Source organism: Capsicum annuum, chromosome 3 (genome assembly GCF_002878395.1).
Source record: "Capsicum annuum cultivar UCD-10X-F1 chromosome 3, UCD10Xv1.1, whole genome shotgun sequence".
NCBI lineage: Eukaryota > Viridiplantae > Streptophyta > Magnoliopsida > Solanales > Solanaceae > Capsicum > Capsicum annuum.
The window spans coordinates 11,661,539-11,727,827 of NC_061113.1; the positions used below are offsets into that span (position 1 = coordinate 11,661,539).

At 34.1% G+C, this 66,289-nt stretch overlaps 1 long non-coding RNA gene and 2 pseudogenes across 1 annotated transcript; all 3 read right to left on the bottom strand.

Annotated features, from left to right (window-relative positions):
• Positions 1-14,171: 14,171 nt before the first annotated feature.
• On the bottom strand, positions 14,172-21,148 carry LOC107865563 (annotated as a pseudogene).
• A 37-nt stretch (positions 21,149-21,185) lies between these two features.
• Positions 21,186-36,369, bottom strand: LOC124896998. Its single transcript, XR_007053388.1, has 3 exons — positions 36,010-36,369; positions 33,838-34,019; positions 21,186-21,288 (listed from the first exon to the last, which is right to left on the bottom strand). It is a non-coding gene; the product is annotated as an uncharacterized LOC124896998 (long non-coding RNA).
• A 17,965-nt stretch (positions 36,370-54,334) lies between these two features.
• Positions 54,335-66,289, bottom strand: part of LOC107864228 — a 13,351-nt pseudogene continuing 1,396 nt past the window's right edge.

The window sequence follows — 66,289 nt, forward strand, 5'->3', positions numbered from 1 at the left end:
ACTTTATGTTCAGGACCCTCCTGAAAAATGGGACTTTACTTTCTTTTCAGGACCCTCCTAAAAAATAAGACTTTACTTTCTGTTCAGGACCCTCTTGAAAAATAGGACTTTACTTTCTGTCCAGGACCCTCCTGAAAAATGGGACTTTACTTCCTGTTCAGGAACCTCCTAAAAATGAGATTTTACTTTCTGTTTAGGACCCTCCTGAAAAATTGGGATTTTACTTTTGTTCAGGAACCTCTTGAAAAAATAGGAATTTACTTCTTGTTCAAGAACCTCCTAAAAAATAAGATTTTACGTTCTGTTCAGGACCCTTCTGAAAAATGGGACTTTACTTTCTGTTCAGGACCCTCCTGAAAAATGGGACTTTACTTTCAGACCCTCTTGACAAAAAGTATTTTACTTTCTGTTTAGGACACTCCTGGAAAATGAGAATTTACTTTATGTTCAGGATCCTCCTGAAAAATGGAATATTACTTCCTGTTCAGGACCGTCCTACAAAATGGGATTTTACTTTCTGTTCAGGACCCTTCTGAAAAATGGGACTATACTTTCTGTTCAGGACCCTCCTGAAAATGGGACTTTACCTTTTGTTCAGGTCCCTCCAGAAAAATGAGAATTTACTTTCTGTTCAGAACCCTCCTAAAAATGAGATTTAATTTATGTTTAGGACCCTTCAGAAAAATAGGATTTACCTTATGTTCAGGACCCTCCTGGAAAATGGGACATTACTTTCAGAAAAATAAAGTCTCTCATTATCTTAATCTTTGTTGGGGATAATTTTGTTTTTAGTTTTTATTTTAATTACAGGGAGCCCGCCTGAAGAACAGGGTGATAATCTGTAATTTAGGAGCCCACCTGAAGAACAGGGTGATGAAATGGAAAATTGAAGAAACTGCAAGTCAGGAATCCACCTAAAGAACAGGATGATGAAATTGAAGGAAAAAAATGGCATGTCAGAAGCCCGCCTGAAGAGCAGGGCGAATAAATGAAAGTCGAGCAACGAAGTGAAGCAATGGAAAACCAAGCAACAAGTTGAAAGAAATTGCAAGTTAGGAGCCTGCTTAAAGAATATGGTGATAAAACGCAAGTCAAGAGTCAAGGAAAGCTACATAGATAGGATTTTATAATTTTATTTATGTTTTAACTTGTAATTTTTATTTTTGATGTAATGACAGAGCCGAGGATCGGAACCTCGCTCGACTCTACAACTCAGTATAGTCCACCTCCTTTCGATCTTGTAAGATACCGATCACTTGATTCCCTCATAGCTCGGGTAGTAGAATGTTCGTCAAGACTCGGTTTCCCTTCTTCTTTCTGTTTCTTTCCTCGAGTAATGATTGGAACAAAATTCTATCTCGTTGTCTACTTCGTTGTATGAAAACACTCGATGTTTACATTCAAAGAGGGCATGATGTAGACACATAATTTTATCTCGTCGATAATAATTCTTACTCCGTTATCACGTACTTTGAACCCATCTTACAATTTTCTTCAAGAAAAAACAAATGAATAACCACCTCATCACTTACTTATTTATTAATTCCTTTTTGTTTCTATCCAAATAACAAATCCTAACTAATTTTGTCTTATATTAAAGATTCCAACAACCCACCCAATCAAAAAATAGACACCTAATCCTTACCCCTCCAATTAAAAAAACAACACATCACCTCTCACCTAATCACCCAATACCCCATGTGACCCCCCTTTCTCTTTTTTCTTGTCCATAAAGAAATCTACAAGGATAGGGGCACCTTCCAGGAAATTTCATATCACATGGACCCCACATTCCTTATATAAACAAATTCCATTCACTGGAATAGGGGGGAAAACATGTATATACCATTATTTTCTCTCCCTTTTGGATACACTCTTAGGGATTGGGTTTGGAGGGCTTCCTTTTTGCTTCTTCATCATCATCTTCAAAAAAAAAAAATCAACATCACTCACAACCCCCTTTACTGAATACACCATAAACACGCACACACAGAGACTCATTTTTTTGACCTCACTAATGAATCTCGCACACGCACACAAAAAAAGGGTAGAATGGAAAGAGATAAAGTCACGACGAGGGAGATATAAGGGGAATTGAGAGGGACAACGGAGGGTCTGAGGTTTTTCGGTGAACCCATCGCCAAAACTGTTGGGTTTTGGACAATTCCAATTAAATCTGGCTAGAAACGATAAGTTTTACCAAAATTTGTTGTTAGCGTTTGGGTTTTCATTATCGATACAACAAGCGCTGATTTGTTCATCCCTTTTTCAATCGTTTTCTTATGGAAAATATCAATTGGGTTGAGCTTATAACGATTTTTGTTTTTAATATTCCGGGTTTGTATTGGTTTGGGATTTGACTTTTGTTCATCTCAATCGTGTCATATTATAGTCAGTTTCAGGTTGCTATTTATCGATACCGAGTTGGGGTTTCATTGCTGTTGAGTTTTTCTATTTGAGCTTTCGGATTCAGACTTTTTTTGACTCTTATTATCATCAAAAGTCGATCTTGGAAGGTCCATTTCTTTAACCCGCTTTCTTTTTTTCATTTTTATTTATTGAGATGGCTATGATTATGTGTTGTGTGATCATGATGGTTTGATGTTGTTGGTGTTGTAATCTTGATGTGAATTCAGGGTATATGGAATGAAATTGATTAGTTTTAATAGTGATTGACAAAGACAAGTTAGATAGGACGGAATTGGGGAATTGGTAAAACATGGGTGGATATAGATCAATTTTGTTTTGTTATCTTTCATTTAAGTCAGAATGAGCATGAATGTGATAGATTCATGAGATGTTGAAATAGATAGGCAATATAGGTTCAGGTAGGTAAAATTTATGTTAGATTTGTTGATTGAATGATTTGAATGTCTAAATGTGTATTTCGAGTGTTTCTTTTCTAGTTTTATCATATTTCATTAAATGAATTCATTTTGTCGGGGAATGCCCTGAGGCTCATTGTATTTATTCACTGGGGAATGCCCCGACGTATTATTTTGGCGAAGGACATTCGTGATCAAGGCCCGAAGTATCGGGTAAAGCACGGGAGAGTAGTTTAGGACTAGTATAGGTTAGCATAGGTTTATATTTTCGCATTTTTTTCTAGATTGTATAATTGGACTGAACATTAAATTTTGGACTGTTTTGTTTTTGTGTGTTTTGTTTGTTTGTTCTATGTGCTTTTTTGTGTTGTTTATACACTCGTTGATGTCAAATTAGCCGATACTCTTTACCAAGCGACCGTGGTCGAACCACGGGATCGAGGGATGTTTGACACCTTCCCCTCAGTCAACAGAATTCCTTAGTTGGAATCTCTGTTCGCGAATCAATTATAGAGTCAAAACTATTTTTGAAAAGGATTTTCAAAGGTGACTTGGCACACCCGATTTATGTCAAGTGGCGACTCTAAATAAAAAATTCAAATAATCTTTTTTCAAAACAAATTTTCATTTTTCATCACTTTGATAATAAAAACCCTTTCGAAACCTTAAAATAAAATCTGTTTTTGGTTGTCAAAAAGGGGGTGGGACAACCAACCTAGTAAGGTAGATCCGAGTGCTTCTTCTGGTGGAGTTGTTGGTGTTAGTGGCAGGCATGATAATGATGCTACCACTCGTGATGATGAGCATGTTGATGCTCAAGAGAAAAAAATGTTTGAAAATACCCCTTTCACAGGCCCCCCCTCAACCTTACACAAGTCCCTCTCACCCTTACATCGGTCCCTCTCACCCCTCTTCTCCCTCGTGTTCTCGTTGAGAATGCAAAGAGTGCAAGGATAGCCAAGATAAACTCTTGTAAAAAGTATAGGCTATCTCTAAAGCAGTCAAGGAATTCAAATCCAAGAGGTGTTTTATACCATCCAAGAAGGTGAGGGAGCCACATACTCCTAGAATGTTGGTTAGGAGAAATAAAAGAGCAATTAGAGATGTACTCTCCGATCGGAAATAAAAAAAAATTGTAATTCCTCCTCTTCAAAACCTATTGAAGTTCAAGGGCCAGTCAAAAAGGTGGACATATACGTGAAACTTGGCGCCAAAGAGAGGAAGGTTCTGCGACAGGACAAGAATGCCAAGCCAGGCGTACCAGATTACCCCAGACCTCTCTTCCCCCCCAAGACTTCCACACTATGACTGATATGCGTATTCTGTACGAGGATAAGGCAAGTTTAATTTTCCTAACCTAGCCTTCTAATCTACCCCATGAAGAAGAAGCTACGCAATATATGTGAAATCTGTTGCAACAGCTGGGTATACTAGTGCAACTAGTAGTGGTTCTGTTGTAACTTATTATCCATCTGTTGCATAAGTTACGTTGGATTATTTATTCAGAGAACCCTATGCAATAGATGTACCATCCGTTACATCTTTACAATTACTAACCTATTTAAAAATTGACTTCTTATATCACAGCATGTTGACAAAATTCTCTAACTCATGAGAAAAAGGCAATTAACGTACCAAGAAGCTTATGATGCTGCCGATAAGATAATGTACCTCGACTTCTGGAAAAAGCTCAAGGATAGGTACGATCAACTCAATGGGAAGGCGTCATCCTATGGTATAGGACTTGATTTCATTGTTTCTAAGTTGGACTTGGATGAAGAAGAAATAATAAAATATGTTAGAGAGGAAAGGCCAAATCCACAGGGCAAGAGCTGGACCGAGGCAAAGAGGATTTTTGCAATCATTAGCGTGAACGGCATGCATTATCAGGATGTTAAGATACTACTCGAGGAGGAAAGTATCAATGTTTATGACTGCAACAAACCTCTCATCGATGATTTCGATCTTTTTGTCCTCATGGAGCCACTGATGGAGCTGTTGCTCATCTTGTTGAGGGAGAGTAAATTGGTGAATCATTTGCCAAAGGAAGTGTTGATGAAGAAATCATGGGATTTTGAAGGTCGAAACAAGGGAATAATCCTTCCAAAAAATGATACCGATTATGCGAGCGGGTCGCACGCTCTTGCACATATCAAATGTTTGCTGACCGACACAGAAATGGCTGAGCCAATGACTTTTCTATGCGACAACGCTGTGGTAAACCTGCAAGAGGTCTAGGCTTATGGGGTACTAACTGGACGCTTGGAGCCTGTGTATATAGAAGATCCTGTGAAATAGTAATTTTTAATTTTAAGTCACCCTTCACTTTATTACATGTACATGTAGTGGCAATAATTTTTTTCTGATAAAAGTTGAGTTTTTTGTAATGCAATAGATTGTCTATTTATTGTAAGATATATAGAACCTGTTCTGGCAGATAATTATCTGTTATAATACGTTGGTCATCTGTTGTATTATGCCGATGTTATTTCTATGTAATCTAAGTCTAATCTGTTGCAATAGTGGGAAGGCCTGTTTGATAATTTCCAACAGATGACCTAAATTTTACAACATATGCCTAAATCTTTTTGATATTTTCCAATAATTATGCTTGAATATCCATGCGCTCGACAACACCAAACCAGTAGCAAACACACACACCACCATGAAAATTTCATCAATTATGCTTGAATATCCATGTGCCCAACAACACCAAACCAGTAGCAATAACGGCAACAATGTAGTATCTTCTTGCTCGATTTTGTTTTTCTTCAGAAGCCTTGACTTTGTTCAACAAATCCCAGATTACACGATATTCTTGTGAAGGATGTCATTCTTCATACCAATCAAAGTAATCGCATCCACCCAATATCTATAAAAATAAGAACACAATTACAAAACAATTACAAGTCAATAATTAATCAACTAATTAAATAAAAAAATATTACCTTTGAAATCTTACAAGTAAAAAACCTACGACCTGGATTTTGTTGAGTCCAAGAAGTCTTTAACGGAGCTTCATGACCGCACTTACAATATCAAAAATCTTTATCACAAATAATAGTGAAAGATACGCTCGACATTGTCAAGCTTAGTTGGAAAAAAAATGAAGAAAAGAAAGACCAAATGCAAAAATTTTGAAGAATTTGGATAGATAAAAGAAGATGAAAATGAAGAAAAAGATTTGGAAATGTAGGGTTCAATTTTAGGAGGAAGATGAATATATAAGATAATGAGGGGAATGACCGTTGGGGGCGAAATGACGGCAAGTCAGCAAAAAGTGTCAAACTGACACATTTGATGCCTATTTTATTTTACGTGTTTAAAGTGAACACTGTCTACTTGATTCCTATCTGTTCCAATAGGTTGGTCATTTTTTGCACTATCTCGATGTTTCTAAGTCCATCTATTGCAACAGTGGGAAGACCTGTTTGATAAATTCCAATAGATTACCTATCTGTTGCAACATATGTCTAAATCTGTTCAATTTTATCCATTAGATGTGTCGTCTGTCGTAACGGATACATTATCTATTGCAATATTTGAATCTGGTATTCCTTTTCAACTAATAAGTTCAAATCTAAGGAAAAAATAAAATTCATAGACAAAATAAAATAAATCGAAGCCTTCAGAAATTAGCTAAAATAAGTCAACGAATAAATGAAATGTAAAAACATTATTATGGGTACAAATCTCAACAAATACATCAACAATTTAAGTATGATTCCAAGTATTACTTTGACAGGCTGAAGCTATAAAGATCTACTCAATATGAACAAGTTATTCTTCATCCGATGTTAGGAAATTTGGTTTTTCTCGTGAATCTTTATTGTCGCTTATGTACGGTTTTTGCATTTTTTGTTCTCCATATTTCCATAAAAAGAGTAGCATATTATCAATTCTATTCAGCAATAGCTTCTACATCCACCTGGAAAGCCAGAATTGGTCAATGCTAATCACGGAGATACAACAAAATGGAAAAGGATAACTCATCTGTTCTAGCAAATCAAACCGGTCTTCCTCCTATTTTAAATTGTCCCAAATAGATTATATTTCTGTTGCAATAATGAATCACTTTTTAGGACAAATTTCTACATGAGGAAGACCTGTATGATAATTTCTAATGGATGAACCATTCGTTGCAACATATGAATCATCTGTTGCAGCAGATAGGTCATCTGTTGGTATAAATAAAAGCAATACAAAGAGTTTTTTGATTTGCTAAAATAGACAACATATGTTGCAATAGATACTTTATCAGGTGTAACAAGTTAGTCAATTGTTGCAACAGATGTATATATCTATTTGATAATTTTCAGCAGATGTGTCATCTGTTGAAATAGATATGTGTCTGTTTGTTTTGTTAGTTGAAAAACATATATATTCACCTTCTTTAGGTCGTGCTGCTCTCCTTTGGACATTATACATTGCTCAATGCAACACACAAATAGAGGAGTTAGAATTTCACTTTTTTGGATGCTTGATAATGCCTTGGAAATCACTTTCCTTCTCCTTTTAGCCCTAATCTCTAATGGAGCAGATGGAAATAAAATCCTCTTTGATAGAATGAGACCCCTCTTAGATGTCAATTCCTTTACAGAAGCAGTTAATGTATTAATAACATTAATCACTACATCATGTTTCGCCCTACAGTCTTGACATTTGCATACAGAACATTCACTAGGAGAGGCAAAATCTGTATAACCAGTATGATCATACTCATATTGGTTTTATTTAAATACTATAAGAGAATCATCATTAGCACGAATAGCAACACCACTACCACCACCAATAGCTCCATCACCACTAAGACCATCAACAACAATAAGCGCACCCTCCAAAATTATTTTTCTTGTAATAGTTGTTGCTCCAAATAATTCTATTTTTATTCTGTCGATGATCTTAGGGTCTGATAAAGTTTACACAGACTGTAAAGTAAGAAAAAATGGTATCTTCAACTCCCGATTGGTCAGAACTAGCGACGGATGCACAATCTAACATAAATCATTACATATATTAGAATGATGATTAGATCATTCAAAAAAATCATTAATTAAAAGAAAAAAATAATTATAATTATACTTACTGCATTCTTCAGGGGGTTGAAGAGATCAAGAAATTTTGTATTTTTATCAGTTTTGGCTGACAACCATCTCAAGATTCTTGGACAGGAAACTTCTTCTTGGTAGTTCACTTGTTGTCTCAAATAAGGAATGGCTTCAAATGCCCAAGCCTATAAAATAATGTCAATAAATCAAAACCATTATTGAGTAAAAAAAAATGAATACTGTCATAATAAAAGAAAGAAATATTTACCATGAAAGCCCATGGGAAGCCATATAAATTGACTGCCTTTGGTGCTAATTGAGTCAAAAAATATTTGACAGTCATTTTGAAGCTTTCATAACCCCAAGGATAACTATTAAACGCCTAAACATCCTCAGAGAGCTTTGTTAAACTGAGACTTATGTTGTTGTTAATGTCTCTCGCCCAAAGAATATTATGTATAAACCAAACCAAGCACAATGACTATTTGTACTTCTTTGAAAGTCTTTTACCTTTCAACGCTTCTATCAAATTTTTATTTTTGAAGCTTGAACCAACAATAGACACCAGGTCATCACGATCACACGACTTGCCTTTGCCTTTTTTGAGTGTGCGGGGTGCTTTTTTGGGTTAGAATAGGTATAACTTGAGGAGGATAACATTTTAGTCTGGTAATTATGGAAAACTCCTTCCAACCAAAACAAACAGGAATGCCACAGTAATTTATCCATCTTATCTTTATTTTCATACATAAACCAGTGCTTGAGAAGTTCATATGCCATTTTCATTTGGAAACGAGAATTGTTGTCCTCCAAAAAATCAAGATATTTTCCAGCGCAGTTGTCCCTGAAATAAGCATCCAATTTTTATTCTCAAAGTATTTTTCTAAAGACGTCGAAAGATTTCCCATGGCTAACTTGACCACGAAATCACCCGTTAAATATGTGGCACCATTACAATGTATTCTCACGGGATAACGATCAATGCTGAAGGTTTTGACCAACTCTTCGGTGGAAGGGCTATTAGCATTTGCATCATATCTTTTGAAACATTCCTCCTCCCTGTATTCATTATATTCTGCTCCCGATTGAGATAAGGCTTGTAAAACAAGCTCATAGAGTGGTGGATGTAGCCTAGTTGCTTCATTGGTTTCTTTACTTGGACTTAATTCGGTTTCTGTTCTTTTGGGAACCATATTATCTAAAATTAACAAGAACATAAAATAATATATTATAGTTGATTAATGCATCATTAAAAAGGGATAATATTAAATCAAACAACCAAAATAGTAAAATAACAATTGCAACAGATCAGTGATCTGTTGCGCCAGGTGGTATATCTGTTGCAGCGGATGAGTAATCTATTGCAAAAATACAAAACGTATCACGCATCTTTTAAGACAGATGATCACACATTATTTCAACATATGAGTGATCCATTAGAACAGTTAAATAACCTGTTGCAATGGATGAGTAATCTATTACGACAATACAAAATAAATCACTCATCTGTTGAGAAAAATAAATGGTCTGTGCAGCAGATCACATATCTATTGCAACATCATCTATTGCAATATATGAGTGATCTGTTAAAACAGTTAAATAACCTATAGCAATGGCTGAGTAATCTGTTGCGATAATACAAAACATATCACTCAACTTTTGAGAAAGATGAATGGTCTATACAACAGATCACATATCTATTATGACATCATCTGTTGCAACATATGAGTGATTTATTGGAATAGTTAAATAATACGTAGCAATGGCTGAGTAATCTGTTGCAATAATACAAAATATATCACTCATTTGTTGAGAAAGATAAATGGTCTGTGCAACAGATTACACATCTGCTGTAACATATGAGTGATCTGTCAGAACAGTTAACTAACCTACAGCAACAGCTGAGTAATCTGTTGCGATAATACAAAACATATCACTCATCTGTTGAGAAAGATGAATGGTCTGTGAAACATGTCACACATTTGTTGTAACACATGAGTGATCTGTTGGAACAGTTATCAACGGTCAATATTGTTTAGATTTCTCCCAACATAGGATCGTCTATCGCGGCAGATGAATGATCAGTCCTGTTAGAAGAGTTGATAGGATTTTATCCAACAGGAGGTTTATCTGTTGCATCAGATCATTAATCTGATGGTTCTTTTGTTGCATCAGATGGTTAATTAGTTTCATCAGACTTTTTATTCGATGCTTAATATGTTGCAATATATGGTTAATTTGTTACATCAGATAGTTAATCTGTTGCATCAGATGATTAATTTGTTGCATCAGAATTATAATCTGATGTTCCTCTAGCGCATCAGATGGTTGATCTGTTGCATCATATGATAAATCTATTGCATCAGATGGTTAATATGTTGCACCAGATGGACAATCTGTTGGAGAAAATAAAAAACAGTAGCACGATTTTGTTCAACAAAAAAACAGCAATATCACCATTTTTATCAAGAACAAGAATAGAACAAATTTACCCAAATTGTTGTTTTATTTTTATAAACACAAACAATAAAAAATTAAACTTCAAAAAAATATAACAAATAACAAAAAAACATAATTCACTTCGAAAAGAGAAGAGAAGAAATACCAGAAATTAGGATTTTATTCAGACCGCATTTCAAATTAATGCAACAGATATTGAAATTGTTAACCAATATTATAAGAGAAGTTGGCTCAAGTTCCTCGTTTTCTTTAAAACTAAAAAGGCCATAAATTTTTACCTGTGAAAGAAGAAAAGGACGATGAAGAATTTGAAGCTCTTGTGGTCGGAGAGCAAGGCTGTCACGTTGTTTGAAGGTTGAAGTCGAAAAGGAACTCGAAGCCCAACTATTTATAGTCAGATGTTGAAGTCGCTGAGGATTGAAATGAGAAATTTGCAGAATAGTTGGTTGGGAGAGAGTTGAGAGAAGCTGTCAAGAGAGAAATGAGAAACATGTAGATTTGAATTAAAGAGGGGTACTTGAAACCCAACTATTTGTCGCCGGAGGTGGAAGTCGCCGGGGGTTGAAGGGAGAAATTTTACAGAACTGTCGGTTAGGAGAGAGTTGAGAGAAGCTGTCGAGAGAGAGGAGAGAGCGGTTGATTTGGATTGAAGAGGGGTGTGGGTTGGGTTGATTTGTATTTTTGAAAAGATTAGAAAGTTTTGAAAATATTAATCAAGTCCACAATTAACTTAATCAAGTTTCCTAATGATGTTTGACTCTTGAAGTGGGTCAATGTCACCAATCCTTCATTCAAGACATAAAAGACACCTTTCCTTCAATTTTCTCGTCTTACTTACAAAGTTACTTCAGCTATTTAATTAAAAAAAAAATTGCTAAAATGTAATTTTATTTATCACAAAAAATTTAAGAAATAAAAAATACTTTCATCTAAACAATCAATTTAAAGATCCGTCAATATCCAAATTTCTTTTAAATGGATTAAAGAAATATTTTTTTTATTTCTTAAAATTTTGGTTTTACGACTATTTTTTGCATTTTTTCTTGTCCAATAATTACTGTATAATTTAAGTATATATAGTCATACAAATCATCAATTAATATCCTAAAATCATAATTATTTGATTGTACAATTTTTGCTGCTAATTTTAGCTCATTGCAGTGTATATATTATAATGTTACTAATGTTTAATAACATATGCTAAGGTTTTGTGCCATGTCATTTTAGTTTAAAATCTTTAACATTCCCTTTTATCAACTTATTAGAAATAAAATTCATTGTATTTATTTGATGCATGTGTATATTATGCAAGTGGTAATATAAAAAATTGCATTGTGAAAGAAAAATCCATTCAGTAAATAAGTGTCACATTGAAAGCTAATTAAATCTAATTAGTTAAATGAATATGATTTTGAAAATTTTAAAAATTAATATTAACATTATAAGTGAATTGATATAAACTATTTAGGATATTTTAAATTTTCAGAGAATTAAATGTAAAGTAAACATGACAATATGTCATTATATGGTTCAAATGATTTTTATTTTTATTTTAGAATTTTGGTTTGAAATTTCATTATATGATTCAAATGATTTTTTTTTTTTTTAGAATTTTGGTTTTAAATAAATTCATGTTAGCAATTTTTAATGAAAAAATTAATTAAATTGGTTGAGTGACTTTGTAATTGAAACACCTATAGTTAAGTGACTTTTAAAGTAAAAATCAAAGTTGAGTGACTTTTTGAGAGGATGAACCATTAGTTGAATGACTTTTGAAATAAGAAACAAAGTTGAATAACTTTTTGAGAGAAAAGTCATAAGTTGACTGACCATTTGAGTTATTAACTCTAAAAAATTTAAACAATAGGGGGGCTAGAAAAGAGAATTAATGTAAAGGACTTATTTGATAATGCGACTTCCATGAATTTGTTGTAAAGGCCTTTTGAAGTGTTTGTAGAAAGAAATTCTTATAAAATAGTTGCTAGAAAAGGAGGATGTTGGAGGTCATTAGAGCAAACATGCTAATAAGTGCGGTTAAATAATATTTGCAAATTAATTAACAAAATTTGTTAATTTTGCACATCTAGATTATAAAAATAGATGCAGGACTGCGCAAAGGTAGATGCACTAAACTAGGCGAGCTTATATTTTTACATATGCTAAATGATTCTTAAATCTAGCTTAACGTATTGTCTCTTACAGGACAAGTTGAAATTGAGGTCCAAGTCTTTGGAAGAAGGCCTAAAACAAGACGTCATGTTCCCTATTACTCCTAATACATCTCAAAGACATTGAATGACTGGAAACCTCGGGATAAAATTGTGAAGAAGACTCTTTAGGATTCTGTAAATAAGAAAGCATAATTCTTAACGCATATGAAAATTATTTAACACAAAATTATACACTCCTAATAACAAGCGATAGACGATCAACTTGACTACATGACTCAACAATCACGTACAACTCACTTGCTGAAAGACTTGATTTGAGTGTCAGTTACAGAAAATTTCCTAATTGAAAAGGACTTAGCAAAAGAAGAGAGATTATTTTTACAAATGAAAAGTAATTTAACAATATGTGCACTTAGCTACCTATAGACATATGGTGATTTATTTACTATACTCTACTAATTGAAAACTCAGCCTTGAGAATACACCCATTGCTCTGTGGAGATTTCAAGATAAATGACCGTGTATTTCTAGAAAAGCCGAAAGATGATAAACCTATTCTTGGCTTATGTGACGTTAGAGTCTTAATCTATGAAATCATCACGCTGCCTATTATGTGTATCTATTAAAACGTACTAAGTATATTGACTATTTTATACATTTAATACGATCTTTTCAAACTATGGACTTTTGGGATATCAACTATTTCTATGACCAGTGTGCTGATCAATATATTATTTCACGTGCAAAGCAGGTGCGGTAAATCTAGTAGATAGATAGATAGATAGATAGATTCTTCCCTACTTTAAAGTGTGTAATAATAAAAATTTAAGATAATTTTACTATCTAAATTTAAGATAAATTACCCATATTATTTAAGATAATTTAAGATAAATTACCAATTCTTTAAGGTTTGAAAATATTTTCTAAAAAGGAGTTAAATGAATCAAGGATTGAAAAATCATTTTTTTGCATTTACAAATAACAACATACCCTGTGTAACTCTACAAGTAGGGTCTAAGACGTTTTCGATAGACCCTCAACTCGAAACTAAGAGTAATCAAAACATGATAGAAAGGAAAGCGCCTCCTGTGTAACTCTTACTTTCCAATTTCAATGATAGTAAATTCTTGAATAACTTTTATTTGGTAATTGAACAAAATTCACAAAATACAGTACACAAGAATGTGTAAAGAACTATAATAATACAGTAACCGACTTCTCAAATCTCAACTATAATAATAAGACTAAAGTTCAATTACAATTTTAGAAAGCAAACGTAACAACTCAAATGGTAAAAATCCTAAACGAGGGCGTGAAATTATAATGCGAAACTCCTCTTTATTTTCCTTCAGAGAATTTAGGATTTGAAATCATATTTTACTTAAAGACTAACTCCAATGGCAACCCATTTTAGTCATACACTCAAAATAATTCTAGTTTAACTAAATTACAAATAAAACCCATCGGGCCTATTTTATAATTTTCATTAGACCTAAATGCATGTCTAATCTTCTCTCTCTTTAACCTATAACAGATAATAAGGGATAACTAATTGCAAGATTAAGTTTAGCACCGATATTGGGGTACGGATTAGACACAAACCCTAATTTTATATGGTATCAGAGCAAAATGAATAAATTACAACAGAATCATAGAAATAAGCATGATCCAATGGCACATGTCAACTATTTATTTGCAAAGACCAAGTTCCAATATAATACATTCCAAAAAAGAAAGTCTAATAAGCTGAAGGCACACCATTGTAAGGATCATCAAATGTTGCAACATTGCCTGGCCTTGAAAATACAATCTACAAGATAAGAAGCACCACTTGATCAGTTGTTTTACTTCTCAAATTTGGTGAAACAGTTTCAACATTCATTGTTAAAAAATTGGATTAATTTGATAAATAAAAGCTTGTCTCATCGAATGTATTAAGTTTTTAAATGAAGTAGTTCAAATAATTCAACACTGCTTTTATGTTTTTTATCTAGCCCTATTCACTTTACAACTACCTCGATCTACTCGTGCATTTCCACTTGGTCCAACAAAAATATTGAATGACTGGCTCTTATCGAAATTGACCTTTTGGCAATTAGAGAACATTACAATCAGCCTCTTCTTGTCAGAAAGATTTTCTGCTTCTTAAGATTCCGTTTATGGCTATTATATAATACATAAATTTCTTTCGCTGCTACCTATAAGTATCACTGAGCATCATCCTCATACCGCGACTCCTGATACCTACTACATTATATGCCATCTATATAGTGGTTTTTTGACCTAAAAATATTTTCAAAGTTTTATCACCGTACCTGATAATCTCCAATAATGCGCATTTTGAATCCAGCAGCACAGTAATCAAAGTAGTACTCCCATGTCCTGATGAACTTGTCATCGAATCCCAATGCACGAATTTTGCTACTGACACAGTTATGAATTGTCAAGTATCAGCATCTACAAGTGATCCGCGAAGGGAACAGTTTTTAAGTCATCGTTGGAGGTTGTACACTTATTTTGGTCTTTTACCTTTGATTTTCCAAGAAGTTCTTCCGCCAACACCTTAGTGTTTGATAGCAATGAATTCCTATCTCTTCCAGGTGCACTACACTGCATTTATATCATTTATAAAATGCTTTCAGAAGGAAATGCTTTGGAAAGATTAAGAAGCACAAAGAATGATTTTCGTACCACAGTTTGGACACAGCAGCCATGGCTGATGTTACTCTATTTAGTGAAGGCAAGCATCCACCTGGGAAGATATACTCTTTTATGAAGCCATGGCTATGCCTATATTCGTCATAACTTACATCTGGCATTGAGATGAACTACAGAAACCCAACACTTGTGAAAAGCACAGCATGCAGAAAAAAGTGCTAGAAAAGTGAAAAAATTTAGAAGGAAAAACATAACAAAGTGGAATATATTATGGTGACTATAATCAAGTACCTGCAGAACTAGAAGCCCATCGTCTTTTAGTGCAGATTCACAGCAAGTAAAGAATTCCTCCATGTAATCATGACCAACGTGTTCTATCATCCCACTGAAAATGATAAGAAGTACAATTGTAATACTGGCTCGACATGTAGTGACTAGTGAGTAATACAATATGTCAAGATGTAGATGGATAAAACCTCACATTGATATAATCCTGTCATACTTATCCTTGTTGGGGATTTGGCGATAGTCACATAGGATAAATGTTATTTGATCCTGTGGAAAAGTTGAATTGAATGGATATTAATAGATAATCCTAGCTCTAAAGTTGCTAAGCAGATTATGTTCTCACGTTTAATCTTTTAAAGACAAATGTGGAATTCATCATATAATGAAGCATTTTAGTTAATTTTTTGACATAACTTCTCTGGTTTGACTTGCGACCTAGCTTGTTGAGTAGTTGCTTTATCATTTGCCTCGGCTTATAGCAATTACACTATAGGACTCTAAGCTTCATGTTAGTCATCGAGAAAATTTTGAGCTTCCTTAGACAGTGTAAGTACTATACCTGAAGGCCTGCCTGCTCAACTCTCAGCTGTGCATACTTCAGTTGCTGCTCGGAGAGTGTTATACCAGTATATTTGCATCCTGTTTGCTTGACAACTTCCACTGCAAAACTTCCCCAACCACATCCAATATCTAATATATGATGTTCCTTGCTGATTTTTGCCTAAATAGAATAGAAGCAGAATCCAATTATGCCTCAAATTTATGTAGTAATGGTGACGATTTTTTCTTATTTGATGACTTACCTTTCTAATGAGAACATAAATCTTTCTCAGCTGTGCATCTTTTAGGTCTTCGTCCTCGCTCTAGAGAAAATATGAAAGAAAACTTGATCACCATGGAATGAGATACAGAACAGGAAATGAAGCTTAACATATGAATGAACAAAGTTTGAGAGTTAACCTTGAAAATTGCGCACGAGTATGTCATTGTCTCATCCAGAAAGAGCGAGAAGAGTTCATTACTCTGGAAAACAAATTAACACCACAATGTTCATCATCAATTCAATGTCAGCCCATTTTACACAATAGTAACTGCAAAAATATGGCCAGGATTGAGTACTTCAATTTCAGTTGTGATCTTTGGCCTCCCCTACATTCTTTGGACGATATAATATGCAAGTTAATTTCGTTACCAGGTCATAATGGCGAGAGATGTTCCGACGAGCCTGAGTCAACATGTCGAATGAAGTATTTTGCAGATGACAGTGCTGCTGTATAAAGCACGGGTGTCCACCAACCTCTAGAGCCATAAAAAGTGATGAAGAACTTTCAGCATATGAACAGAAGTTTAAGTTTCTTGATTCCAGGTCTGTAAACTATTTTACCTTTTCTTGCTAGACGTTCCAACAGATTCTTTCAGATTTCTGTTGTCAATAAATATCTTCAAGAAAAGATCAAGAAGCTTAGCATCAAACAAAGCTGTTCGCAAAGATATCGAGTCATTTCCTCACCATGATTAGATTAAGAAGACCTTTGTTCTTATCAACAAAAGAAAAATCCCCATGAATAAAAGCATCCGCAAGGCCTAGGTCAGCTTGAGTTGCAACCTGTAAGAGATGTCACAGAATTTATCTAGATTGGATAACTTTTCATTCTTCTTTTTGGGTTTAACTTTTGATAAGTTGAAGGGGCAAAAGAAAATTTCAATTCACCTTCCAATAAAACTGTGTACGATGAACTAGAAGAGAAACTTTGAGAGAGCATTTCCTATTTGTTTCTTGGAAGGTGAAAACTGTACCTCCTTCTTCTAACAAGCTGTACATCGGAACATGTAAATTTATTTTCCAGATATCTTTAATCATCAGAGGAGAAACTAAAATAACTTCGAGTAACAAAATAAAACAAATTCTGATTCGCATGTGATTTGTTTTGCACCATGAATATCGACTTGTATATGAGCTCTAGGCCAAAGAGATTGGAATAAAAGAAGTGTATTTTCTCAAAAAAATTAGTTGTTCTGCATATTCCTACTATCAAATAGCAAGATCAAAATGTTATAAAATAAGAAACAGAATCAATGAAAATAAGCAAATTGTCAGACATGTATCAGCCAATATTTTGGGACTTAAAAGTAATACAAGGTGACACTATTATCACTCACATTATGCGTCCTGTTTGAATGTAACTTTTGAAAAATCTAGTAACGAGGAGGCGTGCTCCAGTTTCAGCCCAGGTTGGTACCAAATGCTTGAAGCTGTATAGAATACTACAATTCCTTCTAAGCATTCCATCTGCAGCAACCACACCCGCCTGAGGAAGATCAAAGATAGACAAATCATCCACATAAGCCGCAAGACTCAATTGTTTACGAAGTATCATCTTTATTAGCAGAAGTAGTACTACCTTTATTTCATTCTCATGGAAGCCATAGCCTGAAATTATTGCAATAAATACACATCAATAAGCAGTGAAATACAAAACGAAAAATAAAGCGACACGAGTATCTTTCCTATAACCTTATGTGAAAAAAAGGAAGTGAAAAAAACAAGACACTAGGTTTTTTGTGCTCAGTCGCTGGCATCAAGTTGAAATGGAAAGAAAAGAACAAAGGCAAATGAAGATCTCCTTTGCAAAGACGACTTGGCCGCTAGTTTAGTTCCCTCAATAATGATGGCCCTGGGCTATTTCTTCTAATTAGAAATCGGAGCCACTTTATCTGTAAGGAGTCAGAATACAATCTTAAAACAGTTTCGAAATTAGAAGCTGAAATTCCTGAGGACTACAACAGTGGGTTCTGCAAATAATTTAAATGACAATAGTGAGTGGCGCAGTCCTTCTGAAAAAATATACAGTTGCCCTCCTACTTTGGGACCTGGGAACAAACTTGCAAAGTAAATAAACAAGAACACAACAAGTTTTACGTGGAAACCCTTTGCTCGAGAGGGAAAAACCACGACCTACCCCAGTAGGATTTCCACCAGCTCCACTAGATTCAAGTAACCTTGAATCTAGACTCCATGATTTCAAGGATTAACCTTTTAAACCTTATTTCAACTTTTAATAATTCTATTACAATAACTTCCAATGCGACAACTCTATTGCATTCACGGACTCAGCTAACTCTAACTGAAACAGTAATTAATCTAACTCTAGCTTCTTGGTCAACTAACTCTAGATGACACTTGACAACAAGAACTGAAAAACAAAGCACCTACTAATAATGAATAAGAGCAGTAGGCAACGTTTACAACCACAAAACAAAGACTCAAATACTACAAGAACTTGAGACACAATAAACGAGCAAGTAGGTCCCTTGTTGCAAGTCAGGCTTTTAAGCTGAGAGCTTCAACCGATTTGATGTTGTTAAAATATGGAAGATTAGGTTTTCTTGTCATTGAAATGAGCATATATAAGAGACAAGAAAACCTAGGATGATTCTGATTGGTTGGGACCAAAAGGTGTTGCAGCCTTTCCACCAACTTACTGTAGAATAGAACTATTTCCAGCTGTAGCGCTGACCAGTGATAGTGACATGAATGCGATCAACCAGGTCCCTAAGTAGTTGCAGCTTTGTCATCACATGATCTTCAGGAACCAGGTCCCAAGGTGATAATTTGTCGGTCATCAGAACTAAGGACTTAACACTTTCAAGTTTCACTTAACGGAACTGGTTCCCTAAATTGAACATAGTTGAAAACCAATAGCAGACTATGCACAATAGCAGGTTACAACGGAACATCTATCTTCAACTTCAAGAAACCCTCTATACTCTGCATAAAAAGAGATTCATACCTTGATATGCTCCCAGAAAACCATATTCCTCTCTTCCCTTGGATTTGATGTAGCTCACATGAGGCGTTCAATGCAGCAACCGATGGAACTGGATGGCTTGTTGTCCACTTAACTAATGTATGCTCTAGTGTGTGAGGAGGATCGACGGTGACGAGATAAGGTAGCTTTGACTCACTAAGATTCTGTAAATTTAGACAACTCATAAACTAAGAGAGCAGTTACAAGAGAAAAGACTTCCCGCTGAAGAGCTTTGTCTTCTACTTTCTATAAAAGTCCTAAATCACGGTATTCCATAACACACCTGGATTACATTAAGCCAATATGTCGTACATCCTTTATTATTTATGGTTCCAAGAAAGTTACAAGCACTCCATGCTGCCCGGTTGCTAGGCAAGAACGTTTTGTCATGATGAAGGAAAGTATCACTGTTGTAGAGGAAGAAAAAATGATTTGCACTTAGACATCATAAATCTTATAAAGACTGGACAAAGAAGAAGTACGTTTTCAACATGATATTCTGCATTTTAAGTAGAACTTTTGGTCATGGCTAGAATTTCAAAGGTGGAACTACTAACTGCTTTAATCTTGCCTTCAACTACCAATTGTCATATTAGCTCAGAAATCTAGCAGCTTGTCGCTTTTAATTGACTAAAACCAGCAACAATTAAAACATTCATTTTAACTGAACTTCATTAAAGCACAAAATAGAGCTCCTTTGGTAATAGAAGATACGAATACGAATACGAACACAGCTAGATATCGCCTTTTCTTATAGGAAGAAAAACCACAGTAGTGACGTTATATGAATGCATTTTCTAAAAAGATAAAATAAAACTTAAAGAGAAAAGCAAATTGAAGTATTCAACTAAAGGAGTTAAAAGTACCTATGGACATACTGGAAAGCACCCAGTATTCTTGTTTCATCATATGTTGCCTCTTTGCCTAATATTTTCAGAGTATCTGGAGCATGTGCAGTGATTATGCATCCGTCATATACTTCGTTGGTACCATCATTGCAAACTATGGTACAACCTGCAAGAGCTCTTTCTTTTAAAGTTAGAACCAGGAGTAGATGCAGCAAAGTGAAGACAAAAACTCTAATGTATATGAACACAAAGGTGGGGGCAAATCCCGGAGACCAGGGTTCAAATCACACAGAAACAAAAACACTAGGTGTATTTCTTTCCATCTGCCTAAAACATAAAGTTATAAGGTTTTTTCATCTAATGAAGTTCCCTCAAGTAATAGCCCATCCATTTTCCAACAGGTATGTGGGTATCTAGTATTTTGATAAAAGAAACAACACAACAAACTCTTGCAAGATGCCATAAATAAAAACAAATTAGCTAGACCTTCTTCATTTGTCGATACAGAATTTACTTCACAACCACTTCTAATTTGGCAGCCTCTTTTCTCAAGCTCCTGCTTGACCTGCATTCAATGCCCCATCAAAGCACTCTCAAGGATGATCCATGCTAAGAAAATCTTGCAAGAAAGTGAAAATTTGTAACTGCCTGAAGTTTTGGAATCTATTATAAGTTATCACCTTGTTTACATGTGCATGTGATCGCCTTCGTATAGTTAGCAATTGAGGGAGACCAAAGAGCTATAAAGAAAGAAACAAAAGCATCCTTAGGCACAAGGGATATAAAATGATATAGGTAATTCAAATTCAGTATCTTGCTCGCAATACTTTCAACAACAGGCTATAATCTACACACGAAGTATGCTAATTGAACACTAGCTAAGAGAACAAAAACCTGCAGAAGATGATGGTCATGGAAGAATGAAAGAATGTAGTATGCAGAAAAGCCCAATACTCCTGCTAAGGGAGAGGACCAGATTGAAGCACATATTGGAATCTGTAATACAAGTTGTTGAATGAACAAAAAGGACAATACAAGCATCAAAATGAATAACTATGTCAAACAGCAGAGTCACCAGATAAGCCTTCTGAAATAACTCCGAATAGCCATGTGACTCAATAAATTGCCCCAATGTTTCATTGTGATCAATGTCAGGATTGTTCTGCAGTTCTTCAAGGTAACTGCAACGTGAGAAACAAAATTGTGATGAGATAAACTTCATTGAAGATAGCTCTTTTACTTGATTCATAAATAAAGGCAGAAAACAAAACAATTTAGTCCATTTCCATCAAATGCATGATCTTCAAATTAACAAACTAAATTTCGAATGAGATCAGTAAATCAACGTCGCTCAAACAATAACAAATACAATAAGTTATTATAAACTTATGACATCTTGCTTGAATTTGCTTATTTCTGTAATCATTTGCCAAAAATATGGATTCAAGAGATTCTTCTTCTGTGAAAGCAAACTAGAGAATCCATCTCGGGTACCCCATTCACAACCACGGCCTTGGTCTAAGCTCACTGAGAATGACATATCAGATGTCTCCGTATCAACACCAAGGAACTCAAAAAATTCCATACCAGGAACGGAAGGCTTTCCCCCCTTTCTGCTCGACACATTCGTCTTAAGAATGCTGGTTTTAAGAATGAGTCATTTCCCTTCCCTAAAAGCAGACAGCTAATGCGTTCCATTTATTGAACAAGATTTAGTATGTGTATTACTAACAATAAATCAAAAATTGAGTTTAACGTTGATCATATACAACCTTTTTAGCTTTTTCTTTGACACATTAATATGCATCAGAATTCAGAACCATAACTTATCATACAATATCATAAACGTGTTCTTTAACTTAGCCTCAACTGTTATTTATGATGTCAACTTTGGATATCCACAAACAGACACTTAAAACTATCATAAATTTGAACAAGTAGACACATGGCTTCTTACATGGTAAATAGAGTGAGATTTGCCATGTAAGACGTACATATCTACTTGTTCAACATAAGTTAGAAGAAATATATGTTAGTTGATACCAAATTAAATGATATGTTAATGTATTATGCCTTTCGAGAATGTAGGGTAAATTTCATTCATGGTCACTTAATTTCGTATCTATTACGCAAAAGTCATTTTTCTTTCATTCATTTCATCATGGTCACTTAACTTTGTATCTATTACGCAAAAGTCACTTTTTTTTTCATTCATTTCATTTATGGTCATTTAACTTTACTCCAACTATCACAAAAGTCACTATGACCCGATTTTACAATAATTCCATCGGAAAAATGATGTGGCAACCTTAATTAATTCTTAATTTTAATTTAAGTGAATATAGAATATATTACTTAGATCTTGACCTTTTTTATATGTGCACAACTCAATTTTCCTTATGGATTATTTAATGAAAGAATACCAATTTCTTAATAGAATAGATTACCTAATGAAGACTATTTACATAAAAAAAATTTGGTTGATATTTTTATAAAATATTTCATAATATTGCATTCATCTGCCAAAAAGGTGCATCGAAAAAGAGTAATAAACAAGATAAATTCTTCAAAACACATAAAATAGAAATACATGTATGATATTACTTTTAAAAAAAAAATATTTTAATTCTTTGAAGATAAATCAACATGCTAAAGATAGTTTTAAAATAAAATCTTTTTAATTATGTCATGGAATAAGTATTATCAAAATTTATACAAATAATATTATATTAACGTACAGTTTTGTTAATAAAAGTTATACAATATAAGTACTTTAATAGATAAAGAAATTATAGGATATCTAATTTTTATATTTATCAATTAAATTAATTAAACAATATGTAATTTATCACAAATTGAATATTATAATAAAAACTTTTAAGAGAATTAATCAATTAGTCAAACAATTTAAAATACAAAGACAAACTCAATAAATAGAGTAGTTTATCATATTATTATGATATACTAAATGCAAAGACTCAAGTGGCAAGAAAAAGAATGTATGAAAAAAATAATTTTATCAACTATATTTATATATAAGGAGAAAAATAATTTTATCAAGTACATGCCATCATATATTAGTGGAAAAAAATAATTTACCAACACATGTCTCAACTTTAGAGGATTTTATGAATATATAAGTATAATTTTATTTCATAAAAATATCAATCAAATTTTTTTTATAAAAATAGTCTTCATTAGGTAATCTAATCTATTAAGAAATTAGTATTCTTTCATTAAATAATTCATAAAGAAAATTAGGTTATGCATATATAAAAAGGGTCAAGATATGAGTAATATATTATATATTCACTTAAATTAAAAATTACGAATTAATTAAGGTTGCCACATCATTTTTTCGATGGAATTATTATAAAATTCGGTCATAGTGATTTTTGTGATGGTCGGAGTAAAATTAAATGACCATGCAAGAAATGAATAAAAGAAAAATGACTTTTGCATAATAAATACAAAGTTAAATGATCATGGATAAAATGAATCAAAGAAAAGTGACTTTTGGATAATAGATATAAAGTTAAGTGAACATGGATGAATTTTACCTCGAGAATTTACCTAAGTCAAGTTTCACCCAACCCTTTCGAGTTCTACTGTCAGCTGCAACATATTTCACCTTCACTATGGTGGTTATTTACCCATCAGTCAACTAGTTTACTGGGCTCATCAAATTTATTTGAAGCTTTGTTTTATATATTTGGTTATGATTTGAATTTCTTAACTTGTATATTTTTTTGCTAAATATGACAATTTTATTTATAAGTTATAAAATTTATTAATTTTTTAAAAATTTTATATATAGAGAAAAAAAATCATAGTTTAGAAACAAGATATTGAATATCTTAAGACCTCATATTGATAAATTGCATATTCCCATGTTTCTCGTAAATAAATGTTTGTGTATATAAATTTTTAAAATATACATTACTTATAAACATTTACCAGTCAAAAATAGTCCTAAGTAAATAACCTCTTTAATATAATTTGTTCACATGGTACGGACATGTACAATCTCTTTCCAACAAGTATGAATACTTTTATTTATACAATTTAAAATGATGGAGATGGTTACTTGCTTTCTTCATGTTGAATGGTTTTCTTAATTTTTTTAAAATTTTGGGTTATAAATCATATTTTCAAAAAAATACATTTAAATTTAAAATATTCTTTCACAAAAAGTATTTGGTTTTCATGTCTGAGTGCCCACTTAATTATTTATAAACACGTCAATGTATATCAAACACATAAATAAGTCAAAAAAAATACTTTCAAATTTATTCAAACACTCTGCTAGAATTGTAATCCGATGGATTTGGACTATGCTCTATTAGGGTTTAATCACATGCCCTCATTCTGGACAGATGATGATAAACGGCTCAAGGATTGGAAGGCGCCATCTCAGATCCACTTTCATTTATTCCATCAAATTTTACAAGATGTTTTGAAGGAGACTACTGTCGTTGCGTTGTGGTTGAAACTGGAATCGTTGTGTATGATGAAGAGCCTAACAAGTAAGTTGCATCTCAAACAACGACTTTATTCCCATCGCATGTCTGATGGTGCGTCCTTGGAGAATCATCTATCCGTCTTTAAGGAAATTGTCTCTGATTTAGAGACTCAAGAGGTTAAGTACGATGAGAAAGATCTAGGATTGATTATGTTGTGTTTGTTGCCTGCATCATACTCGACCTTTAGGGATATGATTTTATATAGTCGTGATACCCTGACTATAGATGAAGTCTATGATGCATTATTTTCTAAGGAGAAAATGAAGCATCTTGTGAATGGATCAGAGACTCAAGGAGATGGTCTCATTGTTCGAAGAAGGACTCGTGAGAGGAATTCTGAGATTGATGATAGGTTTAGGTCAAAATTCAAAAACAGAAACAAAACCTGTAATTATTGTAAGAAGAATGGACCATATCAAATTCGAGTGTTGGAAGTTACAGAATAGAGAGAAAAGAGAAGCTCCAAAATTGAAGGGAAACCAACCAGAGAAGTCCAGTGTGTTAGGCAATATTATAATTGTTTTGACAGAATATTCTCTTTCCTAGAATATGATTTTATTATTGATTGCGTAGTTATAACAATATATATTCTTTCCTAGAATAGAACTCTAACCTACAGGTGTATAGCTATAAGTATTTCATTATGTATTATGGAATTAGACAAGTTGCTATTCAGAAAATCTTGGTCTCTCTTTTTTCTCTGTCTCTTGTTTCTCTGTCATGGTATCAAGAGCCATAATCTAATTTTTTTTCTTTTTTTGTGATTTCTGTATTCTTTGCACAAGTACTTTGCTACCTTCTTAAGTTCCTTTTGTTATCTCTTTTATGTTTTCCCCTTCTTTTGTAATCAATCGATCAATGGATTCACAATCCTCTTCGTACGATTTGCTCTCCACAAAATTGGATGGTTCCAATTTTGCTATTTGAGAATTTCACTTTGGAATCTTTGTTCAAGGCAAAGGTCTTTTTGGGTTGTTAGATGGATCTGTTCGTCCACCAACAGATGCCAAAAAGTTGGATCTTTGGAAATTGAATAATGCAAAGGTAATTGCTTGGATGTTGAATTTGGTACATACTGATATTGCTATGGGGCTTAGACCTTTCAGTTTGTCTTCTGAGATGTGGACCCACCTTCGTACAATCTACCAACAAAGCAACCTTGCACGAGAGTTTGAATTGGAACGCAACATTTTAGAATACACACAGGGGGACAAGAATGTTCGCTCCTTTTATGTTGGCTTGCAGTTGCTCTGGTCAGAACATGATCAAATTCATGGAAAAAATATTTCTAAGATAGGGCTCAAAGAGGTGTTGGAAGAACAAAAGAAGACAAGGGTGGTGCAATTCTTAATGAAACTCTATCCTAAATTCGAGCCGATTCGTGGTAGTTTGTTGAACAGGGAAGTCACACCTGCTCTTGACGTTGTGTTGGCAGCTTTCTTGCGTGAAGAGACAAGACTTGGAACTCAGGCTGCTATGGAGTCTACGCCATTACCTTCTGTTGCATTACTTGCAGGAAAATTAAAAACCGTTGCTTCAACAGGAAATACTAAGAGAAGTTTCCAATGCTATGAATTCCAAGACTTTGGTTACATCGCAACCAATTGTCCTAAGAATAAAAACATTTGTGCTTATTGCAAAATTACTGGCCATTATATTTCAGATTGTCGTCGTCACCCAAATCGTTTACGAACTGCTCACCAAGATTACCAAACAAATATCACTGCATAATTTGGTTCCTTCCTTGCTAGTCATGATCTTGAAAAACTAATTTGAGATTCTATTGCAGCTGCTCTTCCCGAAGCCATCTCAAGTGCACTCTCGGCATCCTTTTCAAGTACAAGTAATTCAATTAAATCTACTTGGCATCTAGATTCAGGGGCTTCCAATCATATGACAGGTGATTTGTCCCAATTCTCATCATTGTCTAGTGGTGTTTCTAAACATGTTATTCATACAGCACATTACCCGCGTCGGGTATTGGTTCTATTGGAAATCTTTCTAATGTTCTTGATGTTCCAATTTTGAAGGCTAATTTGGTTTCAGTTGGTCAACTTGTTGATCAAAATTGTGTTGTCAAATTCTCACCCAATGGTTGTGTTGTTCAGAATTTGAAAACAGGGATGACTATGGCCACGGGGCATAAATTTGGCAGAATATTCCTACTAGAGTCAGTTCACCGTCACTTGCATCATTGTTTTCTTTCAGTTTCTACAGCGGATGTTACTTATTTGAATAAATTGCTCACTCTTTGGCATAATAGGATGGGTCATCCTCATTCTTCTCGGCTTCATCACATGCTTAAATCATGTCTTCCTGCAGCACATCACATCCATTCCAGTCTCCTTTTGGCATGTACAAATTGTGTCGGTTCAAAAAGTCACAAGCTTCTTTTTCCATCCAGTTCATCTGCTTATGGAAATCCATTTGATTTAGTACATAGTGATGTTTGGGGTCCTCCTCCTATTTTGTCAAGGATGGGATATAAGTACTTTGTGTTATTTATTGATCGTGTATCCAGATATACCTGGGTGTTTTTTTATTAGAAATAAATCTCAGGTTCCGACTCTTATTATGAATTTTGTTGAGTATGTTCGTGCACAATTTCATAAAACTATAAAAGTATTTCGTTCTGATTCAGGAGGTGAGTACACTAAGACTAATCTTGTTGATTTTTTCAAAAACAAAGGAATTATTGCCCAACGCACATATCCTCATACTCCAGAACAAAATGAGGTCGTAGAAAGGGAGAATCGACATGTTTTAGAAACTACATTGGCTTTGTTGAGTACATCAAATAGGCTAAAAAGTCTTTGGCCCTGAAACAGTACATACTTCTATATATTTGATCAATAGACAAACTTTCCCAGTTATTGAAAATAAGACACCGTACTTCAAATTATTTCATAGTAAGACTGATTATTCTCACTTACGGGTGTTTGGTTGTGTTTGCTTTGTACACCTTCCAGCACATGAACGACATAAGATTTCGGCAAAGGCAGCACAATGTATTTTTGTGGGATACAGTGATACAAAAAAAAGGTATCTGTGTTATGATGCATCTCGTCGTCATCTTCGAATATCTAGACATGTTATTTTCTTTAAGGATCAGTTTTCTTGCAAACACAATGCTAAACATGCTTCAGAATTTCTCTCTTTTCTGTACAAATTTGATGACGATGTGATAGCTACTGACCCACTGCTTGAGTCTTCGGAACAACCCGCGAACTATAATCATGGTGATCTCGAGCCTTCATCTCCTTCAAGTACTGATCCTCCGCTTGAATCTCCAGAACAACTTATGAATAATGGTAATGAATCTCTCCAACCTTCATCTCTTTCTGGTATTGACTCTACATCGTCATTCTCATCTTTGGAAGAGGGATCCTCTCATCCAGTTACTCTTCTACGTCGGTCTAGTAGAACAAATCGTCATGCTCCCGAATGACTTGGCTACTCTTCAAGGAAATTTGGTAAGTCCTATGCCTTTCATACCACACTACATTCTGTTGAGGTTCCTATATCTTACTCCTAGGCTTCTACACAAACCTACTGGAAAAAGGCAATGTCGGACTAGCTTTGTGCACTGAATGAAAATTCAACTTGGGACTTTGTTGATAAACCAACGGATGGAGTTTTCATTGGAAGTAAGTGGGTGAATTCCATTAAAATGAAGGCAAATGGTACAATTAATTGATATAAAGCTCGATTGGTTTCTCAAGGGTACAAACATGAGTATGGGGTGGATTATAAGGAGACTTTTGCACCTGTTGCTAAGATGACAATGGTACAGACATTATTGGCCTTGGCTTCAATTAAAGGCTGGACTTTACATCAGTTGGATGTGAAAAATGCGTTTCTTCATGTTGATCTGGAAGAAGTTGTATTTGTGAAACCACCACCTGGGGGTGTTCTGGCAAGACCAAATGTAGTTTGTCATCTTTGAAATCTCTTTATGACTTAAAACAGGCCCCCAGAGCTTGGTTTGACAAATTTCGATCCACGATTCAAACTGCAGGCTTCTCTCAAAGTTCTTCAGATTATTTCTTATTTCTTCATAGTTCTCTAGTAGGTATCATAGTACTTCTCATCTATGCTGATGATATCATTATCACCGGAAATGATCAAGAGAATATTACTACGTTAAAAGAATTATTGCATACATCATTTAAGATGAAGGACTTGGGACGATTGATATACTTTCTTGGGCTTGAGGTTCTACACTTGCCTACTGGGATAATGCTTACACAACAAAAGTATACTAGTGATCTTGTTGCTACGACTGGTCTTACTGATGAAAAGGTTGTATATACCCCAATGGGGATTAATACGAAATATAAGGAGGCTGATGGCGAACCATTCAGTGATCCCACATTATATCGGCAGTTGGTGGGATCATTAGTTTATTTCACTGTGACAAGGCCGGACATCTCATATGCGGTACAATTTCTAAGTCAGTTTGTAGCTAATCCTTACCATATACATCACACTACATTACTTCGTGTCATTCGGTATGTTTGTGGTTCCGTGAATCAAGGTGTTCTCTTCCGTTCAGATTCTCCTATAAATCTTAAAGGATATACTGATGCAGACTGGGCTAATTGTCTCGATTCTCGTCATTCCATTACTGGTTGGTGCATGTTTCTAGGCACATCCTTAATATCTTGAAAATGTAAGAAACAATCTAGTACGTCTAAATCATCTACGGAGGCCGAGTATCGGGTTATATCGGCAGCAAATTGGAAAATTGTTTGGCTACGACGTCTATTATCTGAGCTTGGTGTTGCTATTATATCTCCTACAGTGTTACATGCTGATAACACTAGTGTGATTAAAATAGCCACAAATCCTATGCAACATAAAAACACAAAGCATATAGAGGAGGACTGTCATTACATTCGGGAACTAGTTATTGACCGTCTTATCACTTTACAACACATTTCTTCTCATGATCAACTTGTTGATTTGTTTACAAAGTATATGACATGTGCACGACATGCTACATTAGCTCCAAATTGCTACTGTGTGATCACCAGTATCAATTTGAGGGGGGATGTTAGGCAATAGTATAATTATTTTGACAGAATATTCTCTTTCCTAGAATAGGATTTTATTATTGATTATGTAGTTATAACAATATATATTCTTTCCTAGAATAGAACTCTAACCTACAATTGTATAGCTATAAGTATTTCATTATGTGTTATGAAATTAGACAAGTTGTTATTCAGAAAATCTTGGTTTCTCTTGTTTCTCTATCTCTTGTTTCTCTGTCACGGTGAAGCCAATTTTGTTGAAGATATCAATAGTGATGGAGAACTCTTGATAGTTTCTGATGGTAACTCCAAACCCTGTGAGGTTGGATTCTTGATTCAGTTTGTACGTTTTATGTGTGTTGTAATCGAGATTGGTTTACAACATATGAAACAGTCTCTAAAGGTGTTGTGTTGATGGTAAATAACAAACTGTGTAAGATAGCTGGTATTGGAATAATTAGAATTAAGATGTTTGATGTGTTGTAAGGACACTTGGTGATGTGCGGTATGTCCCAGACCTGAAGAGAAATCTTATTTCCTTGAGTACCCTCGATTTGAAGGGATATAGGTACACTGGTGAAGGTGGAGTCCTGAAGGTTTCTAAAAGGTGTTGTTGTTGTGATAAAGGGATAAAGAAAGTCTACAAATTTATGTCTTGCAAGGCTCTACGGTTACAGGTGATGCAACTGTTTCTACCTCTTCTCTATCAAAAAGTGACGTTGCTAAACTTTGGCATATACGCCTAGGGCATACGAGTGAAAACGGGATGACTGAACTAAGCAGGAGAGGACTTCTTGATGGGCAGAGTATTGCCAAATGGGAGTTCTATGAGCACTGCATTTTTGGGAAGCAGAAGAAAGTCAGGTTCACTAAAGATATCCACTCAACTAAAGGCACGCTTGATTACATTCATTCTGATCTCTGGGGTCCTTCTAGAGTACCTTCAAGAGGAGGTGTGAATTACTTATTGACTATTATTGATGACTATTCCAAAAAAGTTTGGGTGTTATTCCTTAAGCAAAAGAATGATGTGTTGCTTACTTCCAAGGAGTGGAAGACTATGATTAAAAAACAAATAAGGAAGCAGGTAAAACGCCTTCAGACTGATAATGGTTTAGAGTTTTGTTCTAATGAATTTAATGCTCCGTGCAATTTAGAAGGAATTGTGAGGCACTTAACAGTTCTTCATACTCCGCAGCAGAGTGATGTGGCCGAACGAATGAATAGGACTATAATAGAGAAGGTGCGTAGTATGCTCTCTAATGTTGGTTTACCTAAGTCTTTTTGGGTTGAATCTGCTTCCACAACTTTTCTTCTTATTAACTACTTTCCCTCAGTCGCGATTGATAAAAAGACTCCACAAGAGGTATGGTCCGGTACTCCTGCTAGTTATCCTTATTTGAGGATATTTAGATGTCCTACATATGCTTATGTTGATAATGAAAAGTTGGAACCTAGATCTGTCAAGTGCTTATTTATGGATTATAAGCTTGGTGTTAAAGGTTATAAGCTTTGGTGTCCGCAAAATAGAAAGGTTATAATTAGTAGGGATGTTGTGTTTGAAGAAACTATCATGCTTCAGACTCCCTCTAAATCTAGTGCTTCGCCCTCAAATGGACTTAGTGACATGAATCAACAAAAGTCAAGCACCCACGTTGAATTGCAGATTTGAGCAGAGTCTACACCAGTGTCTACTTCTCAGTCTAGCCCAGAGATACAGAGTGATACTATTTTTTCTTCACCATAAGTGGCGCCACAATATTTTATTGCTAAAGATAGGCCCAGGAGACATATTAAACCTCCTCATAAGTATGCTAAAGCTGATTTGGTTGCTTATGTATTGAATGGAGCAGAAGGTATTGATTTCGATGAAGAACCTTGTTCTTACTCAGAGGCAGTTAGTTGTGATGATTCTGGCCGATGGATGATTGCTATGCAGGAGGAGATGGAATCACTTCATAAGAATGGCACATGGGATTTGATGAGATTTCCTAAAGATAAGAAAGTTGTCTGTTGCAAGTGGGTATTTAAAAAGAAAGAAGGAACATCGGGAGTTGAAGATGCTAGGTACAAAGCAAGACTAGTTGCTAAAGGCTACAGTCATGTTCTAAGTATTGACTTCACAAATGTGTTTTCTCCAGTTGTAAAGCATAGCTCGATTTGAGCGTTGCTTGGTATTGTGGCCATGCATAATCTTAAGCTTGAGCAGTTGGATGTCAAAACTGCATTCTTACATGAAGAACATGAGGAGGACATCTATACATAGCAACTAAAGGGCTTTGTAGTTTTAGGAAAGAAGGACTATGTATGCTTGCTGAAAAAGTCTCTTTATGGCTTCAAACAATCGCTCAAAAAGTGGTATAAGAGGTTTGACTCTTTTATGCCCTCTCATATATTTTGGATGAGTAGCTATAATAGTTGCGTCTACATCAAGGAGGTAAGTGATAGTTCGTTCGTGTATCTTCTCTTGTATGTTGATGATATGTTGATTGCAACAAAGGATGTGAGAAAGATAATAAAAGACAAAGCCTAGCTCATCAAGGAGTTTGAGATGAAGGATCTAGGAGCAGCAAAGAAGATTCTGGGCATAGAAATTCTGAGGGATAAAGAGAAGTGTAAGCTATACTTGAGTTAGAAAAGATATATTGAGAAAGTGTTTCATAAGTTCAATATGCAAAATACAAAGCTGTCAGTACTCCATTGGCAGCTCACTTCAAACTCCTGGCAATTTTATCTCCAAAGACAGATGATGAGTGTGACTATATGTCTTGAGTTTCATACTCTAGTGTCGTGGGGTCTTTTATGTATGCGATGGTGTGTTCTCAACTAGATTTATCTTATGCCGTCAGTGCAGTTAGCAGATATATGACAAATCCTGACAAAGAACATTACAAAGCAGTTCAGTAAATTTTCAAATACTTGCATGGGTCTGCTGATGTTTATTTGCAGTTTGGGCAAAATATAGATAGAGTAATCGGGTATGTTAATTCTGATTTTGCGAGAGACCATGATAAAAGGAGATCCCTTACAGTCTATGTTTTCACCATTAGTGGTTGTGCTATTAGTTGGAAAGCTACCTTATACACTACGGTTGCTTTGTCAACTACTGAGGTAGAGTACATGGCTATTACGGAGGCTTTCAAGGAAGCTATTTGGTTGAAGGGTCTGTTTTATGAACTTAGCAAAGACTTACAGATTACTACAATATTTTGCGACAATCAGAGTGCTATCTTCCTTATGAAAGATCATATGTTTCACAAGAGGACAAAGCACATCGATGCTCGATATTATTTTGTGCATGAAATTATTGCTCGTGGTGATATTGTGGTGAGCAAGATTAGTACACATGATAACCTTGCTGATATAATGACCAAGACACCACCAAGTGCCAAGTTTGAGCATTGCTTAGACTTGGTTGGTGTTAGCTGTTAAGATGTGCCCTTAGGGGCTTTTGTGGAAGAGATAGAGAATTTGTCTTGAAATGAATTTGAGTTCCTGAATTAGAATTCATGTCAAGGTGGAGATTGTTAGAGTTGTGACCCGAATTTTGTTGACCCGGCCCTGAAAGTTTCGTGGTACGAATCATATTTGTGATTTTCAATGTGGTCTGTGGTGGTAGCGTAAGGATTGGGCCGATCAGTCCGATCCCGGAGCCCACTACTGATCTCGATGGGAATGCGGGGGCTTTCCCCCCGTGGTATGGACCTTTATGTTTTTGGGCCTAGGACTTATTTGTATACACGTATTATATAAGTACATTTACTGGGTTGTTTTGAGTATTCAGAAAATACGCATATTCTCCACATTGTACTCCTCTCCTTTCATAGTGAAATTTCTCTGCCTCTGTCCGTGATTTTTTCCGTAAGGGTTTCCACGTAAATCTATTGTGTTGTTCTTGTTTTTCTTTTACTAGTGGTTTGCTTTATTTTGTCCGAATCTAACACACCCTATGATCGCACTTTTACTGGCATTAGTTAATTTTCATTGAATCCAATGTCGCTATAGGCTTTAATGGCATTAGTTAATTTTCATTGAATCCAATGTCGCTATAGGCTTTAAGGACATTTACAAAGTGTTAAATATAATTGTCATAAAACAATTGCCACTAAAAACATAATTTAGCGACAATTAAGCTATTACTGCTAAATATTTTTTTGGTGGTTTTACGTACCCAATTGAAGACCATAAAGCCAAGATCAATGTCAACGCCATCGATGGCGACAATCTTAGCATGGCCACCAACATAATCCTTCTTTTCATAAACCACAACATTAACACCAGATTTTGCCAATTCATATGCAGAAACCAGTCCACTTATCCTTGCACCCACCACTGCTACTTTCATGTTTACAACTGCAACAATGATGAAAAGATGATTAAGGCCTATGTCGCTCGAATTCTTCAAAAATATTGCTACACTCGTGTCGGATCCTTTAAAAATATATTATTTTTGGAGGATCCGACATACACCCGTAGATATTTTTGAAGAGTCTGAGCAAATTGGATTAAGGTTAAAGAAGCAAAATGAAGTTCAAATGACATTCGTCCTCTTTCATTTTATATGACGATATTTGATTAGATATATTATTATTACTATTATTTAAATAGGAGACTATTTACTTAGTTTAGAGTTTAGTAAGTGTATATTAAAAGTACGTTTACAACTAATCTTAAAGTAATGTGGAAAATTCAGAATTAAAGTGTAGCCAAATATAACGAAAGAGACATTTTCTTTTAAATGGATTGAAATAAAATCAGTAATATTGGTAGCATTTCTGAAAACATGTCACTAAAAGCATAATAAACAGTTTATTCTTTTTCTAAACATATCAAACAAAAAAAAAGATAACAAAAGGGAATAGTAATTGATCGCCAGATCATACTAATTGCATACAAATCAGTATTAAAAACATGAACTTTTAGCCTAACTCAACTCTAAAAAGTAATAAGACTACCTGAATCTATGATATATAAAAACACAACTTCCATTAATTAACTTACCTAAAAGGATATAGATGAATGGATTTATGGAGGCTAATTAGAATGCAGGAAGAAAGGAAATATATAATTTATAGAGCTGTGGAAAATCTGTATATTAATTCACTACAGTTAATTAAAGGGATGGATATATAGTACCGCTTTAGGACGCTTAGTTCCTAGTGGCCTATTTGGTCAAATTACTAAATACTTCTGTTCTAATTTATTTATCTCATTTTAATTTGACAGTCAATCTTAAAAAATAAAAAGTTTTTGAATTTTGTGGTTTTAAAATTAAGGATACATAGAAAGTATTAAAATGTTAATTAAAATTAGGATTTTGAACTCATGTGAAAGTTAGACTTAAAAAGTTATAAAAAAAAATTCTTTTTTAAACGCATTAAAAACAAAAAGTAAGATAAATAAATTAAATTTAAGAGTATACTTATTCAGAGAAATATTTTCATTAAAAATAATATTTTTTGAGAGAAATAGAAGCAAAAACAAGTTTTACTTGTTTTCACTTTTGCAGAAATAATTTTTAGCAAAGTGAAATAATTTATTGTGAAAAATTATTATTTATACTTTTTTTAACTAAAATAAAATAATTTTCTAGAAAAAAAGTAAAAAATTCATCATGGTCAAATGTCTACTTAGAGCCCGTTTGGATAGGATTAAAATCTAGTCAAACCAGTTTTTAATCTCTTTTTTAGCTTTTTAACGTGTTTCTTCTTTGTTTTCATCAAATCCATCATTAATCGGAGGTTTGTTCAAAAATTTTATTTTAAAATTAAAATAGTTTTACGTACATTTAAGTCATTTTAACAACAAAAAAGTGTTTAAGATCATTTGTTTACCAAACGCATCAACAACTTTTTTTTTCAGTTTCAGCACTTGTATCCAAACACCTATCTTCTTAATTTATAAATCCTTATTTTAAGTTTTTAATCACTTAAGCTAAAAAGTTATTTTTTTAATCTTATCCAAACGGGTTCTTAATATTACTTTTAAAAATAAAATAGAAAACAAAATCGAGGGCCAAGGGTTTGCACCCACTAGTGGCAAGAAGTGACAAGGTTATGCGAGCTTTACTATTAATCCGTTTTAAATACTATTTTACATATGAATACAATGTAATTTTTCGGTAAAGGGTGTTCGGCTAATCATTTTTCAACAGCCATAACTTCGTCATTGGGATTAGTTAATTATCATTAAATCCAATTACATTATAGACTTTAATAAGGATATTTACAAAGTGTTTAAACTATAATTGTCACAAAATAATTGCTACTGAAAACATAATTTAACGATAATTAAATTATTACTGCTATGCTGGTAAATATTTTTTGGGTCTAGTGTTACGTACCGAATTGAAGACCATAAAGCCAAGATCAATGTCAACGCCATCAATGGTGACAATGTTAGCATGGCCACCAAGAAAATCCTCCTTTTCATACACCTCAACTTCTAAACCAGATTTTGCCAATTCATATGCAGCAACCAGTCCACTTATCCCTGCACCTATCGCTGCTACTTTCATTTTTCTCACTTTGGCTTCAAATTTACATATGAATTGTAGACATTCACAAAACCTTTGTATATATTGAATGAAACATTACAGGTGTTGAATGAAACATTATTGGTGTTTGATGACGGAGTGTTATAAGGCGGAGCCAGGATTTCAACTAAGGGATTCAATATTTAAAGAAAACTTAGTGGAATGAAGTTCAACACCTACTATAACTACATAAAAAATAATTTTAATACGTATAAATAGTATATTTTTCAGTCGAATGGGATTTGGATGAACCCCGAAAGAAGGCTGGCTCCGCCCCTGATAATGGTGACAAACCTGCTACCGTCAGTATGTCGGTTGTTTATATCAGATGAATATATACATGTTATGTTTTTGAATATAAAGCTAATTAACTTAGCCATGATAAATTATATTACGTTATAAATATTTGGTTTGTTGATATAATGTAGAAGCAACCGTCACGTACTTATCTTGAAACTGAACACATCATGCAGAAATTTTAATTTTTCACGCCACTTAGCTTATTACACAAAATTATTATTGGTAATGTAGAGTATATAAGAATAATATAAAATATAGTGTATTAGTAATACTTTTGTATTAGCAATGTTTGTGTTAGCTATGCTTATATTAGTTATGCTTGTATTTTTGTTATGCAGTATTTGGTTCGATGTATTAAAAATAACATGAATTAAATAATTTCTAAATTTTATTTTATTTTTTACATAATACCCTCAATATTATGTTGGAGAGGATGAGAATTTTTTTTTTGAGGGATAATAATGTCTTTAAGCATGTTAATGTATGCATCAGATTCATTGCATTATTAGTGTCATGGATTTTGAGGTATTAGTAATATACACCTCAATACACAATAGAATGTATAACTAATACAAACATTAGTTATACATAGGATAAAAAAAATATATCAAACAAGATATTATTAATACACATTAAATTAATGCATGCATTAACTTTCCGCTGCACTCTATCAAACGAACCCTAATTGATTTATTTAACACGTCGGTGGAGAGTGAGTTTCACATTAATGGTCTTATATCAAACGACCCCTAATTGATTTATTTAACACGTCGGTGGAGAGTGAGTTTCACATTAATGGTCTTATGGGTAGAAGTGTTCAGAAAACAGATTATGATGGAGCTGAAGTGTCTATTTGGCCCTACATGAGTTTGAGTGTCTAATTAAACTCAGGCCAATTTTAAGGGTTTCTATAAATATGTTTTAGGCTAACACATAATAAATATTCAAATTTGCCCCCTGATAATTTAACTTGATCTTAATTGACAACTAACACTTTAATTCATCACCTTGTGTCTCGTGAACACCCAACTCTTGACATGACATATAATGTAAAGACTCGTACCTGACTTTTAGAATTTTCTGCATTTTGACGTTACAAAACTCCTCTCTGAAATTGTATTTGGGTATTTATGTGTTGTGGGAGTGGGTGGAATGGTTCCGAGGCATTCAATTGAGAATGAAGTGAGTTTTTTATTTTGAAATGGTTGACTTTGATCATCATTCCAAGATTCGAGCGTCGTATCAGAATCTCATAATTGTATCAACTCTAGAACATGGAAAGTAAGTGGGTAGCATGGTTTGTTCGAATACCGGGGCTTTCGGTGTGATTTTGGGTTTTCGGACGGAAAGTTGAAATTTTATGCCTAATGTTTACTTTTGTCAACATCCTTCGATAACAACCGCAATTGAAAATTCTGACTACACCATTGAGTCTAAGTATCGAATTTGGACCAGTAGCATATTCGGATCATTTTTGTGGGGTTCCGAACTCATTCTTGTGGCTTCGTTAGGGAAATTTTTTAACCTTTGTTGATGCTTCAGCTGTTCTGGTGCTGATACGGGAATAATCACGGATATGAACTTAGGAGAGTGTGTGTGGACCCGAGCCTTGGCATGTGCAATTGAAGTGTAAAAGAGGCCCAAAGTGCACCCAAATTAGCCCATAAATTACACTAGATGGGTGCCCATTCTTGAAGGGTCTTTTTGGTCTTTTTAACTTCTATTTGTTTTGTAATATATAAGGAACATGTTAGGGGTTATTCACTCAGTTTTTGGATGATATTTGTAAGTCTTGTAAAACATGAAACACCATAGTTAGGGCTTGAAAAAGCCACCAACCGAAACTAGGACAAGATCTAGTGTGGAATCGCAAATGATTGTAAATTGCTTGGAAACATTAATGCTTGGGAGGTGAAATCTGAACTTGTATCTTTGTAAGAGATAGGTCTATTTTTGTGTCTAGTGTTAAGAGTTAAAGATTGTCCATTCTTGGGTTCTTAAGATTATACATTCATGTGGTCTATCTATCTATCCTTTTACCTTCTTGTAATCTTGTTTATTGTTTGTGTTGTAATCTTGTGTTCTTGTTGTTATTGTTAAATCCGAATCTTATGTCTTCTTGTTTATCATTTTGAGTTCATCTTCTTGTTGTTGTTGCTATTGTTTTGGTGTTAAAACACACCATTATATCTTGTATTCTTGTTGTTAGTAGTGAATCCAAGAGTGGTCTCCAAAAAGGTCATCGGATCCTTAAGATTTACGAACTGTTTTGGAGTTGTTTCATGTTTCTCTGATTATTTTTGTATCATTTGGTATCAAAGCATGGCTTGATATTGTTCCTACAAGATCAAATCTTGGGCTAGCTTACTTGAAAAATAAAAAAATAAAAAGTTGAAATCTAAAAATTCCAAAAAAAGTTTTTTTGTTCTTGACCGAAAGTTGTTGTTCTTGTGAAGTGTCTTGGCCGAGATTTATTTATTGTGTGTCTAGATCTAGTAGTGTTCTTATTTGTTTTATTGTTTCTAGTGTTAGTTTTCTTGTCCGCTAACATTTTGAGTCTAGATCTAAACTTGAGCTTGAACTTGTTCATTGTTGTTGTTGTGAACATAAACTTGGCCTATTGTTGTTGTTCTTATTGGTATGGATTTGAAGTTAGCCGTGTGGATGTTGTTGTAATTATGGGTGGATGTTGGTGTTATTATTCTTGAAGCTCGCCACAACCTTCATCTCTTATTAAAACCGAAAATAGCACACTAAAGACTTGGCCGGTAGAATTGTTGTTGGAGGTTTGTAGTTGACCTTGTTGTTATGGAATTGTTGTTGTTCTTGGGAGATTGTTATTGGTTGTTCTTGTCGTGGTGTTTGTGTTTTTGAAGTTCTTCACCATATTCATCACCTTGTTAATGTTAAAGTTATCTTAGATCTTCAAAAGGTGAAATTCAAGGTGTAGAACTTGTTAAGTCTTGAAAGACCCCCAACCACCAAAAGACTTTACATCTCATTTCCAACACTTTTTCATAAAACAAGGGTCCATGTTTTAAGGGTTGTACAAGTCTAGTCAAAGACTTTTGAGTCTTGAATTTTGAATTGAAAAGAAGCTCCAAAGACTAGTTTGTATTTCTCTCCATTGAACAAGTTCCACCAAAGGTCCAAATTGAAAATTGACCAAGACTTGAAATTTTGAAATTAACAACTTGATAAAACCGAACCAATACGTGGCTGCCACATCACATTTTACTGTTCACACGACAAAAGTTTTAAGCTCAATTTTTGATCTTCTAGTTTCAATTTGTTGTTTTCTTCGTTTCGTTTGTTGATTCAAATACTAATTTACAAGCTAGTGATCATTTACTAGATTGTAAATTAGTTTTGAACCTGTTCTTCGTGTTAACTTTCCTTTGTGAGTCTTAATTATCTTGAGTCATTGTAATATGTCCTTGTGTTTTCCTTACTCTTTGGAGTCCTTGTCAACGTTGGATTCACCTCTCAACACCACTCGGAGTACAAGCAAGCTTGCAATACTTGTGAGATTGAGTGTGAGGGATCCGAGAGTCAAGAAATAAAAAGAGAGAGTGGGGATGTTTTTGTACAACTAATGTGTTTTCTATTTTTGTAGGTAACTCCTTTGCCATAGTGGACACCATTTTGTCCCACGTTGATGCTATTTCCCGAGAAATAGCTAAGGCAAATGCGGGTCTTGACAAATTGAGCTCGGATATGTCTACTATACTTGAGAGGTTGGATCGAGTGGACAATCAAAGAAACTCTCATGTTTCTACTCCCGAAGCTTTACCTCAAACGATCAACCCTCCAAGACCACCACTAAATGACATAGACATAAATCAAGCCAAAAAATGTCCTCAAGCCTGAGACCTAAATAAGTCACTTCCCCCGCAATTTAATCAAGTTCAATAAGAGGGACTTGGAAGAAAATTTCCTCCTATCCAAGCTCTACAACCAAAGCTCTCCCTTACCAAATCATTTCTCTCAATCGAAACTCCACTTCACTAAAACCGATATATCCATGTAGAGGAGTATGGTAGAAAAAACATGAAGGGTATGATGACTACTGCAATACTTGTATGATGGTAAGAGACTTGTTTTTGATGAGATTGAAGACAAGGCTCAAGATGGAGAGGAAACCGAGGTTCCAAATGAAGATGTTGGCCGAGACTTATTGTTATTGAGCCCTCGGATTCTTCATGATTTTGTGGACTATTTTTGACTTGTTTTTGTGACTTATTTGCGGATTTTTTTTGAGTAGGTTTCCTTTGATGTGACCAATTGAACGAGATGAAGCCGTGAATTTGTGGACAAATTCCTCTCAAGATGGAGAGGATGATACGGGAATAATCATAGATATGGACTTAGGAGAGTGCGTATGGACCCGAGCCTTGTCATGTGTAATTGAAGTGTAAAATAGGCCCAAAATACACCCAAATCAGCCCATAAATTACACTAGATGGGCATCCATTTTTGAAGGGCCTTTTTGGTCATTTTAATTTCTATTTATTTTGTAATATATAAGGAACATGTTAAGGATTATTCACTCAGTTTTTGTATGATATTTGTAAGTCTTGTAAAACTTGAAACACCATAGTTAGGGCTTGGAAAAGCCACCAACCGAAACTAGGACAAAATCTAGTGTGGAATCGCAAATGATTGTAAATTGCTTGGAAACATTGATGCTTGGGAGGTGGAATCTGAACTTGTATCTTTGTAAGAGATAGGTTTATTGTTGTGTGTAGTGTTAAGGGTCCAAGATTGCCTATTCTTGGGTTCTTAAGATTATACCTTCATGTGGTCTATCTATCTATCCTTTTACCTTCTTGTAATCTTGTTTATTATTTGTGTTGTAATCTTGTGTTCTTGTTGTTATTGTTAAATCCGAATCTTGTGTCTTCTTGTTTATCATCTTGAGTTCATCTTCTTGTTGTTGTTGTTGTTGTTGCTGTTTTGGTGTTAAAATACACCATTATATCTTGTATTCTTGTTGTTAGTAGTGAATCCGAGAGTGGTCTCCAAAAAGGTCCTCGGATCCTTAAGATTTGCGGACTGTTTTGGAGTTGTTTCGTGTTTCCCTGATTATTCTTGTATCAGGTGCAACCTTCCCCTTCTTCACATTCACGATGAAGGTGTCACGTTTGCGAACAAGGCAGTCAAATGGTTGTCGCGTTCGCGGTGGTTGGAGTTATTTGCAAAGGGTAGGGGGTTAGTTCAATTTACGTCAATTGGTCATTGCATTCGCGGAGATTGGTCATGTTCGCAATAGGTCTATCGTGTTTGCGAAAGGGAATAGACCTAACATCGATTAAAAATCTCTTCTTGTTAAGTCTCCATGTTCATCATTTTTTAAGCTTAGACCTTGATTTGGAGATATTCAAAGTGTGATTTTTAAGATTTTTTTTTTTGAATAAGTCTCTAATTAATTTTTTCATCATTACCCACTAACTATTTCATTAAATTAGCTTCAAAATCATGGTTTTTCTAGAAAAAATTTGGAGGTTTTTCATCAAAGTTAAGATTTGATGATTTCTAGATTGATTTCAACTTCATTTTCAATGAAATTTCAAATTTAAAACTCTAAAACAATAGGTAACATAGATGTTTGAAAAAGTTTAGTTTTTTTCTTGTGGACTTGAGATTGATTTTTAGGTTAGCATTTTGGAAGATTCAAAAGATAGTTTTATGGGTATCTTTGATTTCCCTTTCTCCTATAGATCGAATTCATATTTGAATAGATTGGCCTCATTCGAAGGCGATTTGAAAGGGAAAGGCTTTTATCTGCTTCTTTGGGCTTCGATTCGACTTGTTGTCTTTTTTAAAAAAAATAAGTTGAGACTTTCTTTGATTCTTTTTTATATGTTTATGTTGTAGTTATACGTAAGAGAAATTACAAAAATTTAACAATCTCGTACAAATGTCACAACTCGATTTATCATATCATAATGGCGCCTACCATGACCCACCAGTAAGTAAGCCAACTCGTAGTTCGAAACAGATAGTAACAGACTACTCAACAATATAAGAAAAAGAATGCGAAATAAATGACATAAAGATCAATACATAATTCCAAAACCCGGTAGTATCAGTACAAGAGCTTCTAAATATATTTAAGAAACAAAAGTGGTCTATTAAGAGAATTACACTTATACAACTTATCTCTGCATTCAATATAGAAACTAGTCTAATACAAGGAGAGAGATGAGTAATAATCCATACGTCAGGAATTCACTCTAAGTCTCTGAATCATGGTTGCTCCGCACGATGCACAATCAATGGTGATAACCCGTACTATAATCTGCAGACTGCAGAAGTGTAGTATGAGTACCAAACGAATGGTACTCAGTAGGCAACTATCAACTGAGCTCCAAAGATAAAGTAGATATATACAATATATAAACAGAATGAAAACTACACCCAAGAGTCCAGCGCTTATATAATAAGTCAATGAGAATAGTAAAGGACAACTATCATGTTCAAGTCCAAGAGTCTAACATAACAAGACTAAGGAAGTATCAAGGTAAACTATCCTATTCCAGCCACATTCATCATACGCCGATACTATACCGTCTATCCCAGGCTAATATACAAATGAAGAGTGAAAGAAAGATATATAGCAATATCCAATGTCAAGAAACGAATATACAATATGAACAAACAAAAAAGGGATATACGGTAGTGCCATAGCTTTAGATAGCTAGATATACATATATATATATACATACACGTAAAAATGAGGTCATCTCAATGAGTAGTCTAGATCATCATATCCTCATTTTATGACCTTATCATGATACTATTAGGATTCAATACTATCAAACTCAAGACTTCTAATCCACATGGCTAAACATGATATAAACGTATACAATAATACCATCATAAGATAGAAGAGGCCAAAGACATACCTCAATTCTCGATACCAAATTATGTCTAATCTGTCATAAGCTAGCCATAATAATAATCATAACAATGATACTAATAATATCAATGACATCACAAATAACCGGCTACTTTGGACAATCAAATACCTAACCGAGCTTATGCATACCCCCACCTCACTAGACTCGGAAGGTTCAATCAACACACAACAACACAAGGCATATTCTTTACCCATGTTTATGCAATCATCCCATACCGACTGATAGACATAGGTGCATACTAGTGATAGGCGATACACATACAAGAATGAATACAAGGTACACAATCAATATCACAACTCATTATAACCGTCATCATGATGACCATCATCATTGTAATTAACCTCCAACCTTGCTGGGAATCAACATATCATCATTATTTCCTCCGATTCTATCGGGTATCAATATCATCACAATAGCATCCTCCAGCCTTAGCGGGTCTCAATATCACATTAGTATTGATACATGCATGATCATATATATGGACTTATGAGAGTGTTTTTTGGACCCAAGACTTGATGTGTGCAATTGATGTACAAAAAAAGACCTAAATGCACACCAAAATAGCCCACTACATACATTAGAGGGACGCTCCTTCAATAAGGGGTCTTTTGATCATTTTAACTTATATTTTGTAATACACTGTATAAAGAACATTGTAGGGTTTATTTCATTAGTTTTTTAATATTGAATCTTGTGAAACACAATAGAAATACAAGATCTCTATCCCTTTGGAGGCTTGGCCGAAACTAGGTGAACAACAAGTTTGGATTCACTTGTGTTGTTCTCTTCCTTGGAACATTGGGTGCTTGAAGGGTTGAGGTTCCTTTTGTGTCCAACGAAGAGTGCAGGTGTTCCTATTATCATAGTATTAAGGATCTTTATGTTTGAAACACTCTTAGGTTCTTAGCTCATGTAATAATATATGTCACACTACCTATCTTTCCATTTCTTGCATTTTGTGTAGGGTTTGTGTCTTGTAACCTTGTAATCCGTGGATTGTGTTATCATATTATTGTTCTTCATCATCTTGTTGTTGTTAACTTAGTTTGTGGTGGATGATTTGGTGTGAAACACACCCTTATATCTTATATTCTTGTTGTTGTTTGTTGAATCTGAGAGTGGTTTCCATTTGGTCCTCGAATCCTTGTGATTGGTGGACTATTTTTGGAGTGTGTTTTGGTACTTTTATAGTTCGTATCGTATCATTTGGTATCAAATCTTGTGGTTTATTTTGTTCCAACAAAATCAATCTTGGGTTTGGCACTTGAAAAAATAAAAAAAAAAGAAATATTCTTGTTGTATCCTCAGCCGAGAACTTAAAGTTCTTGTTATTGTTGTATTGGCCAAAAAACTTGAGTCTAGGTCTAGGATTTATTTTTTTTGCTTTTTTGTTTTTAGTGTTAGCCTTTTTCTTCACTTGCACTTTGAGTTTAGATCTAGCTTTGAACTTAAATTATTGAGGTTATTGTTGTGAACAAGGTAGTGGTCGTGTGTTGATGTTGTTGTTCTTGGCCGCGTGGTGATTTTATTGTGGATTTGGTTGGACGTTCGTTGATATTGTTGTTGTTCTTGAAAGGTTGTTGTTGTTTTATTGTTGTTCTTCACTCCTTTCATCTCTTGTTAAAACCAAAAGTGGACATTAGATCTACAAAGGTGAAAGACCAAGTTGTAGTACTTGTTAGTAAAAAACACTTGATCACATCACTCAAAAGACTTGACAACCACTTTTCATCTACTTTTCATGATTCAAGGACCTTGTTTCAAGGAAAAGTACAAAGAAGGTCAAGTCTTGCTTTTGAATTTGAAAAAAAAAAGCTCCAAGACCATATTTCCCTCCATTAATCAAATTCACCAATTCCAAATTGTAAACTTGGTCAAGACTTGAAATTGGAAGGTAAAATTTGATAAAACCGTGGCCAATAGTGGACTGCCACGTCACTAATTTATTGTTCACGCAATATTTTTAAGATTAAATTTTTAGATTCTTAGTTTCATTTTATTGTTCCTTAGTTGCGTTTGTTGGTTCGAACATTAATTGACAAGCTAGTAAACTCCTACAAGATTGTAAGTTAGTTTTGTGTCTATTTGTTCGTGTTAAGACTTATTTTTGTGTTTTTTATTGTTTATAAATCGTTGATTAGTTCTTGACTCACATCCTACAATATTTATTTGAGTTTCAAAACAAAATTCTAATCCGGACAAGAGTATAATTAATACTCAACTCCTCACGGATTCCTTAGCTGGTTTACAAAATTTGTGAAGCTACAGTGAGGTAATCAAAGTGTGAGAGTGTGGTGAGGTTATTTTTTATCTAACTTGTTGTTATTTTGTAGGTGTTTTCTTAGTTACATTGAAATGAAGGGGGCGACCTCTTAAACCGTGGGCAACAAAGATACCAAATCCTCATGGCTTCTGTTGAGGGCCTCAACCATATTTTGGAAAGAATGCAAGTGAGTCATGGGAAGTTAGAAACGGATGTGTATTCGATGAAAGGGGATGTAGCATCAATAAAGGGGGATATGACCACTATGACAGGGAAAATATAACGGGTAGAAATCCAAAGAATTTCCTGACCTTCTACTCCTCAAAATACTTCCTCAACCAATACCCCCGAAATGTTACACAAAATGATCCATCCATCAAGACAACCACCAAATACTCCCCAAGGCCGAGTGTATGAAAGACCAATCCACCCCCCACTTCACCAAGTCCGACAAGAAGGATTTGGAAACTAAAATCCACCACCAAACCCGAGCCCTCCACTTAACCAAAGGCCTCACGCTTCATTCTAAACTCCATTAAACCGAACGCCTTACTTCCCACCAAATCCAAATCCACTTAATCTAAACCAACCTAACCGTGTAGAGGGATATGGTAGGGAGGAACATCATGGGGATTATGGAGCTTATGGTGATGTTTACTTTAGGAAAGAAGGGGTGAAGGGTAGGCAAGGTGATTTAGGCTGAGAGGTGAGGGGTGTCCACCAAACCCGAGAGCTAGGCATCAATACCATTAAAGTTAGTCTTTCGATCTTCAAGGGTGAGAGTGATACCTAGGTGTATCTTGCTTGGGAGTCATCTTGTGACAAAATATTCTAAGTAAATGATCTAACCGAAGAGAAGAAGAGTTGTTATGATATCGCTCACTTTGAGGGTTATACAAACACTTGGTGGGAGTATGTGAAGAGGTTTGATAATGTGTTGATTGCTGGGAAGCCACCTCCATGGTTTAGATTGAGGTACCTTATGCATCAAAGGTACTTACCCGAGGGCTACAAACATGAGCTTCTTGCTAAGTTGTACAACTTGAGGCAAAGAAACAAAAGTGTCATGGCATACTATGACGAGTTTCAACAATTGATGTTAAAGTTTGATCATCAGAACATGTGGGCTATGACATTATACGATTCAAGGTCGGGTTGAATAAAGACATAGCTTCTAGCATGACCCTTCACAAGTTTGACATCATTGATGGCATCTTCCAAGTAGTATTGGAAGTTGAAAGAGAAATCATGGCTTCCAAGTACAAGAGTCACCAACAACCTTCCTCAGATTGGCACCAACATAAATAGCACTCATTTAATTCCAACCAAACCATGAACAGGGTTATCCAAATAGAAACAAAGGCTGCCCAAAGGTATCCTCCAAGAAACGAAGGTAATCCAAATCCTACTCCTCTTCCTAAGGGATTTCAATGTTTTAAATATCAAGGGTGGGGGCACAAGGTTAGTGAATGCCCAAACCAGAGAAATATAATTGTTAGGGAGGGAAAATTGTATTTCCTTGGTGAGAAGGTGGGACTTGAATCGGATGAGGGTGATGAAAAAGCTTAAGATGAAGAGCAAGAAGCTGAGGTAATACAATTTTCCCTTTCTAACGATTAGTGAGGTATTGTAAAGGAGAGTCATGATTAGTGAGGGCTTGGAAAAATAAGCCGAGAGTAAGGAGGGTGAAGAAAAAAAGAAGTCGAGAGTCATGATGGTAGGATTTGCCCACAAGGGTCCTTTGTTATTCACTAACCAAGATACTAACACTTTGCCTAGTATCAAATCTTTTTATGTGCAGGTTGTTGAACATGTAAGTCCAAGGAGCATGCTTGATGATCTCATGGAACCTTTGGTTGAAAATCCTAACCATGGGAGGAGCAATGAAGAGATGATTCAAAGAGAGCTTGTGGGTGATGATGCCTTGATCTTATAGAAAAATTCCTTTCAAGATGGAGAGGATGATACCGGCACGATCACGTAGATGGACTTATGAGAGTATTTTTTGGACCCTAGACTTGGTGTGTGAAATTAAAGTGCAAAAGAGGACCTAAATGCACACCAAAACAGCCCACTACATACATTAGAGGGGTGTCCCTTCACTAAGGGGCCTTTTGGTCATTTTAACTTTTATTTTGTAATACACTATATAAAGAATATTATAGGGTTTGTTTCATTAGTTTTTGCATATTGAATCTAGTAAAACACAATAGAAAGACAAGTTCTCTCCCAGTTTGGAGGCTTGGCCGAAACTAGGTGAACAACAAGTGTGGATTCACTTGTGTTATTCTCTTGCTTGGAACGTTGGGTGCTTGAAGGATTGAGGTCCATCTTGTGTCCACTAAAGAGTGCAGGTGTTCCTATTATCAAGTATTAAGGGTCTTTGTGTTTGAAACACACTTAGGTTCTTAGCTCATGTAATAGTGTATGTCACACAACCTATCTTTCCATTTCTTGCATTCTTGTGTAAGGTTTGTGTCGTGTAACCTTGTAATCCGTGGGTTGTGTTATCATATTATTGTTGTTCATCATCTTCTTGTTGTTAACTTGGTTAATGGTGGCTGATTTGGTGTGAAACACACCCTTATATTTCGTATTCTTGTTGTTGTTTGTTGAATCCGAGAGGTGCTCTCTATTTGGTCCTCGAATCCTTGTGATTTGTGGATTGTTTTGGAGTGTGTTTTGGTACTGTCCTAGTTTGTATCGTATTAAGTATCCTCCAGCCTTTCCGGGTATCAATATCACAATAGTATCCTCTAGCCTTGACAGGTATCAATATCATCACAATAGCGTCTTCCGGCCTTGCCGTGTACCAATATTACATTAGTATCCTCCGACTTTGACGGGTATCAATATCACAATAGTATCCTCCGACCTTGTCGGGTATCAATATCACATTAATATTCTCCGGCCTTGTCGAGTATCAATATCACAATAGTCATTACAAAATAACATATACTAATATACTCAGGAACATAATCATATCACCAGAGAGTATCTATCTAGTCAATACTTCCCAACTACTCATCATTAGCTAACCAACGCTTATTATAATGAAATCACTAGTTCACTAGTCATCACATAACCTCTAGTTATTAGCCTAAACAATAACCTTATTCATGAGGTAGAAATTAACCATTATTAATCAAATAGCCAACATCTAACATCTGGCCAACGTTCATCACTAGACCATAATCGACATTTATCAACTATTCAATATTATCAACTAAACAACATATATTCATTAACTATTGTTAGACAACACATAAGCATTTGTCATCTAACCATTCTTTATTAACTGACATCATTCATTAACTAACCATCATTAACCAACTAATCCTCATTTAACTATTCATTAATCAACCATTTAGCAACTATTCATCGTTAACAACTAGTCACCTCTTATTACCAACATCACTTATTATCCAGCCTCGTTAATACACAACTCTTCATTCTGACAACTAATCGATATTATAAACTTAGTCATCAATATCACTAATCTTCACCTAAGCTAAACCCGACATCATCATTAGCCACGTATTAACCATCGATAGCTACCATGTTTCAACTAAGCAAGACTCACAAACTAATACATTTAATTCCTAGCCACCAAGTGATATAGTCTCCTAATAGACAACTACCTATCACATAGCTTAACCCTTAATTAAGAAAAACAATCATAAGATCGTATTTCATCTAGAATCACATAAGTTACCAATACAATAACCTTGAAAATACCAAATCTATGCATGTCATCACAAGTATCCAATCAAATGAGTCATAAGCAACATACCGTATCTTCCTCCATCCCATACCAGAGAGATGTATATATAAAACATGTATATGAATTCATAAAATTTAATAATATTCTTTACAATGATAAACACTTCTCGAATATCCAATCATTATCATAACATGACACTTGGCCCAATAATATATCCAAAATACTCACAACATCATAATCACAGCCTTAGGCCCATATACGTATCCGAAACTCATATCGACAATCATATTTATAAGTCATAGCATATCTATAATTATCTCACATCTAGGAGGCATAATATCAATAAGCATATCACCTCTATTAGACATCTCATATTTATGGGTCATACATCATGACCAAAAGAAAAATTATCTCTATAAACCCAATAATCATAACTAAGAGGAAAATCATCTCCATAGACCAAATATCATAACTAAGGGTGTGTTTGGTATGAAGGAAAATGTTTTTCATGAAAAATATTTTCCTGAAAAACAAGTTGATTTCTTACTTGTTTTCTTATGTTTGGTTGGTGGATAGAAAATATTTTCTAGTATTTGGTTGGTGAATGAAAAAATATTTTTCAAAAAATACATTTTAGTGTTTAGCTAAAGCGTAAAAATACATTTTAGAATCTTTTTTTAGAAAAATAAATTTAAAAAATTAAATTCTTTTTTGGAAAAGGGGTTGGTAGGCGGGGGAGGGGGTGTCAGAATAGGCAGTAGGGGTGGGGTAAGAAAAAGTTTTGAATTTTTTTGTTAAAAAAAAATTTAAAAAATTGACGGGGGGGTGGGAGGCGGGGAAGGGGGTTAGTAGGAGCTGGGGGTTAGGGTAGGGGAGTGAGGGGGGAAGGGAAAAGAAAAAAATTGAATTTTTTTTTAAAAATAAATTTAATATTTTTTTTAAGTTGGGGGTAGAGGGAGGGATGGGAGAGGGGGCTGGTAAAGGGGGGAGGGAGAGTACGGCTGTGGGGTAAGAGATAAGTTTGAATTTTTTAATAAAATATAGATATTATTTTTGGAAGGGGGGCTGCTAGAGGTAGGGGTGGGGCGTGGGTAGGGGATGGACTAAGAAAAAATTTTGAAATACTTTTTAAAACAAATTGAATTTTGGGGGGTGGGGTAGGGATAGGGGTAGAGGTAGGGGTGGGGGTGAGGGTAGGGATGGTGTCCGGGTGATAGGGTATTTGGGGCGGGGTAGATGATTTTGAGAATTGTATGAACATTTCAACTTTAAAGTGAAGTTGAAAGAGAGTTTTGAAAAATGTTTTCCTTACTTTTTGAAGGGAAGTCATTTCCCTTAGATTTAAGGAAAATAAGTTGGTTTGGAAAATATTTTTCAAAACATATAAGCCAAGCAAACATAAGAAAACTGGAAAACATTTTCTAGTAAATGAATCAAATATCATAATTAAGAAAAAACTGCATTTCTATGGACTAAATATCATAATTAAGAGAAAAATGCATCTCTTGGGTCAAATATCATAATTAAGAAAAAATGCTTCTCTATGGACCAAATATCATAACTAAGAGGAAATAACATCTCTAAAGGGTCAATAACACATCTAAGAAAAATTAACATCTCTATAGTCCATTAACCATAATCCGACGAAAATCATCACAATTTATCAATTCACCAAGTAAATGTCATAAATAAGGCTTATTAGTCTTAACTAGGCCTACTATCCGCAACTAAGCCCACAAGGGCTAACACAACTCTTGACCTAAGTGGGCCGGAGATCCCACTTCTACTCGTCAATCTCCATATTTAGTCAAACTACGCCCAAAACTAGGGTAAGGTGTCTAGTTCAACTTCTAGATGTCAAGTAAGCCATAACCAATCCTAAAATAGAAAATTCGTCTAGAAACATGGGCAATTATGTCAATTCTACCCCAAGATATGATTTTAAGATCACTATATTATCCCAACTAAGGTCAATCACACTAACCATGATTATAATACTTGGACCATATCCCAAATTTAGCATCATAACATTTTCATACTACAAACTAATTCAATCTAGGGAGAAGGCAATAAGATTCTAAAAGGGTCATAAACATACTACCTTACGGGTCCAAAACCCTCATCCAATTCCCCAAACATCAATATCCAATACTAGTTAATTTATTCATAATCAAGCCTAACATTAATATTCATATGCCATACATAAACACATCATCTTTGAAGGCGAGTAGGTAAAAGCCTACCTCAAAGCCGAACTGCAAAACCTCACATCATGCATCACATACTCGTCTTCACTTCACAATCCCCAAAATCTCATCATGCTATCAAAAACATAATCTACTCACCAATATGAGTCTAACAATACCCACATTAAACTATTGTGCTTCGGGTCTAAAAATGATACCAAAAACCTCAAGTGGGCCCCAAGTACGAAAATCACGTTTTCGAGGTCAACCCAATGCTCATACATCACCAAGGAATCAAAACCCTCAATTTATGGGTGCAAAAAAATCAAATTTGAGGCTAAATCAAGCCCTAAGCTAAATTGAAATTTTGGGTCAAGAACTTAGAAATTCACCAATAAAGTGATGAAATCTTACCCTAATCCGGGATAATAATCATGATAAAAGATGTTTAATCAAGCTCCCTAGACGCCCACAAGACTCAATTTTGAGTTATCATACCCATTTAGGGTTTTAGACCCTCAAGGATGAAGTAAAAATGCCAATTTCGCGATATTAGAGTCTATTTATAGACCCCTCGGCGAAGAGATGCGGTATCCCCATGACAGCAAAGTCAAAAATTTATTTTTAATCCTCGAAACTTATTAGGGACCCAAAATATATGATCCAATAGTGAAATTTGAGTGTAAACCACATTTCAAATCCATTGGAATTGTCAAAACTTTCATCCGAGATCGCTTCAGAAAAAAGTGGGGCCCATGCCTATAGTTTTAATTTTTCAACTTTTCGACTAATAGGTCGAAATGAGTTGGGATGCATTGGAATCCAAACCAAAGGTTTACACCTAGACTAAAATTAATATTTTGGATCTGCTGTCACAGTCAAAATTTGCATTCGAGATCGTTTCACGAAAGGTCTTGCGTGATGGCCATTTGAAACCAACGAAGACTTCAAAACAGGGAATTGACTCTAAAAATCAAATGAACCGCTCGATAATCGAACCTTCGGTCCGAACAAGTGTCATTACACAGGCAATGTTATAACATTTGATGATCCTTACAATGGTGTGTCGTCAGCTTATTCGAATTTCTTTTTTAGAATGTATTATATTGGAACTTGGTCTTTGCAAATAAATAGTTTTTTTGGGGCATAATACATAAATATGCGTTTTAACTTGGACTCAAATCACATTTATGACCTCCAACTTTGGTTGTGCACAAGTAGATACTTAAACTTGTATAAAGTTGAACAAGTAGACACATATGTCCTATGTGACGTCCTATGAGGCAAATTCTTGTCCTACATGACATCCTACGTGTATTATGCCACATAGGATATGCGTGTCTATTTGTTCAACTTTATACTAATTTAAGTATTTACTTGTAGACACCCAAAATTTGAGGTCATAAATGTGATTTGAGGTCAAGTTAAAGGCATGTTTATATATTATGTTTTTTTTTTTTTTGACATCTTTGCAAATAAATAATTGACATATGCCTTTGGCTCATGCTTAATTCTGTGATTCTCTTGTACTGTATTGTGTGAGCTTTTTTCTTCAATATTATTGCTACAATATATACACTGTAATATATTGATCTTATTTTGATATCATATAAAATTAGAATTTGTGCCTAGCCCATACCTCAAGATTGATCCTAAAATTAATCTCGCAATTAGTGATTCTTTATCATGGGGTTAAAGAGAGAGAAGATTAGACATACATTTCAGGGCTAGTGAAAAATTATAAAATAGTCTCGACGAGCTTTTATTTGTAATTTAGTTAAACTCGGATTATTTTAAATTTATGACTAAAATGGGCTGCTAATGGAGTTAGTTAGTCTTTAAATAATGAAATATGATTTTAAATCCTAAATTCTCCAAAGGAAAAAAAAAAAAAAGAGGAGGAGTTCTGAATTATAATTTCACGCCCTCGTTTAGGGCTTTTACCATTTGAGTTATTACGTTTACTTTCTAAAATTGTAAATGAACTTTAGTCTTATTATTATTATTATAATTGAGAAGTTAGGTTACTGTTGCATTGAAATTGAGTTCTTTACAGATTCTTGTTTACTGTATTTTGTGAACTTTTATCAATTACCTAATAAAAGTTATTCAAGAATTTATTATTACTGAAAAATTATTTTTCTCATCTTTTGTGTTTCGTTAATAATTAGAAAATTGTGAGAAAGCAGTAAGAGACCTCCCGGAAAAAAAGTTAGTCGACGAATTGAATCTGTTGTTTCATTTGCTCTGTTTGTCTTGCAAATTTGCAGGTGGTGCTTTCCTTTCTATCATGTTTTGATTATTCTTAATTCTGAGTTTAGGGTCTATCGAAATCAACGTTTCAAATTCCACTTGTGGAATTACTAAGGATATGTTGTTGTTGTTGTTGTTTATAAATGAAAAAAAAAAAAAAGATTTTTCAATCGTTGCTTCATTAACTCAATTCTTTTTAGAAAATATTTTCAAGCCTTAAAGAATTGGTAATTTATTTATCTTAAATTATCTTTTAAAATATGGGTAATTTATCTTAAATTTAGATAGTGATATTATCTTAAATTTTTATTGTTACACACTTTGAATTAGGGAAGAATATATATATAGCAGTAGCTGCTTTTTGCATTTAATTTTGTAATTTTAATGTGATTATTTTTCCTCATTATAATGAAATTGACGAAAAAGTGAAAATTTAAAATTATTTAGTTGTACATGTTTAGTACAAATATTACATAATGTTGGATTTAATCAGTCTGATTTCATTTCCAAAAATTAAAATTGTTGCTGTCGAAAGTAAAAAAGAAAATGTTTTTTCTCGAATAGACCAATATTCCAAACAAAGAAAAATTAAACTTTATAATAAGCTAAAGGCGTGTAATTGTAAGCATCACCAAAAACCGCAACATTGCCAGGCCTTGAAAATACAATCTACAAAGACAGAAGCAACAATTGAATTATTAAATGAAGTAGTTCGCATAATTCAATGTGATATCAGAGCAGATAGAGATTCTAAATTCAAGTTACACCGCAATCATTTACACTAAAACAAGATCTTTTCCAAAGCACGTAAAGAGACGAGTTGAAAATACAATTAGTGAGTAGAATTAAACCATCTCTAACCACTTAAGCTTATGGGTGAGGTGGTTAATATGATTCAACGAGTAAATTTCATCCATGGTCACTTAACTTTGTATCTATTACACAAAATTCATTTTTCTTTCAGTCATTTCATCCATGGTCATTTAACTTTGCTCCGACTATCACAAAAGTCACTATGACCGGATTTTATAATAATCCCATTGGAAAAACGACGTGGAAACCTTAATTAGTTCTTAATTTTAATTTAAGAGAATATAATTCACTATCCATATCTTTGATCCATTTTATATGTGCCCAACTCAATTATCCTTATGAATTATATAACAAAAAAAATACCAATTTCTTAATAGATTAGGCTACTTAGTGCTTCATAGAAAAAAAAATTAATTGATATTTTTATGAAATTAAACTAAAATTTATAAAAATGAAAAGAAAATAGAACAACATAAAAATCTGAAATAAAAATAAAACATTTCATAAATTACATTTATATGTGTCTATAAATTGCATTTCATAAATCACATTAATTAAATAAATAAATTTGAATAATTTCTTTTAATAATAATAAATAAAAATGAACAGGAACAGTACTTTTTCAATTTGAAGTTTGCACTCTTAAAAAATTAATAATTAATATAAAATTATTTTCATAAAATACATATTAATTGATGTATAAGTTTAAGTTTGAGGGAATAATTAAGAGAATAGATGATTATCTTGATTATTAAGAATAAAATATGAAAAAAACTTAAAAATTAATTTATTAAATTAAAAATAAAAGTAAAAAGTATTTTTAATATAATAAATAAATAAAAGTAAGCAAAACACTATCGACAATTTTATTTTAAATAGAGACAGGGGAGGAAATTGAAGGCCTAGGGAAGAAGCATATATCGGCTAGAAAACGCGAAGGTGAGAGGGAGGATTGGTTGGGGAAGGAGGCATCATATTTTATTTTGTGATCATATAACAAAGCTTATCCTTGCCAAACAAATTTAAAATGTGATTTTATCAAGCCAAAATTCATAGATAAATAAAGTTGGACAGACACAGTAAAATTGAACACTTGTTATGAAAAATTGATTTCTGTGTAATAGACACGCATGAACATAATTTATGAAATATTTTATTTTTATTCAAACTTGTTATGTTGTTCTGTTTTTTTTCTCATTTTTATAAATTTTAGTTTAATTTCATAAAAATATCAATCAATTTTTTTTCTATGAATCACTAGATAGCCTAATCTGTTAAGAAATTGATATTTTTTTGTTCTATAATTCATAAGGATAATTGAGTTGGGCACATATAAAATGGGTATGAGTAGCGTATTATATTTTCTTAAATTAAAACTAAGAACTAATTAAGGTTGCCACGTTATTTTTCCGATAGGATTATTACAAAATTCGGCCATAGTGACTTTTGTGATGGCCGGAGCAAATTAAATGACCATGAATGAAATGAATAAAATAAAAATAATTTTTGTCCAAGAGACAAAATTAAGTGACCATGGGTGAAATTTACTCATGATTCAACATAGATTTTAAGTTGGTCAAACCCATCGATATCCCTTTAAACTTGTATCTAAAATTCACTTATGCTCCTAAACTAAGGCTTGTACCTATCAAACCCTTAAACCGCCCAATTTCGTTCCAATTGGACATTTTTTACTTATGTGGCACTTCGCGTGTTGTCTACTCACTAGAAATGCGTGAGACACGTTTTTTGAATAAATATCCAATAGAAAGGTGCCAAGTGGCACTGAGCCCCAAAAAATATTAATTGAAAAATTTATATTTAAATTAATTTATTAATATAATTTTTAATTAACTAATCTTTTTTTTTAAAAAGCACCCCATCCCCTGGTATCATCTTCTTCACAGCACCCCATCCCCACCCCACTACCTGCGTTTTCAACCCCAACCCACCCCGCCTCTTCATCGTCTTCAACCCCAACCCACCCCGCATCTTCATCGTCTTCAACCCCACCCTATCCCCTCATCTTCACATAAACAATTTCTTTTTAATCCATCATAATTATCCTCATTTCTTGAACAATTCCAACAAAATTCACTTTTTTTCCTCCATTAGTATCACCATTTCTTGAAAAGTTATAACAAACATCACTTTTTTGTTGAAAAATTACAAGAAAGATCATTTTTTTCTCCATTAATATCACCATTTTATGAAAATTTTAAGAAATATGTTTTTTTTTTAGGCCCGCTTTAAATTCTTGAAGTAGATTTTAAATAAAAAAATTTTGTGTGTGTGTTTTTGAGGTTCACAGTGAAGCAAAGTTCACTTTAATGGGGAAGAAGATGAATGCAGGGGAAGAGAAGATGAATGCCGGGTTGAGAGAAGATGAACGCTGGGGGAGGGGGACTTGGGGGAAAGTGGGCATTAGTTTTTTATTTTCATTTTTAAAATAAATTTATAATTTCTTTTAAATAATCAGTTTTGTATTTTTATTTTTTAAATAATTTTATAATTATTTTTTAATGATTTGGATCTTCAATGCCATTATTTATTTTTATTTTTTTAAAAATTTTATAATTTATTTTTAATAATTAATTTTTTATTTTTATTTTTTAAATACTTTTATAATTATTTTTTAATAATTTGGATTCAATGCCATTTTCTATTTTTATTTTTTTAAAATTTTATAATTTCTTTTAATAATCATATTTTTATTTTTATTTTTAAAATAATTTTATAATTATTTTTTAATAATTTGGATCCTCAATGCCATTTTTTATTTTCACTTTTTAAAATTTTTTATAATTTTATTTTTAATTTTTAAATAATTTTATAATTATTTTGTAATAATTTGTTTTTTTAAAATTTTATAATTTCTTTTTAATAATCAGTTTTTTGTTTTTATTTTTAAAATAATTTTATAATTAATTTTTAATAATTATTGGACCCACAATGCCACGTGTCAGCTTTAAATTAGCCATTTTGTCACATCATCGCGTGTGTTGTTAGCTGATTGCCAAAAAAAGGCCCAATTGGAACAAAATTGGGCGGTTTAGAGGTTTAATAGGTACAAGCCTTAGTTTAGGGGGCCTAAGTGAATTTTAGGGATAATTTTGAACTGCTATTGATGGGTTTGGCCTTTTAAGTTTTATTTAACCTTTTTTCTTTTATAACTACCTCTACTCCTCCCTAAAAGTATAGTTTATAAGCAGCATCCACATAATTTTCCCTTGTTGATTACCACTAAGATGATATGTCATCAACATTTATCTTTCGAACATTGGTAAGGTTATGTAATCAACATTATTGTCCAAACAAACAAAGGAAAATGGCTTCAGAGGTGTGTGAGTTGTGAGTTTTCTATCGGAACTATCACCGATTATTTATCAACACACACTTGTTCACCTTTACTACCTAAAACACATCGTTCAGGTAGAAAAAGTGAACAATCGATAGTTGAGACGTGTTTTGATAAATATTATTTAGTGATAGTTCAGGTAAGAAACTCACACCTAATAGTTCAGGTATGAAACTAAAAAAAATCAGCATATTTTAGGTGTGTTTTTGACCATTAACTCGTAAATATTTTCAAGGATTTAGCATCAAATATACCTGATAATCTCCTATCGTGCATGTTTTGAATCCAGCAGTACAATAGTCGAAGTAGTATTCCCATGTCCTGATGAACTTGTCATCGAATCCCAAAGCACGAATTTGGCTAGTGAAACAGAGTTATCAATAGTCAAGTATCAGCATCTAGAATTGATCAAGCTACAAATGAGTCATGAAGGAAATGCTTTAAACTGAACGTAGAAAGCTGTTGACTTATTTTGGTTTTGTTACCTTTTGTTTTTCATGAAATTTTTTCGCCAACATTGCAGTGTCTGATAGTAATGGATTCCTATCTCTTCCAGGTGCTCTACACTACATTTATATCACTCGTCAAATGATTTTAAAAAATGCTTTGGAAGAGTGACAACCGCGTTGGTGCAAAATCACAAAAATCAACTCTTTGTTACCATTGTCTGGATGCAGCAGCCATGGCTGATGTTACTCGACTTAGAGCAGGCAAGCATCCGTCTGGGAATATATACCCTTTTATGAAGTCTGAGATCTGCCTGTATTCGTCATACCTCTCGTCTGGTATTGAAATGAACTAAACAAGGGGCAACGGAACAATGAAGGAAATTGAGGGGATAAGGTTAAAAATTGGAATGTATCGAGGGGTCACTTCAATTCATTACCTGCACAACTAGAAGCCCATCTTCTGCTAGTGCAGTATCACATCAAGTAAAGAATTCCCCTATGTAATCATGACCAACATGTTCTAACATCCCGCTGAAAATGATAATCAGTACAACTGTAACACTGGTTCGATGTAGTGAGTAATAAAATATGTTCAGATGTTGATGGATTAATGCTCACCATGATAGAATCCTGTCATATTTGTCCTTATTTGGGATTTGGCGATAGTCACATAGGAGAAATGTTATTTGATCCTGTGAAAAAGTTTCACTCAGTTGAAATTTTAATAGATAACGCTAGCTCTTATGTTGCCCAAATTTGGCTTCAAGTATTAGGCATATAGTGTTCTCCTGTTAATCTTACAAGAAAAAATGCTGGAATGCAACATGTAAAGAAGCCTTTCATAGACATCGTAAGTTTCAACGCTGACTGTGTGAGCTTTGCTCATGTTGCTGGTCCCAAGCAAGGATAAAGGAGGAGGGTTGAGTAGGCCGGAAGCCAGCATAAAACTTGTCAATTTATGATGATAGACATTATAATTACTATACCTGAAGGCCTGCTTGCTGAACTCAACTGTGCATACTTCAGTTGCTGCTCGGAGAGTGTTATACCAGTATATTTACATCCTGTTTGCTTGACAGCTTCAATAGCCAAACTTCCTCAACCGAATCCCATCTCTAAAATGTGATGTTCTGCGCTAATTTGTGCCTAAACTGAATAGAAGCAGAATCAAAGTATGGCTGAAATTTATGTAAAAACGGGAGAGATTTTTACTTACTTGACGAATTACCTTTCTAATGAGACGAGTAATCTTTCTCAGTTGTGCATCTTTCAGGTCTTCATCCTCACTCTAGAAGAAATAAGAAAGAAAACTAGATCACCATGGAATGAGATTAAATAACAGGAAATGTAGTACGCATTTAAAACTCGATAGCTAACCTTGAATATTGCACATGAATATGTCATTGTCTCATCCAGAAACAGTGAGAAGAGTTCATTACTCTGAAAAAAAATTAACACTACATCTCTTATCATTTACACATTAGCAGCCCATTTTAGACAAGAAAATTACTGGAAAAAAGCTGATAAATCTGAAAAAAATAATCATATATTTGAGTAATTCATTTAAGGGTGTCAAGTGAGCCGAGAATAATCACATATTTGAGTAATTCATTTAAGGGTGTCAAGTGGGCCGGATCACCTAAAGAAACCGGCCTGGTTTGACCCGGCCCGGTAATCCCAAGGGCTTTAGGGTACCGGGTCCTAGGCCGTTTTTTTTAATTTGGGCCCGGTTAACCCGGCCCGGACCAAGCTCGGTCCAGTCCCACCGGTTAACCGAGCCGACCCCGCCCGAATTTTATTTTATTTTTTTTGAAAATTTTGAATTTTGGGCCAAACTAGCCGTTGGCCCAACGGCTATATAGCCGTTTTTGGGTCCAAACGGCTAGTTTGGGCCCATTAATTAAAAACAATATGTTTTACTTTTAAAATAATTTTTTAATCCCCAAAAAATTCTATAAATACCCTACACCTTCAAATCATTTTTCACACAATTTTTCACTCTCAAATCTCATTCTATTTCAAATCTCAAATCTCAATTCTCAAATATTCAATATATTTAATTTCCTAAAGTGCTCACTTTAATTTTTTAATTTTGCGTTTACAAAGTACGAGTGGAAGTTTCTAAATTCGCAATCTTCGGATACTTCCAAAATTTGGTATTGTCGTTCCATCTCTTACGTTTAATTTTTATTTATTGTATTAATTGTTGAATATTTAATTTTATTATATTTGTGTACTTTGAATTTTTTTATTTTAATTTAATTTATACTATGGATAAATTAAGAAACCTCGCTACTAAACGTGTTAAAATTTTTTGTCCCGGAAGCGGTAGTGGTAGTAAAAAGCGAATTACTAGTGGTAGAGGTACTTCAAGTAGTAGATATACTCGTGTGTCTTCGCCTCCGGTACCGCTTGGTACACCTTTTGAGGAAAAAATAGGTGTAGGTGCTTACGATATGGATTATGTAGAAGCTCAGGAAAATTACGGTATAGAAGAAGAAAATGAAGTAGATGCTGTTAATTTAGACGAAGAAGATGAAAATATTGATGACACACCCGCAGTAGAAATGCTAACGTTAGATCTGAATCGGTTAATCTCCCTTCCCATCATCCCCGTGCTCCAAGACCTCGTAAAACAACTAGTATTGTATGACAATTTTTTGAACGTATATCAGATACTGAGGTGCAATGCAATATTTGTCAACAAATGTATAAGCATAAAAGTGGAGGTAAGCAAGGGGTACGGGTACGTTAATGAGACATATAGGTGATGCTCACAAAAGAGAGTTAGAAATTGCACGAGGTGGTGGGGATGTTGATGGGCCAACGCAAACTAGAATGGACCCAGCAGCCGGTCAGGTAATGAAGAAGTATAATAAATTGAGGGACCGAAAAGAAATAACTAAAATGGTAGCTGTGGGTTGTTTACCTTTTAGTTTTCCTTCTTCTGATGCCTTTATTCATTATATTCAAGCTATTTATAATTCTATGTTTAATGGTGTTCCTAGAAGTACTTGTCGATCTGATATTTTTAGACTTCATTCACAATATTATTTTTATTTATCAACATTGTTAAAAAATATTCAATGTAGATTGTCCCTAACTTTTGATCTTGGTCGTATTGTAAATAAAAATAATTATTTAACCGTTACTTGTCACTGGATGGATAGTAATTTTGTAATACAAAAATGTATTTTTGCTTTTTTATATGATGAAGACCGTAAACATACTGGAGATTTTATTGTTGATTCTATTGTTAAAGTTGCCGGATTTTATGGTATCGAAAATAAAATCTTATTTATTGCTTTTGATAATGCTTCTAACAACAAGACTGCTATAAAAAAAATTAAAATCTAAGCTATCTCCGCCGTTGCCTGAAATTTTTCATATTAAGTGTGCATGACACATATATATAATTTAATTGTAAAAGATGGTCTTAAGTTTTTTGAGCTTTATATTGAAAAAATCCGTTTTGCTGTTGGTTCCTTTGATTCCTATAAGACGTACCTTTTAGTCGAGTCATTCCCCTTGACCCCTAGAAGACGTACCTTTTAGTTGAGTCGTTCCTTTGATTCCTAGAAAACGTACCTTTTAGTCGAATAAACTCCCTTGATTCCTATAAGACGTTCCTTTTGGTCGAGTCAACTCCCTTGATTCCTATAAAACGTACCTTTTAGTCAAGTCGTTCCTTTGATTCCTATAAGGCGTACCTTTTAGTCGAGTCATTCCCCTTGACCCCTAGAAGATGTACCTTTTAGTTGAGTCGTTCCTTTGATTCCTAGAAGACGTACCTTTTAGTCGAGTCGTTCCTTTAATTCCTATAAGACATACCTTTTAGTCGAGTCATTCCCTTTGACCCCTAGAAGATGTATCTTTTAGTCGAGTCATCCCCCTTGATTCTATAAGACGTACCTTTTAGTCGAGTCATTCCTCTTGATTCCTATAATACGTACCTTTTAGTTGAATCATCTCCCTTAATTCCTATAAGACATACCTTTTAGTTGAGTCAACTCCCTTGATTCCTATAAGACGTATCTTTTAGTCGAGTCATTTCTTTTGATTCCTATAAGACGTACTTTTAGTCGAGTCATCTCCTTTGATTCCTATAAGACGTACCTTTTAGTTGAGTCATTCCCTTTGATTCCTATAAGACGTACCTTTTAGTCGAGTCATTCTCTTTGACCCCTAGAAGACGTACCTTTTAGTCGAGTCATTCTCTTTGACCCCTAGAAGACGTACCTTTTAGTCGAGTCAATTCCTTTGATTCCTATCAGACGCACCTTATAGTCGAGTCATTCTCCTTGATTCCTATAATGATGTGACTTACGCAAAAGTCCTTTGATGATAAACTGGGGCAAAGTTTAATTCTTGTGTTGGAATTTCACTTTCCTGGCATATGAAATCTCTTTATAATAATCTTTGTTTGGAATAATTTTCTTTCTAGTTTTGATGTAATTTCAGGAGCCCGCCCGAAGCATAGGGCGAATAAATAGAAAGTCAAGCAACAAGGTGAATAAATTGAAAGTCAAGCAACAAGGTGAAGAAGTTGAAAGTCAAGTAACAAAGTGAAGAAAATGAAAGTCAACAGATCGAAAATAGCAAGTCAGGAGCCCGCCTGGAGAACATGGTGATGAAATTAAAAACCAAGCAACAAGTTGAAGAAATTTCAAATCAGGAGCCCGCCTGAAGAATAGGGTGATGAAACTCAAGTCAAGAGTCCAATAGAAGCTGCGTAGATAGGATTTTGTAATTTAATTTATGTTTTTAACTTGTAATTTTTATTTTTGAAGTAATAATAGAGCCGCGGACCGGAACCTCGATGGGACCTCACTCGACTCTCCAACTCGGCATAGTCCATCTCCTTCCAATCCTTTGAGATAACTGTCACTCGATTCCCTCATAACTTGGGTAGGTAGGATGTCCTAAGTCAAGACCCGGTTTCCCTCCTTCCTCGTGCTCCGTGCTTTTGAATAAAGGTCAGGACAAAATTCTGTCTCGTTGTCTACTGCTTTGTATGAAAACACCATGTGTTTACATCCAAAGGAGGCATGATGTAGACACGTAATTTTGTCCTTTTTCAAAAATATTTTAATCATTTTTATTTTATTTTATTTTAGTTTTTAATTTTTATTTTTATTTTTATTTTATTCACCTTACAATACTTTTGTTTAATTGATAATTTCTCCCCCCCAAAAAAAGAATTGAAAATACTTAAATACATAGCATATTTGTCACCTCACTATGCCATCTCAACACCTCACTTTCCATTTTTCATTGGATACATGCAAAAGGCACACGCCCTACTCATTTTTTCACACGCCACCCTCATCTTTCCACATGCCACACTAACTTTTTCACATGCCACACACTTATTCCCACAAGCCACCAATTATATGCTTCCACATAGGATAATAAATAAAGAAAAAGAAAAACCAAATAAAAAATATATAAAAGGAAAATTCAAAAAGGGGAAAAGAGAGGCTTATTCTTTCATCATCATCTTCTCCACAATAACAACAATCACCAAATCATCTTCCTCACAAGAAGAACAAAAAAAATGAGGGAGAGAAGAGAGAATTGCGCGCGAGAAAAAAAAATCGAGAAAGAAACAGTATCTTGAACAGTGCCGTGAACAGTGTCGGTTTTCAAGTTCGATTGGATTTACGGAGCTTCAATTTTGGGTCTCAAATTTTTCAATACGGAGTTGGAGTTCGTCATTATTGAGGTCCTATTAGGAATTCTATAGTCCGGGCTTTCTTGATTGTATTATCAACGAAATTGATTCTTCAAAGGTCCATCTCTCAACTCTACTTTTTTATTATATCGAAGTTGGTTAATATCGTGATTTTGTGGTGTGGTTTTGAATATTTCGAGCAAAATGTTAATTGTTGTTGTGGATATGAATGATTGGTATGCTTAAATGTTTGAATCTTCATTGGGGTATGTGTTGTTGGTTTTGAATTTTTAAAAGTGATTTGATAGTCGAACTGGTTTAATAATGTGGTTAAAAATAGATTTGGGGGATGGAATTACGAAATTGATAAAAAAGTTGAATTTAGATTAGCTTTGGTTTATTGTTGTTTTGTTTAATTCGTAATGAACATGAATATTGTTGGAATGTGATAAAATTATGATATGTTGAAATGGATAGGCGAATGTTGGTTCGGGTAGGAAAAAATTTAGGAATAAGTTTTCTTGTTGAATGTTTGAATGTGGAATTTGAGTTGAACGGTTTGGTTTTAGTTCTTGCATTTGGAAATGTATTCATTTAATCGGGGAATGCCCCATGATCACTTGTATTTATTCGCCGGGGAATGCCCCGAAGTATTTTATATTTGGAGGACATCCGTGATGAAGGCCCGAGGCATCGGGTAGCATGGGAGCGTAGTATAAAATTAGTGTAGGGTAGAATAGGATTTACATTTTCTCATTCTTTTTCTATTTTGGACTGTATAATTGGACTGGACATTATTTTTGGATTTGTTTTTTTGATTGATAGTTTTATTTATGTTTGGTGTGGTTTATACATTCATAGTATTCAAATTAGCTGATATACTCCACCAAGAGACCGTGGTCGAACCACGGGATTGAGGGGTGCCTAACACCTTCTCCTCGGTCAACAGAATTCCTTAGCCAGAATCTCTGTTCGCGGATCAGTTTTATAGAGTTAAAACCGTTTTGAAAAAGGATATCCACGGGTGACTTGGCACACCTGATTTATGCCAAGTGGTGACTTTGAGTTTTGAAACTAATGAATTTTTTTCGAAACAATTTTCATCTTTTGTCACCTTAATAATAAAGTCTTTTTCAAACTTAAAATCTAATCTTTTTTTTTTTTGAGTTGAAAAAGGGGTGTGACAAGAGTTATGGGCAAAAGTTGTGGGTCCTGCAAATAGAGGTCATTTTTACGGATACCACAAAAAAAATTTTGGCGATAATATTAGGTATTCGTCCGGCGCTTGCATACTCTAACTCTTCAGTTGATAGAGAAACCATTGAAAGACTCACGGTTTCTAAACTCATTGAAGAGCATGCTGCACAGAGAGAGATTTGCTAAACAGAGAGAGAGGAAGAAGAAGACGGAGGAGGCAACATCATCACAAATCAGGATGCTGCTGCAGCAGTTCAACTCTTTCATTCAGATTGCAGGAGTTATTCCTTTGTGTCCTAGTGATGCAGTTTGGCCTGCAAAAGGTCTAGGCCCCCCGGATGATTTCAGCACGGATGAGGATATGGAAGACAAAGATGAATTTGATGATGATGACTTTTAGTTTTTTAATTTTTGTATTTGTTGTACTTTGAATTTAGACATTTTGTTGTTTGAAACTATTGTTGTAGTTTTCTTATACTCACTTTTGTTGGACATTTTGTTTGTATTGTACACTTTTGAAAGTATTTACATTTGGTTACTGCTGTATTGCATTGTTGTTGTTGCATGCTGTATTTGAGTTTTGATTTTTTTTTTTAAAATTCTCAGAAAAACAGACTACAAGTGGTCGATTTTTTATTAAATTTAATTAGTTAATTAATTTAATAAAAACCGACCACTTGTGGTCAATTTTTTAATAAATTAATTTATTAATTTAATAGAAAACCGACCACAAGTGGTTGGTTTTTTATTAAATTGATTAATTAGTTTATTAGTAAACCGACTACTTGTGGTCGGTTTAATATTAAAATTAATTATTTAATTTAATAAAAAACCAACCACTTGTGGTCGTTTTGTTTTTCTTAATTTTTTTTCAGTTTTAATAAAATAATAATGAATTTTAAATATATATATATATATATATATATATATATATATTTTTTTTTTTTT